Source organism: Hemitrygon akajei, chromosome 32, assembly GCF_048418815.1.
Source record: "Hemitrygon akajei chromosome 32, sHemAka1.3, whole genome shotgun sequence".
Classification (NCBI taxonomy): Eukaryota; Metazoa; Chordata; class Chondrichthyes; order Myliobatiformes; family Dasyatidae; genus Hemitrygon; species Hemitrygon akajei.
Window position 1 is genome coordinate 5,976,784 of NC_133155.1, and position 68,905 is coordinate 6,045,688.

Here is a 68,905-nt window from a genome sequence, read left to right on the forward strand (position 1 = left end):
TAAGCAACTCAAATGGCCTGTTAAGAATCTGAATGAAATGACTGGCAGTAAATTAGTTCATGAGCAAGTGAGTAAATTAGAGAAACAGATGGTGATAGATATTGAAGAATGTCTGATACACTGGTGGAACCTATCAAGCAGTAGTAAATGAAGGCAGCTGGACTTGTTGTGTTGTCTAGAAGATGTTTTGCCACTCATCCAAGAGGCTTCTTCAGTTCTGATCCACGGTGGGTAGTTTTCCGGCTTGTAAACTCTGTGAGTTGTTTAAAGGTATACCTCTCAGGCGAGTGACAAAATGCCTTCTAGACAACACAGCATGTCCGGTTGCCTGGATTTACTTCTGCCTGATACACAATGACTTGGATGACTGAGAACATTCATAGACTTATTGTGAGAAAGTGCGACAGTATAAACAAGTGGTAAACACAAAGTGCACTGCAGATGCTGTGGTCAAATCAACACGTACAAAAGCTGGATGAACTCAGCAGGTCGGGCAGCATCCGTTGAAATGAGCAGTCAACGTAAAGAAGTGGGAGATTTGCTCAGAGGTGGAATGGAAGGAAAAAAGAATTAGACACCAGAGGGAAAGAGTCAGACCAGAAGGTGATGCCTCAGAAAGGTGGTATCCATCATTAAGGACCCCCATCACCCTCTTCTCATTGCTGCCATCAGGGAGGAGGTACAGAAGCCTAAGGCACACTCAACAATTCAAGAGCAGCTTCTTCCCCTCCACCATCAGATTTCTGAATGGACAAGGAACCCATGGACACTATCTCACCATTTTTCCTCTCTTTTTGCACTAATTTAATTTTTTGAATATAGATACTTGTAATTTTATGTGTTGCAATATACTGCTGTCACAAATTTCATGATATGTGCCGGTGATAGTAAACCAGATTCTGATGCGATCAGAGTAAATAAGTGCAAGAAAGAGATATTGAGATAGAGAGGCTGTCAAACTCTGTGAAATGAGAAGAGAGAGGCAGTGAGGTTAAGAAGGGGGCGTTCAGATAAAGAAAAACTGTGTTAGAGGCCGTGAGAAAAGCAGAGTGGAAAGTACGTAGATGCATTTGGGGAGGGGATGGTGAAAGTCAGATTCAGACAGAGAAAGTTGGACCTAGAGTAATTGGGAAGAAAACGAGAAGGGGTGGGAGAGTACCTGACAGTTGGGCTGAAGTGCAGCTGCTGATGGTCAACCTGTATTTCTGTTCAGACAGAGAGAAACATTGTAATCAGGGTAGGTCTTACACAGTGAACGGTAGGGCATTGAGGAGTGCGATAGAACAAAGGGATCTGGGAATAGGGGTGCATAGTTCATTGAAGGTGGTGTCACAGGAAGATAGGACCGTAAAGAAAGCTTTTGGCACATTGGCCGTCATAAATCAATGTACTCAGTACAGGAGATGGGATGTTGTGTTGAAGTTGTACAAGATGTTGTTGAGACCCAATATGGAGTATTATGTGCAGTTTTGGTCACCTACCTACACGAAAGATGAAAACAAGTTTGAAAGAGTACAGGGAAAGTTTACAAGGATTCTGCCTGGTCTGGACGAACTGAATTATCAGGAAAGATTGAATAGGTTTTGACTGCATTCCTTAGAACATAAAAGATTGAGAGGTGATTTGATCGAGGTATACAATCTTATGAGGGGTATAGATAGGGTAATTGCAAACAGGCTTTTCCACCGAGGTTGGGTGGGATTACAACTAGAGGTCAAGGGTTGAGGGGAACATGAGGGGAAACTCCTTCACTCAGAGGGTGGTGAGAGTGTGGAACGAGTTGCCAGCACAAATGGTGCATGTGAGCTTGACTTCAATGTTTAAGAGAAGTTTGGATGGGTACATGGATGGTAGGGCTATGACGGGCTGTGGTCCCGGTGCAGGTCGATGGGAACTGGCAGTCATGAACTAGATGGGCCAAAGGGCCCACTTCTCTGCTGTACTTTTCTACGACTTGACGCATGGAGTCTGTTTTTATGGCTCACTTGCATGATCGGATGACAGACTGATTCAGGATCTGCCCTGCCTGTTGGCTTTACCATATTTAAAACCCAATCCATTCAGGACCTATGACTGGAGTATGCTTTAGTTAATTATCAAGACAGCTATGCATGCCAGCAAAGAAGGATAGAGACAGACAATGAAGACAATGATCTCAGCTGACGAAGTCACATAACATCAGTATTAATGGTGGCTCGTTAATCATCTTCCCTCGGATGGGTCGAGATCATATCCCGGGATTATGGCAGGCTCTGTGTGTGAGAGCATGTATCACTATCTCTGTCCCTGTGTGTGAGAGCATGTATCACTATCTCTGTCCCTGTGTGTGAGTGCATGAATTCCTCATGTTTCTCCCTTTGACACAGACAGAAGACCATTCCCTTACTTATTTCTCTTCTCTCTTACGGGTACATCAAATTTTACTACACCCACCAGGCCTGGAGTGATTCACAGTCGGCAATTAACCTAACAGCACTCCTATAGACGTGGGTGAGACTGAAGCCCACCACACAGCCATACATTCACAGGGGGAGTGTACAGACTCAGAGGTCAGGATAGAAACTGGGTCCATGGAGCTGTCGGACAGCTGTACTACCTGCTGCCTAGCTGTGTCCATCCATCTCCCTGCCTCTATGAATAGGTGATTGTGAGGGTGACTATTTTTGTCTAAACTGTGCACAAGTGCATGGGGGGGGGGGGGGGGGGTGTGTGTGTGTGTGTGTGTGTGTGTGTGTGTGTGTGTGTGTGTGTGTGTGTGTGTGTGTGTGTGTGTGTGTGTGTGTGTGTGTGTGTGTGTGTGTGTGTGTGTGTGTGTGTGTGTGTGTGTATACGCACGCACACACATCTGTTGTCTGTGTGTTTGTGTATCTGTATTAATGTCTGTCTTTAGACCATAAGATATAGGAGCAGAATCAAGCCGTTTGGACCATAGAGACTGCTCCACCATTTCATCATGGCTGATCCATTTCCCTCTCAACCCCTTCTCCTGCCTTATCCCCAAAACCTTTTGTGCCCTGACTAATCACGAACCTATCAACCTCCACTTTAAATACACCGAATGACTGTAATAATAGTAATGGTCCTGCATAGACAGCGCTGTTGATAAATGTCCCTGATGGATGGTAGGGAGACCCCTATGATCCTCTCAGCCGGGCTCACAATCTTTCGTAGGGAATTCCAGTCCGATGCTCGGCTGCTCCCAGACTAGATGGAGGTGCAACTTGTCAGAACGCTCTCAATGGTGCTCCTGTAAAGTGCAGTTAAGATGGGAGGGGTGGAGGTGGAGGGAGACTCGCTTGCTTTAGTCATCTTATGAAGCGGAGGCGCTGCTGTGTCTTCTTGTTCAGGGAGGTGATGTTAAGGGACCAGGTGAGGTCACCTGTGATGTGAACTCCCAGGAACTTGGTGTACTTAACTCTCTCTGTCGAGGAGCCACGTATTCGCAGAGGGGGGTGATTCATCTGCACCTTCCTGAGATCCACAGTGATTCCTTCGTCTTCTCCACGTTCAGACTTAGATTGTTGTTCTACACCTTCTATGCCTGCTTTGAAAGGAAGAACACAACTACAGCTGTGAAGATCCCTGCTGCACCTGATGATCCTGTGGTCTCTGTCTTTAAGGAGAGTGAACCCTCACAAGGTGGAAGGTCCCAATGGAGTTCCTGGTAAGGCTCTGAAAACCTGTGCCAACCAATGGGCAAGAGTATTCAAGGACATGTTCAACCTCTCACTGCTACTGGAAGAACTTCCCACCCGCTTCAAAAAGGCAACAATTATACCAATGCCTAAGAAGAATAATGTGGGCTGCCTTAATGACTATCACCCGGTAGCACTCACATCGACAGTGATGAAATGCTTTCAGAGGTTGGTCATGACTAGACTGAACTCCTGCCTCAGCAAGGACCTGGACCCATTGCAATTTGCCTATCTCCACAATAGGTCAACAGCAGATGTAACCTCAATGGCTCTCCACATGGCTTTAGACCACTTGGACAACACAAACACCTACATCAGGATGCTGTTCATCGACTATAGCTCAGCATTTAATACCATCATTCCCATAATCCTGATTGAGAAGTTGCAGAACCCAGGCCTCTGTACCTCCCTCTGCAACTGGATCCTCGACTGGAAGACCACAGTCTGTACGGATTGGTGATAACATCTCCTCCTCGCTGACGATCAACACTGGTGCACCTCAGGGGTGTGTACTTAACTCACTGTGATACTCTCTATATACCCATGACTGTGTGGCCAGGCAGAGCTCAAATACCATCTATAAATTTGCTGATGATACAACCATTGTTGGTAGAATCTCAGGTGGTGACGAGAGGGCGTACAGGCGTGAGATATGCCAACTAGTGGAGTGGTGTCGCAGCAACAATCTGGCATTCAACGTCAGTAAGATGAAAGAGCTGATTGTGGACTTCAGGAAGGGTAAGACGAAGGAACACATACCAATCCTCATAGAGGTATCACAAGTGGAGAGAGTGCGCAGTTTCTAGTTCCTGTGTGTCAAGATCTCTGAGGAACTAACCTGGTTCCAACATATTGATGCAGTTATTAAGAAGGCAAGGCAGCAGCTATACTTCATTAGGAGTTTGAAGAGATTTGGCATGTCAACAAATACACTCAAAAACTTCTATAGTTGTACCGTGGAGAGCATTCTGACAGGCTGCATCACTGTCTGGTAAGGAGGGGCTACTGCACAGGATTGAAAGAAGCTGCAGAAGGTTGTAAATCTAGTCAGCTCCATCTTGGGCACTAGCCTACAAAGTACCCAGGACATCTTCAGGGAGCAGTGTCTCAGAAAGGCAGCGACCATTGTTAAGGACCTCCAGCACCCAGGGCATGCCCTTTTCTCACTGTTACCATCAGGTAGGAGGTACAGAAGCCTGAAGACACATACTCAGCGATCCAGGAACAGTTTCTTCTCCTCTGACATCTGATTCCTAAATGGACTTTGAACCCTTGGACACTACCTCACTTTAAAAAAAAAAACAATATTTCTGGTTTTTTTGCACTTAAAAAAAAAATCTATTCAATATACATATTGATTTATTTATTTACTTGTTTTTTAAAATTCTTTTTCTCTTCTAGATTATATATTGCATTGAACTGCTGCTGTTAAGTTAACAAATTTCATGCCACATGCTGGTGATAATAAACCTGATTCTGATTCACACGAGTCCACCAGCCTCTCCATTTCCTCTCTGTACTCTGTCTCATCATCATTGTTGATAAGGACAACCGCTGTTGTGTCATCCACAAACTTGATGATCCGGTTTGAGCTGGATCCTGCGACACAGTCGTGTGTTGGCAGCGTGAACAGCAGCAAGCCGGTTGGGCACGGGGCTGATTGAAGCCTGTCCAGGAGACTGATGCTTGCAGGCAACAGAGCCTAACGAAACAGCTTTCCTCTAGGGGCTAAGGCGCAAAACACATCACTAAAAGCACACAGCGTGTAGCACAAATAGCACATATGACTATGATTTCAGGAAAAAATAATAACATTGCCCCAGTCACAGTGTGACATGACTGTAGATTGATAGTAAGTTGTCCTGGTCCAGCTTGTTCTTCCACTGAGCAAACAGCAGAGGGCCACCCTGAGCAAACACTGGGGAACAGCACCGAGCGAATACTGGAGGGCAGCAGCGCCTTGGTGGCCTCTCACCTGGGTGATTGCCACAGCCTACCCCATGGCCTCAGCCAAGGCCTAGTTCTCGCCGCAATCGAGGCCATGCAGCTCCCTCACCATCTATCTCACCAATGAACCAGTGAACCAGACTTGAAGTATTCTGCATTACCAATATCCAACAGGATCTTGTAATCACAATAAGAATGTCTAAGACAATCGCTTGCACCACACACCTACCTGACAAGAAGTCCGGACAACAACACAACAAATCACAGTAAGTCCCAGCTCTGTTGCTATTGAGCAACTCGCTGCTGGGCTAGTCGGGCAGTACTTGATCTCTTTAGCATCCAGCAGCAACTTGCGGTCATAAAAAAAGATGTACAAGGTGAACAAAAGCATCTTTGATTGGACCTAAAACAATCACTTTGGCCGAGTGTGCTGACATCTTACCAGAACTATAAAGAATGTTATTTCACTCTGTCTGTGTGCTCGTTGGGTTATTAATCACTAACAGACTCAGAATGAGATCCACCATTAAATTGAAAGTCAAGTTTATTGTCATGTTCACAATCACATGGACACACAGGTGCAATGAAAAATTGGCTTGTAGGGTAACTCAGACACAGCGTCAGATCAGCAGCTTTCAAATGCAAGACATAGTTTAAACATTAACTATAATTATTTTTACGAGAAGGAATTCAAGTAGAACAAAAAAAAGGACTTTCGTAGTCATGGTCATAGTGTTGCGATAGTGGGGTAGTGATTAGGGTTATGCAGGTTTGTTCAAGAACTGAACGGTGTCACAGGGCAAGCTATGTAAGCCTCATCATCACCATTTGAGATTCTACCAACAACGGTGGGGTCATCGGTGAACTTATTGTGGCAGCTGAGCTGGGCTTTGCCACACAGTCACGAGTGTAAAGAGTGTACAGCAGAGGGATATGCATGTGCCTCCTTGCACATCAGAAAGGAGGAGATATTACTACTGATCTGTATTAACTGTGGCCTCCTGATGAGGAATTGGAGGTGCAGAGGCCCATGTTGGGAGGCTTGTTGATTGGAGGTGAGGGGGTGATGGTGTTGAATGCGGAATTGGAGGTGCAGAGGCCCATGTTGGGAGGCTTGTTGATTGGAGGTGAGGGGGTGATGGTGTTGAATGCGGAATTGGAGGTGCAGAGGCCCATGTTGGGAGGCTTGTTGATTGGAAGTGAGGGGGTGATGGTGTTGAATGCGGAATTGGAGGTGCAGAGGCCCATGTTGGGAGGCTTGTTGATTGGAGGTGAGGGGGTGATGGTGTTGAATGCGGAATTGGAGGTGCAGAGGCCCATGTTGGGAGGCTTGTTGATTGGAGGTGAGGGGGTGATGGTGTTGAATGCGGAATTGGAGGTGCAGAGGCCCATGTTGGGAGGCTTGTTGATTGGAGGTGAGGGGGTGATGGTGTTGAATGCGGAATTGGAGGTGCAGAGGCCCATGTTGGGAGGCTTGTTGATTGGAGGTGAGGGGGTGATGGTGTTGAATGCGGAATTGGAGGTGCAGAGGCCCATGTTGGGAGGCTTGTTGATTGGAGGTGAGGGGGTGATGGTGTTGAATGCGGAATTGGAGGTGCAGAGGCCCATGTTGGGAGGCTTGTTGATTGGAGGTGAGGGGGTGATGGTGTTGAATGCGGAATTGGAGGTGCAGAGGCCCATGTTGGGAGGCTTGTTGATTGGAGGTGAGGGGGTGATGGTGTTGAATGCGGAATTGGAGGTGCAGAGGCCCATGTTGGGAGGCTTGTTGATTGGAGGTGAGGGGGTGATGGTGTTGAATGCGGAATTGGAGGTGCAGAGGCCCATGTTGGGAGGCTTGTTGATTGGAGGTGAGGGGGTGATGGTGTTGAATGCGGAATTGGAGGTGCAGAGGCCCATGTTGGGAGGCTTGTTGATTGGAGGTGAGGGGGTGATGGTGTTGAATACGGAATTGGAGGTGCAGAGGCCCATGTTGGGAGGCTTGTTGATTGGAGGTGAGGGGGTGATGGTGTTGAATGCGGAATTGGAGGTGCAGAGGCCCATGTTGGGAGGCTTGTTGATTGGAGGTGAGGGGGTGATGGTGTTGAATGCGGAATTGGAGGTGCAGAGGCCCATGTTGGGAGGCTTGTTGATTGGAGGTGAGGGGGTGATGGTGTTGAATGCGGAATTGGAGGTGCAGAGGCCCATGTTGGGAGGCTTGTTGATTGGAGGTGAGGGGGTGATGGTGTTGAATGCGGAATTGGAGGTGCAGAGGCCCATGTTGGGAGGCTTGTTGATTGGAGGTGAGGGGGTGATGGTGTTGAATGCGGAATTGGAGGTGCAGAGGCCCATGTTGGGAGGCTTGTTGATTGGAGGTGAGGGGGTGATGGTGTTGAATGCGGAATTGGAGGTGCAGAGGCCCATGTTGGGAGGCTTGTTGATTGGAGGTGAGGGGGTGATGGTGTTGAATGCGGAATTGGAGGTGCAGAGGCCCATGTTGGGAGGCTTGTTGATTGGAAGTGAGGGGGTGATGGTGTTGAATGCGGAATTGGAGGTGCAGAGGCCCATGTTGGGAGGCTTGTTGATTGGAGGTGAGGGGGTGATGGTGTTGAATGCGGAATTGGAGGTGCAGAGGCCCATGTTGGGAGGCTTGTTGATTGGAGGTGAGGGGGGTGATGGTGTTGAATGCGGAATTGGAGGTGCAGAGGCCCATGTTGGGAGGCTTGTTGATTGGAGGTGAGGGGGTGATGGTGTTGAATGCGGAATTGGAGGTGCAGAGGCCCATGTTGGGAGGCTTGTTGATTGGAGGTGAGGGGGTGATGGTGTTGAATGCGGAATTGGAGGTGCAGAGGCCCATGTTGGGAGGCTTGTTGATTGGAGGTGAGGGGGTGATGGTGTTGAATGCGGAATTGGAGGTGCAGAGGCCCATGTTGGGAGGCTTGTTGATTGGAGGTGAGGGGGTGATGGTGTTGAATGCGGAATTGGAGGTGCAGAGGCCCATGTTGGGAGGCTTGTTGATTGGAGGTGAGGGGGTGATGGTGTTGAATGCGGAATTGGAGGTGCAGAGGCCCATGTTGGGAGGCTTGTTGATTGGAGGTGAGGGGGTGATGGTGTTGAATGCGGAATTGGAGGTGCAGAGGCCCATGTTGGGAGGCTTGTTGATTGGAGGTGAGGGGGTGATGGTGTTGAATGCGGAATTGGAGGTGCAGAGGCCCATGTTGGGAGGCTTGTTGATTGGAGGTGAGGGGGTGATGGTGTTGAATGCGGAATTGGAGGTGCAGAGGCCCATGTTGGGAGGCTTGTTGATTGGAGGTGAGGGGGTGATGGTGTTGAATGCGGAATTGGAGGTGCAGAGGCCCATGTTGGGAGGCTTGTTGATTGGAGGTGAGGGGGTGATGGTGTTGAATGCGGAATTGGAGGTGCAGAGGCCCATGTTGGGAGGCTTGTTGATTGGAGGTGAGGGGGTGATGGTGTTGAATGCGGAATTGGAGGTGCAGAGGCCCATGTTGGGAGGCTTGTTGATTGGAAGTGAGGGGGTGATGGTGTTGAATGCTGAGCAGTAATTGATAAACAGCAGCCTGACGTGTGTCCTTGCTCATCTGGGAGTGAAGCATCACTGCCATTTATGCTGTTAGGTTTTGCTCTATAGAAAGTAATGGCATGCAAACCCTGGAATTGTTGTGTCTATCTTCAGACCTTTTTGCTCTCACAATGACCTTCCATAGGTACCTGGAGATTTAGTAGTATCTTGATGCCAAGACTTCAAAGCCACAGATCTGGCCTTCAGCAGACTGAATCTCCCGGTTAATCCAGGGCTTCTGCTTCGGGAAAAATCGTTATATTCTCACTGATCTGCGAAGTTGGTGATGGAAATGGCATATTATTATTACTTTTTTATTTATTATTTTCTTTCTCTGCTAGATTATGTATTGCATTGAACTGCTGCGGCTAAGTTAGCAAATTTCACATCACATGCCGGTGATAATAAACCTGATTCTGATGTTCATTTGTATCCGAATGAACAATCTAGATTGCAAAATGATTGGACTTGTACACAGGGCGTGAGGAAACCAAACAATCCTGCAAAGTTTATTTGAGATTTCTTTTCAGGAACTTCACATGAACATCGATGAAATTCAGAGAACAGCGAGTCTGTAAGGAGTTTGGACATCTTCTCCACAGCCATGTGGCTTTCCTCCGGGTGCTCTGGTTTCCTCCCACAGTCCAAAGACATACTGATTGGTATTGTAAATTGCCCCCTGATTAGGCTAGGGTTAAATCAGGGGGTTGCTGGCTAATGCAGCTCAAAGTGCCAGGAGGGCCTGTTCTGCTCTTTATCTCAATAAGCACGACACAGTTTCTAAGGGGGCAACACTTGCACTCAGTGTCCCAGTCTCTGTCTGTCCTTCCCTCCCCGCTTTCCTTAAAGGCACGTTTCTACACTGCAGCAAGTTTTGGGCGGGGGGTGGGGAGAGTGCACAAGGCAAAGTGGGAGAGACAGCAAGCTAAACTGCAAAACTCTGTTAGGATGACATGTAGTCCAGCTATAGAAAGTCAGCGAAGGTGAAAGGAAGTCTGAGCAGGAAAGGGAGGTTTAGTTTCAGTTTCAGCGCAGCCAATGATGAACTAAAGCAGCCCAAAAAGCAAGATGATAAATTGCAAGGTGATTTTTTTCATAATGATGTCATTTGAAGGATAAATATTGACCAGAACACAGGAAGACCTCGCCTATTCTTTGTGAAACTCCGTAACAACTAAGGAGAGCAATGAAACCTCTGTTTAACAGCTTATCAGTTTAATGGCTTATCCAAAACAGATCCCTTGAGATATGAAGAGCTCTCTTTGTAGCTGGCTAAACATGAGCAATAGAGAGAGGCCTATCAGTCCCTGATCTTTATCAACTAGCACAAGGTTGATTTTCATTGCTGCTCTTTTTTTAAAAACAATAAAAACATCATAAATTTCAGTTACACAGACTTGAAAGTCTCATTTGATCTGCGTTGCTATCACCTCTTGAGCGAAGAGGATCCAGATTTTCACTGTGGTGAAGGCCTAATTCTGAAGTTAATTCTGGATTTCCCTACCGAAGGAGGAAGGTTTCCTCTCCGTCAACCCTATGGAACCCAGCAATCAAAGTTCAAGGTACTTTTACTCCCAAAGTATGTATACCATGTACAACCTTGAGATTCACCTCCTTGCAGGCAGCCACACAATAGTACCCGCTAAAAAAAATACACTACAAAGACTGTCAAACATTCAACGTGCAAATAAAAGAACCAAATCATGCAAACAATAAAAAGTAAACAAATTACACAATGAACCGGAAAGACTCCAAAAGTGAGTTCACAGCCAAGGACAGTTCAGCTCTGTAGCAGTCCAGGAGCCTGATGGCTGCAGGCCACAGCCATGGAGTCAGTTCAGGGCCGTAGCGGTCCAGGAGCCCGATGGCTGCAGGCCACAGCCATGGAGTCAGTTCAGGGCCGTAGCGGTCCAGGAGCCCGATGGCTGCAGGCCACAGCCATGGAGTCAGTTCAGGGCCGTAGCGGTCCAGGAGCCCGATGGCTGCAGGCCACAGCCATGGAGTCAGTTCAGGACTGTAGCGGTCCAGGAGCCCGATGGCTGCAGGCCACAGCCATGGAGTCAGTTCAGGGCCGTAGCGGTCCAGGAGCCCGATGGCTGCAGGCCACAGCCATGGAGTCAGTTCAGGACTGTAGCGGTCCAGGAGCCCGATGGCTGCAGGCCACAGCCATGGAGTCAGTTCAGGGCCGTAGCGGTCCAGGAGCCCGATGGCTGCAGGCCACAGCCATGGAGTCAGTTCAGGGCCGTAGCGGTCCAGGAGCCCGATGGCTGCAGGCCACAGCCATGGAGTCAGTTCAGGACTGTAGCGGTCCAGGAGCCCGATGGCTGCAGGCCACAGCCATGGAGTCAGTTCAGGGCCGTAGCGGTCCAGGAGCCCGATGGCTGCAGGCCACAGCCATGGAGTCAGTTCAGGGCCGTAGCGGTCCAGGAGCCCGATGGCTGCAGGCCACAGCCATGGAGTCAGTTCAGGACTGTAGCGGTCCAGGAGCCCGATGGCTGCAGGCCACAGCCATGGAGTCAGTTCAGGACTGTAGCGGTCCAGGAGCCCGATGGCTGCAGGCCAAAGCCATGGAGTCAGTTCAGGGCTGTAGCGGTCCAGGAGCCCGATGGCTGCAGGCCACAGCCATGGAGTCAGTTCAGAGCTGTAGCGGTCCAGGAGCCCGATGGCTGCAGGCCACAGCTGTGGAGTCAGTTCAGGGCTGTAGCGGTCCTGGAGCCCGATGGCTGCAGGCCACAGCTATGGAGTCAGTTCAGGGCTGTAGCGGTCCAGGAGCCCGATGGCTGTAGGCCACAGCCGTGGAGTCAGTTCAGGGCTGTAGCGGTCCAGGAGCCCGATGGCTGCAGGCCACAGCCATGAAGTCAATTCAGTGCTGAGGTGAGTAAAGCTCAGAGAAGGGAGCTGAACACCGGTTTGTTCTTCTCCCTCGGCATCGACTCCTTGATCTTTTTAAATCTGGCTCAGCGCTTAAATCAGCTCAACATCGATTCATTTTCTGCCCTTGGGCCCAGACTCTGTCGCTTCAATCCGTCCCATGCCCACTCCAGCAATGACTGCCACAGCCGTACCTGCCTTCTGGAGAGCCCAGTTCAATTAATCCTTCAGGATTCTGCAAAAATGTCAGGTCATACAGACAGTCCAAAAACACAATTCCCAAAGGCTGCAGACTACAGTAATGGTAGTCCAGCAAATGTTTAATTAATAGAATAGTAAATAGGTTTGTCTGTTGCCTGCAGTGCGTTGCCATGTCTCATCAGCACCTTCTTGCTGATCAATTTCAACACTGTGGATTAGGTCAAACATCAGTCTTCTAAACACAAAGGAAACAGAACCTAACTTGTGCAACATTCCCAACAGCATAATCAGAATCAGCTTTAATATGTCATAAAATATGTTGTTTCGCAGCAGTACGTTGCAATACAGAATAATAAAAATTGTAAATAGAACTATAAATTACAATAAGTTCAAAGCAAATTTATTATCAAAGTACATATATGTCAGCATCTGCAACCCTGATATTAATTTTCTTGCAGGCATACTTAATAAATGCATAATAAAATAATAACCATGATAGAATCAAGGAAAGGCTGTACCAAATTGGGCATCCAACCAGTATGTAAAAGACACAAAATGAGTAAATAGAAAAATAAAATGTAATTCAAAATACGAAAATAAATAATTTTTATTGAGAACGTGAGATGAAGAGTCTTTGAAAATGATTCCATAGATTGTGAGAACAGTTCAATCATAAAGTGAAATTGAGTGCAGTTATCGCCCTTGGTTCAAGAGCCGGATGGTTGAGGGGTAATAACTGTTCCTGAACCTGGTGGTGTGAATCAGAATCAGAATCAGGTTTATTATCACCGGCACGTGACGTGAAATTTGTTAACTTAGCAGCAGCAGTTCAATGCAATACATAAACTAGCAGAGAGAAAAAATAATAAAATAAAACATAACAATAAATAAACAAGTAAATCTATTACATGTATTGAATAGTTTTTTAAAAAATGTGCAATAAACAGAAATACTGTATATTTAAAAAAGTGAGATAGTGTCCAAAGCTTCAATGTCCATTTAGGAATCGGATAGCAGAGGGGAAGAAGCTGTTCCTGAATCGCTGAGTGTGTGCCTTCAGGCTTCTGTATCTCCTACCTGATGGTAACAGTGAGAAAAGGGCATGGCCTGGGTGCTGGAGGTCCTTAATAACAGACGCTGCCTTTCTGAGATACCACTCCCTAAAGATGTCCTGGGTACTCTGTAGGCTAGTGCCCAAGATGGAGCTGACTAGATTTACAACCCTCTGTAGCTTCTTTCAGTCCTGTGCAGTAGCCCCTCCATACCAGACAGTGATGCAGCCCGTTAGAATGCTCTCCATGGTACAACTATAGAAGTTTTTGAGTGTATCTGTTGACATGCCAAATCTCTTCAAACTCCTAATAAAGTATAGCCTGAGGCTCCTGTACCTTCTCCTGATGGCAGCAGTGAGAAGAGAGCTTGTCCTGGGTGGAGGGGGTTCATGATGACAGATGTTGCTTTGCTGTGACAACATTTCACGTAGATGTACTCAGTGGTGGGGAAGATTTTACCCGTAACAGACTGGGCCGTATCTACTATTTTTTGTAGGATTTTCCATTCATGGGCATTGATGTTTCTATACCAGGCTGTGATGCAGCTAATCAATATACTCTCTACCGCACATCTATAGAAGTTAGTCAGTTTTAGATGTCATGCCAAATCTTCGCAAACTCCTAAGGCATATATATTTTTTAATAAATTAAATAAGTAGTGTTAAAAGGGAGCGGAAAAGCATGGAGGTATTGTACATGGGTTTGTTCATTGTCCATTCAGAAATCTGATGGTGGAGGGGAAGAAGCTGCTCCTAAAGCGTTGGGTGTGTTGAGCTGCTAAACACAAGTAGTCAAAGTCAAGTTTATTGTCACATGAATGTGTGCACAGGTGCAACGAGAAACTGGAAACCCCATTGCAGGCCCAAATAGTGAGATAAGCAGCCTTCACAAGAAAAACATAAATAATGTGCAACTTTTACAGCAGAGCAAAACATCATTAATTTAAAGTGACCAAAATGATATGTGCTGCTAAACTATAGCAATTACAGTTTTAACAATTGGCTCAAGAATTAAACGGTTGAGGGGAATTAGCTGTTCTTGAAACTGCTGGTGTGGGACTTAAAGGGTTCTGCACCCCGTGCCCGATGGTTTTTACAAACAGATGGCACGGCCTGCGCGTTGGGGATGACAGGTGTTGCCTTCTGAGGCAGCATTTCCTGTAGATACTAACAGTGGTGGTGAGCCAGGTGTCAGAGAGCCCCCTACCCTGAGCATTCAAATTACTTTGCCAGATAATGGGGCAACCAGTCAGTTCACTTTCGAAAGTACACCCCTGGAAATTTGTTAGAGTGTTCAGTGACAAGCCAAACCTCAATCTCCTAAGAAAGTAAAGTAGGTACTTCTCTCAGTCAAAGGCCTGGGGCATTCAAAGTTCAAAGTGAATTTATTATCAAAGTATGTATACATCACCCGATGCCACTCTGGGATTTATTTTCTTACAGGCAGAAGAACAAAGAAATACAATAGAATCTGTGAAAAACTACACGCAAAGACTGACAAAACATCCAATGTACAAAAGACGGTAAACTGTGCAAATGCATTAAAAAATAAGTAATACCAAAAACATGAATTACAGAGTTCACTCCCGTCGTTTTTGTTGAAGTTCAGCACCATTAAATTCTGGGCCTGACTCAATTTATAGCTCCACTCTGAAGACATAAGCGAAGAGCAAGTGTGTCAGGATTCAGTATTAATCAATGCAACGTAGGTAATGGTTCCTTGAGGTTGTCATAGAGGGGGAAGGATAGGGGTGGTAATGGGGATAAGCTCCCACTACCTATTAAATGCTCGCAACAGAGTGCATCTCAAACAGACCCTGACAACCAAGTCCAGCTTCTGGCCTGCATGTGTGCCTTAGCTATTAAGCCCGGCAGAATCTTTTCTACTGACAGGAGTAAGGGCAAAGGGGGGGCTACTGGCTCCTTAAAACCAATCGCTTCGGGCAAATGGGGTTCGTCAGCCGCGGTTGGGAAAACTCTGACCTGAACCGTCCGCTGGTTTGCGGCTGTACCCACTCATGGGGAAGGCTTAGGGAATTAAGCCCCCCCCCCCCCCCCCAGGGAAATATCTGGAGTTGGAGTCCCTAAGGCAGTCCTACGTTGAGTTCAATGCTGACGGGCAACTCCTGGTGCCTAGGTGTACCAGTCTCTGCATTCCTTTGCATTCATCAGCTGCGTGGAGAGGGGAGCCTGCTGCAGGGGCAACAGCTTGCTCCCCACATTGCACTGTCCTGGCTTGTGAATGAACATATCATCTTTTATTGCAATTGAGTACAGAACCTGCAATGCGATAAATCACCAAAAGATACGGGGACGTGCTAAAACACACACATTCTATTTATTCTATTCTCCCTCTGCACATGTGTACATATGGTGCATTTGTCATAAATTTGGCACATGTTTATAAACCTGGTAAGCAGCACAGAGAGCTCAAATGGTGAAAATTGCTTCAGTCGATGGCCATTCCCCACAGTACTCGCAATCTTTTCCCGAATGTAAACCCTTCTCTCAGTAAGGTCAAACGAAACAAATGGTACAAAGCACAGGATAACACGTGTAAACAAGGGTGTTGAAGTGTTTAATAGGTCACTGGCCCTGATTCTGCTCTGCCCGTGCTGCAGCCAAATTGTGTGGAAGTGTCGAAGTGTGTGAGGAGTGGGGTGAGGGGGGAGGGGAATTGGGAGGGTTCCCTGTTGAAAGTGACACTTATCAGCTCGTGCCCAAAATAAACAGAGAAAGTGCAATAGAAACGTAAACATGGACGGAAATAGGTTTAGAAACAGATACCAAAGACATAGAAAATGAGGGACAGTAACAGGCAGAAGACGGGATGAAACTAGGGTAACAGTATTCAGAAAGAGGCAATATCTACATGTGTGAAGCACAGATTTAAATACTGGCCAATCAGAATAAACAATATTCCCTTGCTACAAATGTATGGATACAGCCCAGTGCATCATGGGTAAAGCCTTCCCTACCATTGAGCGCATCTACGCTGAGTGTTGTCGCTTTCTCACTGCTGCCATCAGAAAGAAGGCAGAGGAGCCTCAGAACTCACACAACCAGGATCAAGAACAGTTATTTCCCCTCAACCATCAGGCTCTTGAAGCAAAGGAGATAACTTCATTCGCCCCATCACTGAACTGTTGCCACAACCTATGGACTCACTCTCAAGGACTCTTCAGCTCATGTTCTCTATCTTTATTGCTTATTTATTTATTATTATTATCTTTCTTTTCTTTCTTTTTGTATTCACAGACTGGTTGTTGGTGTGGTCTCTCATTGATTCCATTATGTTTATTGGATTTATTGTGAATGCCCATAAGAAAGTGAATCTCAGGGTTGTATATGGTGAAGTATATATGCATTGATAATAAATTTACTTTGAACTTTGATTGATATAATCAGTGTATCAGAATCAGATTTAATATCACCGGCATTTGTTGTCTTGTAGAACTAGAACTTATTAATGCATAATAAAAACTATAAATTATAATATGAAGTATATTTACATATAAAATTAAATTAACTAGGTAATACAAAAAGAGGGGGAAAATACTGAGCTAGTGTTCATGGGTTCAATGTCCATTTGGAAATCTGATGGCAGAGGGGAAGAACCTATCCCTGAATCGTTGAGTGTGTGCCTTCAGGCTCCTGTACCTCCTCCCTGATGGTAGCAATGAGAAGAGGGCATGTCCTGGGTGATGGGGATTCTTAATGGTGGAGACTGCCTTTAGGAGATGTCCTGGATGCTGGGGAGGTTAGGGTTAGGCTAGCATGACGGAGCATCCTGCAGCTTTCTCCAATCCTGTGCAGTGGCCCCTCCATACCAGACAGCGATGCGACCAGTTAGACTGAGTGCAACTGTAGAAATTAACATCCCTATCGAGTGGCAATTCCTTTAACCACAGGTCTGGCAGTCGTCATGATCAATCTTAGTTAAGACTCTCGTTCTTCATTGTCAGCCCTCTAATTCGCTTCTCACAAAAAATCAACACCAACTGCAGCCGAGTACGTGCGGGGGTTGGAGTTAGTAGGTGCATCTGTCTCTGCGACTACCTGTACATGTTTGTCTGTGTGATTGTGTCTTTCTTTGTGAATGTCTGTGTGTACCTGGAGATAACTGAGTATAGATATCTCTCTCAGTGTCTGTGTGTGTGAATCTGTCTGTCCACTTTGAGTGGGTCGATGTGTATTTGACTGATCCCAGTTATCAGCCCCTTAAATGAACCTCTTCTACAATAAGACGGACTCTTCCCTCACAATCTATCTTGTTAAGATCGTTTATATGCAATGCACTTTCTTTGGTGGCTTTTATACTTTACTTTGCATCGTTACTCTTTTACCTTATACCAGTTGAAAGCTCTGTGATGATTTGATCTGTATGAAAGAGGAAGTCAAGCTGTATTCAAGATTCAAACTACATTTATTATCAAAATATGTATGTAGTACACAACCCTGAAATTCGTCTTCCCTACAGACAGCCAGGAAACAAAGAAACGCCATGGAACCAATCCATTCAAGGAAAAACATCAAATCTCCCCCCTCGCCCCCCCCCCCCCCACACACAAAAAAATTGTGCAAATGGCAACAAAAACTGAGTGAAAATGCAGAATATAAAACATAAAATCAAAAGGAACATTTCAGTACAGCTCAGCTCAGTGTTCATTATCTGCAGGCTGCCCAATTCAAAAATCACACAAAAGTCATACCTTTTAAATCTACTCCTCAGCTTTTTTACTCCAGTCCTGCCGAACGGTCTTGGCCCGAAACGGCAACAATACTCTTTTCCATAGATGCTGCCTGACCTGCTGAGTTCCTACAGCATTTTGTGTGTGTCGCTTGGATTTCCAGCATCAGCAGATTTCCTCTTGTTCAACAACAAAGAGGAACCAGAACTAGAATTAGAAACTAGATCACATCATAAATCTGAATTAGGGTCCAGATCTACAATCCACATTGCAGATGGTGTCCAAGCATCAGGGGAGAGAGAGATCACTCAAGTGCAAGGGGCTTCCCTTGGGAGCAGTAAGCGAAAGGCTGCCATATGCAGACACCTTCTCCAACAGCAGCGAGTGAGAAGTGTGTGACAAGTGACCATGATAAACCTATACAATACCACACAGTGCACGAATTTATCCTTTTGCGTCTGTGTGCGTGTGCTTTCCCCATGACCACAGGGGTGTCCCAGAGCTATGAGATACATAGGTGCCCGGTTTAGTCAGTTGCGGGCCAATTCGATCAACATGTCACTGGGTGTGAAAGGGAGAAAGGGGTTTGACCTGAGCTGTGGGTGACGCTGAAGTGTGGGGAGAAGGTGTTAAGCCATCAGTAGCTGACACCAGCTGTCAAACGGTCCTGGTGTCGGTTGTTGAAATGAGGTGTGTAGATGCGGAATGGGGGAAGATGGGTTGATGAGGGACAGAGAAGAACAGTCAATTCTCCCCATATTGGGGCTACAAGCAGAGATTGGTTTGAAAAGATTCAATTACATCAGAGCCAAGATGCAGTTCAGTAGAGTACAGTAGCATAGTGGTTAGCATAGCACTTTACAACGCCGGAGATTGGGGTTCAATTCTTGCCGTTGTCTGTAAGGAATTTGTACGTTCTCCCTGTGACTGCATGGGTTTCCTCCGGGTCCTCCAGTTTCCTCCCACATCCCAAAGACGGAAGGGTTGGTGAGTTCTGGGCCTGCTATGCTGGCGCTGGAAGTGTGGCAACACTTGCAGGCTGTGTCGGTTGTGTCGCAAACGACTCATTTCCCTGTATGCGTCAATATACAGGTGACAAATAAAGCTCATCTTTCAATTAGCTCAACGCATAATCATACAACGGGATCCACTCAGATGCGTAAAATACTTCATGGGAATGTTAGCAAACAAAACTCAACACCAATCCACATATGAAGATACAGCACTGTGCGGAAGGCTTAAACTCATATACTGTATATAGCTAGGATGCCTAAGACTTTTGTCACTCTCTGGTGTGTGTGCTGTTTCATCGATTCTATGGTGTTTCTTGCATTTATTGTGAATGCCTATATTAAACAAACCTCAGTATTGTATATGGTGACATGTATTACTTCGATAATATATTTACTTTGAACAGATGGCCTACAAAAAAGGTATTCACTGTATCTCGATGCACGTGACAATAATAAACCAATGCCGAGCTCCCACAGAACTGTCCCTGCACAACATCCACCTGCAGGACCTGAGTTATATGGAACGATTGAATAGGTTCCCTGGAACATAGAAGATTGAGTACCGTACTGACATTTGCACGTGACCATTCTGCTAATTGCTGATTGCTCATGGCTGTTTGTACTATTGCCTTGTAAACTATGGGTTGCTATTGTGTTATCTGTTATGGTTATTGTCCTGTTATGGTTTTACATTTGGCTCTGAACCACTATCAATTCCGGTTTGTTTCACACACTGGCAATAAAGTGATTCTGATTCGATTGCAATTTGATATTGACCAAGAACTGTTAAAGAGGGACGCAGGAGATTGCAGATGCTGGAATCTGGAGCAACACACAAAGGTTGGAGGAATCAGAATCAGGTTTCATATCACAGGCATATGTCTAATATATTTTATTGAGATACTGCGGGGTGTAAGCTCCACCGGTCCTTTGAGACCTGCTGCCCAGCAACCCCTAATCGTGAGATAATTTAAAGTAAGCAATTAACCTACCAACCAGTGGGTCTTTGGACTGTGGGAGGAAATTGGAACCCCCGGAGGAAACCCATGCTGTCACAGGAAGAACGCATAGACTACCTTCAGGCAGCGATGGGAATTGAACCTGGGTCACTTTGGAAAAAAGTTTTCCATAGAAGCTGCCTGGCCTGCTGAGTTCCTTCAGCATTTTGTGTGTGATGCTGGCTTTTCCAGCATCTGCAGATTATCTCGTCTCCATGAAATTTGTTGTTTTGCAGCAGCAATACATTGCAATACATAATAATACATATTATATTAATACATAATAATATATTAATTATGAATATATTATAATATATTATATTATAATATATTAATACATAATAATAAGGTTGGCATCATTCAATGTTTGTAGTGAGATGCTGAAGATGTTCTATAGGTCAGTTGTGGAGAGCGCCCTCTTCTTTGTGGTGGCGTGTTGGGGAGGCAGCATTAAGAAGAGGGACGCCTCACGTCTTAATAAGCTGGTAAGAAAGGCGGGCTCTGTCGTGGGCAAAGTACTGGAGAGTATAACATCGGTAGCAGAGCGAAGGGCGCTGAGTAGGCTACGGTCAATTATGGAAAACCATGAACATCCTCTACATAGCACCATCCAGAGACAGAGAAGCAGTTTCAGCGACAGGTTGCTATCGATGCAATGCTCCTCAGACAGGATGAAGAGATCAATACTCCCCAATGCCATTCGGCTTTACAATTCAACCGCCAGGAGTAAGATATGTTAAAGTGCCGGGGTTAGGACTCAATGTATTTAAGTAAACTACTTAAGAACTTTTTAAAAGCTATTATTAATGCTTTTTGAGAGGGTGATTTTAGATGCACATCATATTTTTACTGAGTTAAGTATTGTATGTAATTAGTTTTGCTACAATAAGTGTATGGGACATTGGAAAAAAATGTTGAATTTCCCCATGGGGATGAATAAAGTATCTACCTATCTATCGATCTAATAAAATGTCTATAAATTACAAGAAGAAATATATGTAACTCAACAGCATCTCCCTGGAGGGAAGATTGACAGTTGGCATTTCAGGTTTAGTGGACTGCTTCATTTGATACTGTTTAGCTGAGGGACAAATAGTTAGCACAACTGTGTTCCTGTTTTTCAAATTCATTCAACGGGACCTTTTACATCTACATGGGTCTTGGCTTAAAATCTCATCTGAATACCATTCAGAATCAGAATCAGGTTTAATATCATTGGCATATGACATGAAATTTGTTAACTTTGCGGTAGCAGTACAATGATAGATATAAAAAATAGAAAACAAGCTGAATTGTACTACGTATATATGTATATTAAATGGTTAAATTAAGGTAAGTAGTGCAAAAAACAAAAAAAAATTAAAAGTAGTGAGGTATTGTTCATGGGTTCAATGTCCATTTAGAAATCGGATGGCAGAGGGGAAGAAGCTGTTCATGAATCACTGAGTGTGTGCTTTCAGGTTCCTGTACCTCCTCCCTGATGGTAGCAATGAGAAGAGGGTATGTCCTGGGTGGTGGGGGTGCTTGATGATGGAAGCCACTTTTCTGAGATACCACTTCTTGAAGCTGTCTTGAATGGAGATTAGTACCCATGTTGGAGCTGACTAATTTTACAACACTATGCAGCTAACTATGATCCTGCGCAATAGCTCCCACCTCCCCCCACACCAGACAGTGATGCTGCCAGTCAGAATGCTCTCCACGGTACATCTGCAGAAACTTTTAAGAGTTAACCTGCGCTTTTGCATGCTTGGGGTTCTCCCATAAAAAGGCAGGGTTTATGAGACACAGCCATTTCCAGGTAAATGGCTCTATAGAGGGTCGTTGTAAATCCATAGCACAATGACGCCGTTAGTGTTTGCACAGGAAGACACACAGACAAAAGTACTCACTGAAGCTGGTTCATTTGTACGGCATTAGATTTTGTTAATGCTGATCCACACAGAGATTTACTCCAGACAAAGACTCCATCTAATCAAAACTCATTATATGCACATTTTAATTCAAGGATAACATTTTGTCTATGGAGGGGGAGGGTGGAATCTACCTAATTAACAAAATAAGTAAGACTGGAAAGACTGTACACATCATTGTAATGATAGGATTGGAGCGACTTGCACTTCTGAGACAGTTTCCCACCTTCCACCCTTGGAAACATTTCCAAGTGATTCACACACAATGGATTGTTAAACAATAGCAACGTAAGATTTAAAAATAATCTTACATTTTTTACAAATTCTTATCATGTCTGTAGGTATTTCACATACAACCAACTGCTTGTGAAACAGGACTGTGGCAAATTCACACATAGTAGGATTCCGCAGAGAGCAGATGAGACAAATAACAAGGCTAACCCCAAGCAACTCACACAAAATGCTGGAGGAACTCAGCAGGCCAGGCAGCACCTATGGAAAAGAGTAAACAGTCGACATTATGGGCCAAGACCCTTCATCAGAACACAACCCCAAGCACCTTTGCTTACCCAGAATCCACTATGGCAGGGGTTCCCAATCCTTTTTATGCCATGGACTCCTACCATTAACTGAGGGGTCTGTAGATCCCAGGTTGGGTACCTCTGCTCTATGGATTCTTGTACCCCAAATAATTACCCAACTCTTTGAACCCCTTCAGCAGTTTTCTACCAATGCCACAGAAATCCCATGAATTCCTCTTCCCTCCTGACCTTTGTACAGTGGCCACAACAGCTTCTGCCTGCACCTTTGCTTTGCCATCCAACTAGATGGCCAAACCTGTCTGATCACATTCTTATTATCAGTCCTGAAGAAAGCCTCAGCCTGAAATGTCAAGTGTTTATTCTCCTCCATGGATGCTGCCTGGCCTGCTAAGTTCCTCCAACATTTTGTGTGACTTCCTTTCCATTCTTATTATCCAGTTCTTGCTAAAAAAAAAATCACTTGCTACGGCATCTCAATCTATTGCTGTACCAATATCCCTTGATCTTTTTCATCATGTTCACACTTAAAACCACTTGTGTCCTAATTCCACAAAGATCTTTGGCAACATCGGAGAAACAAGTGTTAGCTTCCATTTGAAAGTTGGCAACACCCAACGCTACCTAACCACCTCCCCTCTAGAAACCTCAATCAAGATGCTTCCTAACATCTAATGCAGGATGAACAGAAACTGATCTACATTATATTTCACTCTGGTTGAGGAAAGAGTGAGTTTTAAAACTCTTTGTTTTCTAAACACTTAACACACCTTTTCCTGCTACAGCTCTACTGGTCTCAAAGATATCCCTGCTCTCTCTGCTATGGCCCCACATTTCATTGCACCAATTTTGGCACTGTGACTTTAACTAGCAAGGCTCTAAGTTCTAGTGCTGGTGACAAGTTTCGCCCCGAAATGTTGACTCTATGCCTTTCCAAAGATGCTGCCCGACCTGCTGAGTTCCTCCAGCGTTTTGTGTGTGTGCGCGTTGCTCTGGATTTCCAGCATCTGCAGAATCACTTGTGTCCAAGTCCTAGTAACTTTGACCTATACTTCTCGATCATGCTGTCTCTATGCAGTCGTGAAGAAATTCCTTAAAACCCAAGTCAAACCTTTTGGTAGGCTGCCCTAATAACTCATTTGGACCTGCATCCATACGATGGGGCGAAAAGCGTGTATGGGATTGGGGGAGATGGAACACATGGGAGCAACACACTCACCCTCTCTCTTGCATGAGAAAAGAGAGCATAATTGCAAAAGGGCAAAGACATTGAGATTAAGTAGAATCAAAGAGTCATAGTAAGCTAAAAAAGGATTCAAAGGATCATTTATTATCAAAGTATTGAACTCTGAAATTCTTCTTCTCCAGATAGCCACAAAACCAAGAATAAAAAGAAACCAGCAATACTATCAGCAGCTCTCTAAATCGCACTCCCCGTGCAAGAAAAACTCAACAAAATCATTCTTTGGGCACAGGACAGGCCACACAGTCTCCCCTCTCTGGCATTAGAGCGTTCTCACCAGTGATCAACAGGCAGTCAGCCGGCACTCATCCTCCATATTCGTCTCAATATTTCAATCTCCCTCATCACTTTAATCAGCAAATAATGGAAGCGTTAATCAGCACAGAAACAGGCCCTTTGGCCCATCTAGTCCATGCCAAAGCATTTAAACTACCTAGTCCCATCAACCTGCACCGGGACCATAGTTCTCTATATGCCTACTATCCGTGCTGAAATCGAGCCCGCACGCACAACTTATGCTGGCAGCTCATTCCACACTCTCACCACCCTCTGAGTGAAGAAGTTTCCCCTCATGGTCCCCTTAAACTTCTCACCTTTCACCTGTAACCCCTGACCTCCAGTTGTAGTCCCACCGAACCTCACTGGGAAAAGTCTGCTTGCATTTACCAGATCTATACGCCTCATAATTTTGTATACCCCTGTCAAATCTCCTGTCAATCTTCTACTTTCCAACCTTGGGTAACAAATAAAACATGGAACATAGAAGAGTACAGCACACAATGTTGTGCCGAACCAGCTAAAGCGTAAATTAAAAAAAAACCAAAATAGAACCCCTCCTACCTACACAATGTCCATATCCCTCCATCTTCCTCACTCACATTCAGAATCAGAATCAGAGTTTAATCGCCAAGTACCTATGCACATACAAGGAATTTACTTCCGGCAGATGTTGTCTCTCTGCTCATAACAATAATAATGATAAATATAAATGAAAATATAGATTATACATACAGGTAGTGCAATCCAAGTAATAGTTAGCCGACAGTTAACCGGCAGTTAACTGTTCAGCAAAGTGACCGCAGTAGGGAAAAAACTTCTCCAGTGCCTATTAGTCTTAGTCTGGAGGGATCTGAAGCGCCTACCAGACGGAAGCAGATTAAACAGTCCGTGCGCAGGATGGGAGGAGTCCTTTATGATGTTCTCCGCCCTCTTCTTCAACCTGGAAGAGTGCCTATTCAAACATAAGATGATAAGACATAGGAGCAGAATTAGGTCATTTGGCCCATTGAGTCTGCTCCACCATTTAATCATAGCTGATCCTTCTTCTCTCCTCCTCAACCCCATTTCCTGACATCCTCCCCATAACCTTTGATGCCATGTCCAATCAATAACCTATCAACCTCTGCCTTAATTACACCCAATGACCTGGCCTCCACAGCTGCATGTGGCAACAAATTCCACAAATTCACCACCCTCTGACTAAATAAAATTTTCCACATCTGTTTTGAATAGATGCTCCACTCTCCTGAGGCTGTGCCCTCTTGTCCTAGACTCTCCCACCATGGGAAACATATTTTCCACATTTACTCTGTCTAGGCCTTTCAACATTCGAAAGGTTTCAATGAGATCCCCCCTCATCCTTCTAAATTCCAGTGAGTACAAACCCAGAGCCATCAAATGTTCCTCATATGATAACCCTTTCATTCCTGGAATCATCCTTGTGAACCTCCTCTGGACCTTCTCCAATGCCAGTGCATCTCTTCTAAGATGAGGAGCCCAAAACTGTACTCAATACTCAAGGTGAGGCCTCACCAGTGTCTTATAAAGCCTCAGTATCACATCCCTGCTCTTGCATTCTCAACCTCTTGAAATGAATACTAACATTGTATTTACCTTCATAACCACGGACTCAACCTGCAAGTTAACCTTTAGGTGTTCTGCACAAGGACTCCCAAGTCCCTTTGCATCTCAGGTTTTTGTGTTTTCTCCCCATTTAGAAAAGTCCGCACATTTATCTCTACTACCAAAGTGCATGGCCATGCATTTTACAACATTATATTTCATTTGTCATTTTCTTGTCCATTCTCCTAATCTAAGTCCTTCTGCATCCTACCTGTTTCCTCAACACTACCTGCCCCTCCACCAATCCGGGTATCATCTGCAAACTTGGCAACAAAGCCATCAATTTCATCATCTAAATCATTTATACACCGGCATAAAAAGAAGTGGTCCCAACACTGACCCCTGTGGAACACCACTAGTCACTGGCAGCCAACCAGACAAGGATTCTTTTTCTCTTCAAAGCCGCCAATGTCTTTGTCTCTACTGGCATACCATGCAGTAGGTTAAACGATAATGAAGGTTAATTGGGAGAAAAGGGAAGTAAGTGATGGGTATAGACCACTGGAATCGAGGAGAGAGTTTCAGAAAGAAATTAGGATTAAGTAAGTGTCGAATTTAAACTATAGATGACTTCGACGTTACCTGGGAGGGGTGAGCGTTCCATTTCCGTCACTTCGAAAAGAATTCGGTCTCTGTTGACCCAGTTTCCCTGTTTACTTTGTGGCTGAGAGACGAGAGCAAAAGGGGGCCTGCGGAGAGGATATATGGCGATTGCGGGGGGGGGGGGGGGAAGTCCCATAATTTTTCCTGGTGCAATCGCAAATGTTGACCCCCAACTCCGGCAAAGTCTGCTCCCATCTCCCCGCCCAGCTGTACTGGTGTGGAGCTACAACTGTGAGTGTTTATTTTATGAACAAAACCCTTGCTCTTTTGTCCAATGTACTATATGTGTTTATTTTGCCAATTAAAGAGGAAATTAACCCCTTGGCGGCCATGAGCTGAAAACATGGAGGTTCCACGCTGGGGGCGGGAGCATTCTCACACACTGTGTCCCTCTTTGCGCTAATTCCTACCATCCTCTGTCATCCGATATCTGAACGGATATTCAACATTATCTCACTACTTTTTTGCACTACTTATTTAACTATTGTATAAATACTTACTATTAAGTACTTACATACTTAATTCCTCCAGTACTTTGTGTGTGTTGCTTGGATTTCCAGCATCTGCAGATTTTCTCTTGCTATATGTATATGCATATGCCTACTGTAATTCACAGTTTCCCGTTATTATGTATTGCATTGTACTGCTGCAGCAAAATCAGTAAATTTCCCGACAAATGCTGGTGATATTAAACCTAATAATTGTGATATTAATTTCTGTGCACTTTGAGGTTCCAACAATTGCAGGCACGGCGCCGAGCCGGGAGGTGACTCACTGGTCAGACTAAACGCCACGCGGAGGTAGGTGTCAGAATCCGTATGTGGGGGTAATTTTAAAATAAGCACACCCTGCACACCGCAGGTTTCCTAAACAAGATACTAACGCACAAACACGTGTCTGCAGACAGCCAAATTGTTCCGAGAGGTGTGAGCGAGACTGTGAGATGTAACACGTCCCCGGTCACACTGTCCTGTGCGAGCCAAGGAGGGGTTGAAGCGTCCTGCCCCCGAAGCACAGCCTCCTGTGCCTGTCGGGACTCCGACCACCCTACAGTTTACATATCAGTTGTAATGGGGATGGATACTAATATTCCGCAGGAACTCAGATAAATACTTTTTAAAAAGTGGCAATGTGTGAAGAACAGTTAGCATGGAATCTTCAGACTGTTTCAAAAGTAATCGAACATAGAACATAGCTATGTACCGCACATGAGGCCTTTCGGTCCGCGAGGTCTGTGCTAACCACAAGGGCAAACGAAACTAATCTCAACATCCTGTGCATAATCTATATCCCTCCATTCCGTGCCTGTGTCTGTCTAAATGTCTCAAACATCACCACCACTCCTGCCAGCACATTCTAGGCACGTGCCCTTCCCTGTGTAAAATAAAACTTGCCCCACCACCTCCCTTGAAGCTATGCCCTCTAGTATTTTTTCCATGGGAAATACACTGTGACTATCTTCTATCTCTGCCTCCCATAACTTCATAAACATTTCTTTCCTTAGTCTCCATAGAAGACAATAGAAGTATGACAACTTCTTCTTAAACTGAAACTCTCTAAACCAGGCAATCTCCCAGTGAACCTCCTCTGCATCCTCTCCAAAGTTTTTGCATCCATCCTGTAATGGGGTGACCAGAACTGAACAAGGCGAGAGGCACTCTGTTGGTTGTGGGTGACCATGGATATTGGGTCCTAGCTGTCTATGTGATAAGCAAGCCTGTTGCCCATGCAGTAGGTTCCCCTCTCCACACACCTGATGAATCCAAAGGAACGGCAGAGAATGATATAGTTTGGCACCAGCAGCAGCACAGGAGTAAGTGTTGAATTCAACATAGGACTCCAGCTCCAGGATTTATTTCTGAAACCTCCCTCATGAGTGAGTATAGCTCCAAGGCAGCGGACGTTTGAGATCAGAGTTTTTCTTCTGCTAGGTGAGCTGTGAGCCACGCCTAATGAGACCCATCTGTCTGAAACCCGAACCAAACTCAATACCCCAAACACAACCTAACCAAAGTTCAAATACAATGGACCAATGCCCCCTCCTACACTACAGAATTGATCCCTCGGCATTTTGATCAGTGCTCAAGGAACACAGAATTGAACAAGTCTCATTCCGTTCTGTTGTGTCCGTTTCATTTCTCACCCACATCACGTCAATTTCCACCATCTCAAACTATCTACTCCCAATGTTTACTGCTCCACTCTCGCCCATTCAAATTAACATCTCTGTCCAGTTCTAAACTAATGTTATGCTGTTGGAGATCTTTGAGATGTGATATTAAATAAGAATTCCCATCTGGCTTCTTAAATGGGAATGTAAGATCTACTGCCTTGTTCGAAAAAGAAGCAGGGAAGGTGTTATCCTTACTTCAAGCAATATTTAGACCTCAGATGGATATTAGTAAGAGCAACTTATTCGGTCCATAACACCTGGTTGTTATCTATTTGTTAGATCTTTCTGTCTGCATATCAGGCATTGCCCAAGTCACCGTGCTTTACACACAGTCTTCGGAGCATCCTCTCTGCTGGCAAGCTCACAAATTACACGGGGCTCTATGCCAAGTGAGAGGCAGCCAATTAAGAACTTGGACTGAAAGATAAAAGTGAAACACGCTCAACAGTAGCATTTCATGGATTTCCCCTAATCATCCTTGAAGCATTTCTGAACTTTCCTGGGATCTCGGGATCAGTTTACCGGTTGAAGCCTCATCCATCGTGTGGTACGTTTGCTGTTCATGATGCCCTCTAAGCACAATTCATTCTTTATAATACCATAGAAAAATGTACGTTCTAATACTACTGAGTAACAGAAACCAGACCAATCAGTGACTTGTTGGATTGGAATGGTCTATTACTGTGCTGTATCTCTAAATAAAATAAAAATGATAACCACTAACGTCAGAGCAATCCAGAATATAAAACATAAGAAGACAGGAGTAAGAGGAGATTTATTTTATTTTATTTAGAATTACAGTGCAGAATAGCCTCTTCTGGCCCTTCGAACCCCAGCACCCCAGCACCCCCCGATTCAACCTCAGCTAATCATGGGACAATTTACAATGATCAATTAACCTACCAACTGGTATGTCTTTCAGACTGTGAGAGGGAACTGGAGGACCTTGAGAAAACCCACGCACTCCATGAGGAGGACACGCAGACTCCTTACAGAAGCCAAACACTCTTCCCAGACTGGGAATGGAACCCAGGCTGCGGCAGTGGAAACACCCAATCATAACCACTAGACCACCAGGGTACCTCAAGCCTGGCCCACAAATAAATTGATCAATCCAATGCAAAAAAGCAATGTGCTTGAAATGTAACTTATAGCCAAAACTGCTGATGTTCATGTTTTCCCTAATCTGTTACGTAGGGTTCAGGGTTCCTCTTACCTGGATCGGGCTCCATCCATAGAACTTGTCGTTGTCCCCGCCCTCAATCAGCATTGCAGGATTCACTGGCCTGCTTCAGGAAAGATCTTCAAACTCCACTCAATTTCTCAGCAGCACAGGAGCTGGCAGTTACATGTTAAAAACTTCACGATAAAAAAAAATGAATTTATTAAGTAACGGACTTGTCTCTACCAAAGAAATTATTGCATTGTTCAGTCATTTTCAATGAAACTTTATGAGATTTTTCACAGATAGAGTTCAAAGTAAATTTATTATCAAAGTACATATATAACCATAAGGCATACTCAATAGATCCATAGAATAATAACCATAACAGAATCAATGAAAGCCTGCATATACTTGGGTGTCCAACCTGTGTGCAAAAGACAACAAACTGTGTAAATACAAAAAGAAAGAAATAATAATAATAAATAATTAAGCAATAAATATCAAGAACATGAGATGAAGAGTCCTCGTAAGTGAGTCCATAGGTTGCGGGAACATTTCAATGTCGGGGCAAGTGAAGTTGAGTAAAGTTATCAAGAGCCTGACGGTTGAAGGGTAGTAATTGTTCCTGAACCTGGTGGTGCAAGTTCTGAGGCTCCTCTACTTCCTTCCCAATGGCAGCAGTGAGAAAAGAGCATGGTTTCCATACAGGGCTTTGATGGAGCCAGTCAATGTACTCTCCACTACACATCTACAGAAGTTTGTCAAAGTTTTAGATATCAGGTTCTAGATGTTAGAAGACCAGATACATTTATTAAAATGTTTATTTTTCATGCTAAATACATTTTCAGCTATTTTAATAAAACCACTCCATTTCTACCTTCCCTTTGCTGACGGACAAGAAGCAAATGTCCCTACATGCCGGGACTCTGTGTGCTTTGTGTAAAACATGAACTCATCTTTAAGGGAAAGAGTAAAAACTGAAATAATATGTGGAATATTAAACATCTGTGGTTACTCCACATGAAATTTTAGCAGAAAATTAAACTACAGTTTAACCTAGGCAATTTCAAGCACTAGAAGCAAATTAGAAGCAAATTCCCTACTGTGTGCGAAAGCAGAAACTCTTCACCTCTGCCATCCCTCCTTTCTCCTCACCCCTGGCTGACAATTGTCACTGTTTTTAAATACAGCTGAAAGTGGTCTGATTAAACAAACCTCCCCTTCCTACTGCTAAATGCTCCACATGCACAGGCTGCCTTATGATAAGGTGATGGGCTTCAGTGTGAAGCCCTGGGACTGGTAGCTTTCACTGTTATGTGCTGATGCAGGGAAGTGTGTCAGGGTGTGACAGGCTAGAGTCTGGGGGCCCCCATCACACCTGCACACTGTTTTGCCTGACACTCTCCCTCATGTTGTGGCACTTCCAATGGAGGTGTTGAAACCCTGGAGCAGTGGCCCATACCTAGCATTTGGCCCTCCCTCTCTCTTCTCCTGGTGTTGACACAGGGAGGTCACCCATCAAATTAATTCCAGAGGAATTCCTGAGCTCACAGCCTATCAGCTCTCAGAAAGCAGAGGAGCCAATGTCAGCAGCACTTAAAAAGAACAGGAGGCAGAGCAGGAGGACAGAGCCGCCTGAACTAAACTGATCAGCAGACACCTCCCGAGTGTGCAAACAGCAGAAGCTACCATCAGAAATGGATGTGGACACACAGAGAGTGCACAGAGTCCCGGCCTGTCCCTGCCCGCAGTGTTTGCATGGAGATGGTGCTTCTCATCCGTCAGCGGAGAGAAGGTAAGATTCAAAGTAAATTTAGTATCAAAGTACATATATACGTGTTGTTGCTGCTGCCCGTAAGGGATTTGTACGTTCTCCCTGTGACCGCGTGGGTTTCCTCCCACAATCCAAAGATGGACCAGTTAGTAGGTTAACTGGTCATTATAAATTATCCCATGATTAGGCTAGGGTTAGATCAGTGGATTGCTGGACAGTGGGCTCAATTGGCCACGAAGGTCTATTCTGCACTGTATCTCAATAATAAATAAATAACCCTGAGATTCATGTTCGTGTTTGCTGATGTTAAGACACATCAAGATTGAAAGTTGTCTTAGTGTTTGTCTCATTGCAATGAAAATATGCATAGGTAGGTTTGATGTCCAACCTCCGATCTCTAATTAATGGCGGTAGTTCTTCCTTAAGAAAAAAATGCTACTTTAATCTTTTCTCCCTGTGGGTTGTGCTGAGCATTGAAAAACCTAATCTGTTTAGTGGAGTGTGCCAAGTGACATTCACGCAGGAACCTGTGCTGACCAGATACCTCAAGAACTACAATGAGTTCTAGCTTCAAAGTTTGTAGACAGCACTGCGTTAACAGACACACTAATATACAGATGTAGGAGAGATATTAGCTAAGGGAGCACACTAAACTTTGGCAGATTGAGTTCAAAGAAAGCAACTGAGTGGAGAAGACCAAATAAAGTATTTTCCCTGATACCTGATATGATTAGGAACTATTGAACCTGACTAAATTAGTTGCTCATGCACTTAATTATTAAATCCAATGATTTAAACCTCTGCATCAGTGAGACCCTTTGTAAATATGGGGACTGTTTTGTCAAGCGCCTCCATGCCATCGGCCTCAAGTGGGACTTCCTGGTGGCAAACACTTTAATTCTGATTCCCATTTCCATTCTGATGTGTCGATTCATGGCCTCTTCTTGTGCCAAGATGAGGCCACCCTCAGGGTGGAGAGACATCACCTTATATTCTGTCTGGGTATCGTGCAGCCTGATGGCATGAATGTTGACATCTTCTTTAGTTAAAAGAATCCCCCCCTCCTATATTCCCCACCCTGGCCTCTTACCTCTTCTCACCTAGCTGTCACCTCCCCCTGGGTCCCCTCCTCTGTGCCTTTCTCCTATGGTCCACTCTCCTTCTATCAGGTTCTTCTCCAGCCCTTGACCTTCCCACCCACCTGGCTTCACCAATCACCTTCCTGCGAGCGTCTTTCACCTCCCCCCCCTCACCCCCCACCATTCAGGCATCTACCCAACTTCCTTCTCGGTCCTGAAGAAGGGTCTCAGTCAGAAATGTCAACTGTTTACTCTTTTCCATAGATGCTGCCTGACCTGCTAAGTTCCTCCAGCAACTTGTCTATGTTGTATTAAATCTAATCCACTGGTTTAGAAATTAGTCAAAGAGTTCTTTATCATATGTGTGGTTTTTAATACAAAGGGGTTGAAGTAATGTTCTTACTCCACGAGCTTCAAAAATATTTCTTGATCTGATACACATTTTGGATCCCGCATCTGCAGAAAACAGTGTGGTTTTTCAATAATATGGGGCACAGATTCATAACTATTGTGTCAAAACAGCAAGGGTTAAATTGGTGTAATGCTGGTGAGTTCAGAATGTTGAGAAATAATCTAACTGAGACATTGCAGGTGATAAAGGAGGCAAAAGCAGAGATGCAAATTCTCCAATGGGGATTCCAGAATAAAATGATGCAGTTTTCAAATTGGAGTTAGATATTTCAGGAATGCGATCAGGAAGGACTTGTCAAAAAAAAGAATTGTGGGGATTGGGGATTTGATTCCCTGAAGCACTTAGCGACCTGATGGAGCTTTCACAACTGAAACTGGTAGATGTTGGATGTGTAATGTTGTTAAGGAAGTGAAGCAAAAGTAGCTCTGCTATGGTTTGATTTCGGGCAGTGGGGTGGAGATAAGGTGCTGCATCCCTCCATTAGCCTCAGGTCACCCTTGGGCAAGGTGTAGCACCTGCTTACCCCCCACCCCCCTCACTACCAGCCCGGACCAGGGTCACCCGAAGCCATGGGAGCTGGTGGTGGATGGTCGTATGATCAGCTGGTGCATATCACAAGCCTGGTTATGTGACCACTAACACCAGGCAGACAATCTCTGAAGTGTATTGATAATGGCTGGGGTCATCCGTCTTGTAAAGACACTGACCAGAAGAAGGCAATAGCAAACCGCTTCTGTAGAAAAATTTGCCAAGAACAATCATGGTCATGGAAAGACCATGATCGCCCAGCTCATACAGTGTGGCACATAATGAAAGAATGATAGTCTGATTGAAAGGCAGAACTAGGTCAAGGGGCAGAATAGCTACTCCTGATCCTACCAATAATATTCCCCTATACACATTCTTCTGGAGTCAATGGTGATCTGGACAATACCACCTCCACCCTCCCTTAACCCAGGGTTACTGACACTAGTAATAGGTAAACTTCCCACCTTTCCCAGAATGGGATCAACCAACCAATTCAGATTGGGTTAGGTCTTCAAAGTTCAAAGCAAATTTATTACCAAATTACATGTACAGTATGTCACTATATTCTATGCTGAGGTTCATTTTCTTGTAGGCATTCACAGTAAATACAAAGGAAAATAAATACAAATAAACATAAATATCAAGAACATGAGATGAAGAGTCCTTGAAAGTGAGTCCATAAGTTGTGGGAACAATTCAGTGATAGGGTGAGTAGACTTATCCCCTCTGGTCCAAGAGCCTAATGGCTTACATCCATCAGAAAGGGAAGGTAAGGATTCATTTGAACAGCTCACCTGGATAACAGGATGTTCAGTAGATTATTATTCCTTCAGTACTGGCATTGGGGCATTAACCTGGATTGAAGAATTGAAGCCTCAGGCACGGAAGCTGACACCTTCTGACAAAAAGTCAAAGTTTCTCCCCTCAGAGCTAAAGCTGGGAAGATCTCACTGATAGAACGTGTATTTGCCCAGACTGTCTACAGTGCAAACATTTTCTGGCAGTTCATTACACAGGTTTCAGAGACTCCACCAGTAACCCCTTCTCACCCCATCTGTTGACAGTGCTGCTGCTCTTTGGAGGCCATGGCTAATCACACCCGAAGATATCGAACGGGAGCAACAAAGACAGATGGCAAATGTAAGTTTGCTCAATTTCTTTCTCCCACTGTTAGTCAAAGAGACAATCCTGGATTAATTGGAGACACAAGAGGCTGCAGATGTGGGAATCTGGAGCAAAAGGAAAATCAAATGCTGGAGGAACCCAGGGGGCAAGGGGGTGAGGCAGCATCTGTGGGAGTAAATGGATGGTTCAGTGTTTCACGTCGAGACCCCAAGTCAGGCAGGACTCATCCTTTTTGTTGCCACAGATGCCAATTCCTGTGTTTCCCCCAGCAGATAGCTGCTCGCTCCTGGATTAATTGATGCATCTTCTCAAGTGCCGTGTCCCCCTACACTTGCTGGACTCTGTTTTACCCCTCCCCTGATGCTCAGGTAGTACTGAATATTCACTGTGAGCATCAGCAGAATACAGTGGATTCTAGGTGAAGAAGGCAGCGGTATCTATTCCAGCTCCAACCTTCTAACATTCCTTTTTCAGACGAATCTCAGCAGCGAGCAGCTTCGGCAGACATCCAGTGGAGACAAAGTACCAGCGTTCCAGCACCCCGTCAAGTAAGTGTTCCATCACTGCTGATTTTCAGGAGAGGTGGATAGCCAATATGTGTCCACCTTCACAAATATGAGATAAGATTAGCTTTATTTATCACATGCACATCGAAACGTACAGTGGGATCTGTCGTTTGCGACAACAACCAACGCAGTCCAAGGATGTGCTGGGGCAGGCCGCGAGGTTTGCCATGCTTCCGCAAGGCCACAATTTATTAACCCTTTCTAACCCGTAGGGTTTTGGACTGTTGGAAGAAACAGGAGTTCCTAGAGGTAATTCGCATAGTCATGTGGAGAACTCCTAACAGACAGCGGCAGAATTGATCACGGGTTGCTAGCGCTGTGAAGCTTTACGGTAACACGCCGCCCCGATTAGGGAGCTTATTCCAGCATTCACATACCTCACTCTTCTTCCCCATGCACACTGACTCCTATCAGGTACCAAGTCCAGAGACTCACACCCTATGCAAAGCCCTAATCATTGTTGCTTAGAGCTGACTCAAGACATCAATCCTTTGTGCTTTCACTGAGTGAGGTCCATTCAGTGGCAGAGCCAAGATGCGAGAGCCTTTTATCCAGCGATGGGGTAGGATTAGGATGCACCAGGATCATGTTTTTAAAAATTTATTTAGCGATAGTGCACGAAATAATTCCTTCCACTCCCTGAACCACATTGCCCAGTAACCCCTAATTTAACCCGAGCCTAATGATAGGACTATTTCCCATGACCAATTAATCTATCAACCGGTACATCTTTGGACTGTGCAAGGAAATCAAAGGGCCCACACTTTCCACAGGAGTACAGACTCCTTACAGATGACGTCAGGATTGAACTCAACTCGCAATGCCCCGGGCTGTAATAGTTTCTCTACTGGAGTTCTTATTCCAAGGCTGAGAGAGGAGTGTGGGGAAGGGGCCATTCTCTACACTTGGTACTCAGTGTCTAGTTATACTTCACGGATCTTTCTGCTCAAAAATTGGCCCTTACATATCTCACATAACTTCAGCTGGTGCACTTTGAAAATACACCAATCTATAGCACTTTAGGCACCTGATTCAAGGGAGTTGTTTGGACAGGTGACCAAGCAGTAGTCATTAAGGAACATAGAACAGTACAGCACAGGAGCAGGCCATTCAGCCCACAGTTCCTGCACTGACCATGATACCAAATGAAACTAAAACCTATCTGCCTGCACACGATCCATATCCCTTCATGCCCGTCTGTTCTCATGCTTGTCTAAGTGCCTCTAAAGTGTCATTCTCATCTATGTGAGAAAGTGCACTGTATGGGAAGGATTTGGGCGTCCTTATAGACTCGTCACCCTCAACATCTAGACAAGCAGAAGCGATTAGGGAGGCTAATAGAATGTTGGGCTCCATATTGTGCTCAGTGGAGTTCTCCCTAAGCTGTATAATGTGCTTTGTGAGGCCACTGTGTACAATTTTGGTCTCCATGTTGTGTGAGGGATGTGAAGGCACTGGAGAGAGAGTCCAGAGAAGGGTGACTAGACTCATTCCAGGTCTGCAGGTTATGAGCTGTGAAGAAAGATTGAAAAAATTAAATCTTTTTAGCCCAAGTATACATAGAATGAGAGGAGACATGATTGAAGTGTTCAAAATCATTAAGGGTATAAGTAAAGTAGATGCCAGCTGACACTTCAAAATTAATCTATCATCAAGAACACGGGGCCATAGGTGGGGATTGGGTAAGGGGTGATTTCCATCTAACATCAGGAAGCATTTCTTTTCACAGTGAGTTGTGGACACATGAAACAAACTACCTAGTTCTGTAGTTGAGGGTAGTACCTTAGAGACTTTCAAATCTAAACTCGATAGTTATTTCAACACGATGTGAATAGGAATTTGGCCAGCATTGTTGGGCCGAATGGCCTGTTCTTGTCAAATCTTTCTAATGTACAACATGGCTTTCTGACACAAAGAGGCCACTGAATCTTTGTTCGTGCAGGTTCAAGGTTTCATGTGTTGTGCATTCAGAGATACTCTTCCGCCCACAGCTGTTCTAACGCATGGTTACTTGGGTTACTCTCACTTTCCTGTCAGCCTGACTCAGTCTGACCATTTTCCTCCGACCTCTCTCATTAGCAAAGCAATTTCATCCAAGAAACTGCTGCTCATTGGATGTTATTTTTAAATTTTCACACCACTCTCTGTAGACTCTAGAGACTGTTGTGCACAAAAAGTTTCTGAGATGTTCAAACCGTCCCGTCTGGCACCAACAGTCACTCCACGGACAAAGTCACATTTCTTCCCCATTCTGATGTTTGGTCTGAACAACAGCTGAACCTCTTGACCATATCTGCATGTGTTTATGCATTGAGTTGCTGCCACATGATTGACTGATTAGATAGTTGCATTAACGAGCAGGTGTACAGGGGCTTGACTTCTTAATTTAACCTAAAATGCAGCACCTCACACACTACATCGTGCTATATCCACTGCCAACCTTCATCACTACCAGCCAACTTTTATGTCTACATTCTTACTAATTAGGCCACTTATATATATATTGCAAATTACAGGAACACTGACCCCCATGGAGAGTGAGTCAGTGACTTTAGGTAGGCAAGTCCAGAGATTGTGTTCTGTGGGTGATGCTGATGGAAAGGAAGGAGGGAGGAAGTGATTGAGTTGAGGACGGTAAGAAAGGATAAATGCATTAGGAGGTGAAGAAGCAAAGCACAGGAGGCAAGTTTCAGGGAAGCCTAGTTTTGAGGAGCCGAGATTTGAAGGACAGGGGACAACTGAGAGGAGAGATTAGCCAGCACAGAAACTTCTTCCACCATTGCAAATGGATATGTGAAAGGACTGTAGTTTGTGAGCCATTAAACAATGTTCTTTTTCTGTTTTCTTTTCTAACAGACTTCTTTGGCCAAAATCAAAATGTTTTGATTATTTGTTTGAAGACGCAGCTTATCTCTTGGCAAATTTCCCAGTGCAAGCAACAATCTCGTTCTATCAGGAGAGCGACAGTGAGTCCGAAAGCGAAGATAATGATTAACCAAAGACTGCAACCACTGGGAAAAGATTCAAGTGTTTAACACTGGGCTCTGATACAGGCACTGCTTGTGGACGGAGAGATGTTACCGGCTTGTAAATTATTGATCTACACATTGTATTATTTACATATTTATTTATAATTAAAAAGTAACTGAATTCTTTTTGTATTTATATAAATCTACCTAGTTTTGTAAATAAAATATTTAATCCTACCTCTGTCTTAATTTTTACATCTGATTAAATGTAGGTTGCAAATAGGCAAACAACTGCTCAGAGTAACACACACAAAATGCTGGAGGAACCCAGCAGGTCAGACAGCATCTATGGAGATGAATAAACAGTCAATGTTTCAGGCTGAGGCCCTTCTTCAGGACTGGAAAGGAAGGGGGAAGAATCTTGAATTAAAAGTTGGGGGGGGGTGGGGAAAGGGATGAGGCTAGTTAGTAGGTGATAGGTGAAGCCAGGTGGGTGGGAAAGGTAAAGGACTGGAGAAGAGGAATCTGATAGGAGAGGAGACTGGACAATGGGAGAAGGGGAAGGAGGAAGGGACCTAAGGGAAGAGATAGACTGGTGAGAAGAGTTCAAAGGCCAAAGTGGGGAATAGAAGAAGAGGAGAGGAGGAAGGAGAAATCAATGTTCATGCCATCAGGTTGGAGGCTACCCAGATGGAATATAAGGTGTTGTTCCTCCACCCTGAAGGTGGCCTCATCTTGGCACATGGTGTCTGTGCTGAACGTGATACCAGATTAGACTAAAACACATCATACAGAGAATTCACAAAAGACAGCAGCTGCTGGAATCATGAGATAAAATAAACTGAACAGCTCAAGTAGCATCAATGGAAGCAAAGGGGTGGCCAATGTTTCAGGCTGACATCCTGTACCAGAATACATTAGGTCAGTATATTACAGAGCAACACACACAAGATACTGCAGGTTTCAGCAGGTCAGGCAGCATCTATGGAGAGGAATAAACAGTTGACATTTCAGGTTGAAACCCTTCATCAGGTCTCAGAAACATTACATTACGGGATGAAAAGAGTAGTAGGCCTGATTTTGAATGTCCATCTGGAACACCAAATTACTTAGTTCCTTCCACCACTAGATTTTACGCAGAAGCCCAACCTCACTAATATTTTCCCACATTTTATTATGGCACAAAATGATGCCAATCAGCCCAAAACGACCAAAGTACTTTAGAGGCATTTAAAGATCATCAAGGTTTTGACAGTCAACAAAGTTAAGGACAAGGCCTCTCTCGCTGTTAAAGCTTTCAGAGGTATTTTGAGGCCACGGCAGTTTTTTGCAGAGCAGGTTTGGAGGCCTTGAGTCATGCCAGAATGTTAAGACCCTCTGCGTCCAATCCAGGACAGAAAGCTGTGTTGACACCGGGCAACAATTGAAAGTAGCAGGCCCATGCCAGTAAAACTGGGCTGTTATACCGAACATACAAGGAAAGATATTTTGCATATTCTAACACTGCACTGTAAATATGTACCATTTCACTTTAACAATGAAGTTTAATCTCAACTGTTTCCAAACATGGTTCCAGGACTGTAACTAACTTTCTGAGACTTCAATGTCCCTTGCTCCTCGGTACAAGCTAAAAGTTGTCCTCTTTTGCAGAGCTGCTGCTTGAGTCCCAGTTCTGACTGAGGTGAAACACGTTGGGTCAGCAGTTAGATTTCTCCATGGACATACAGTACTGTGCAAAAGTCTTAGGCACGTATGTATACAGCTGGTGATCCTAATTCTTTCGCACAGTATTGTGGTACAGTAATTTTATATATTGTACTGTACTTGTGCCGTGAAATAAAACAAATTTCATGACGTGTGGGTGACGATAAACCTGATTCTGATATGGGTCTCTATTATGGACCGAGAGTGGGAAGAGGAGCAGGGAGAGTAGGATCACGGTTGGGAAAAGAGGAAGGTAGAGGAAAGGAAACAGGAAGCACCAGAGAGACACTCTGTAATGATCAATAAACCAATTGTTTGGAATCAAGTTACCTTACCTGGTGTCTCAGACCTGGGTGTGTCTGTCCCTGCCCCTGGCACACCTTCTCTGCCACCTGTCCCACACCCCACCCGCGGCACTCCACCTTCACCATTCCCAATATCCTTTGCTTCCACCAGATTTACAAATTTGCTCTCTGCTCCACATTGACAGATATAGTAGTATGCAAAAGGTAGGCACTCTAGCTATAGATATGTGCCTAAGACCTCTGCATAGTACCGTACAAACAGATGAAAGTGTAGGGAATCAGTAAAAGAGTCTGGAGATTTAACCTGCAACCACTAATTCAACAGCAAGTCACAAATAAAATCTTTATTCAGCATCTCCCACCCAGGCTCACATTCAACTAATCGAGTAGAAAACAGAAACAGGTGAAGGCACACAACTTCCTGAATTTTACCATGTTCTAAGATCACGGAAGATCCTGACACACTTCCCCACTCTCCTGACTGATTCATGCGTCTGCTGATTCCCTTCATGTCCAAAACTACGATTGTCCAAAACAGGAACAGCTTCTTCCCTCTGCCAGCCAACTTCTGAATGCCCCAAACATTAACTGTGACTGAGAGCCCACAGCCTCTGGGGTAGATCTACAATCCTTTGAGTAAAGAAATAGTAGCTAATTAACAGTATACGTTAACGACTAGAGAATGATCAATTTGCTCCCATGCTTCGAATCAATGGATGAGAGAACTAGATGCATCTTCAGTATCCAACCCCCTCCAACCAACTCTATGCAACACCCACTCTTACACTCTACTCCTCAATGCCCCCCTCGGCTGTGCAAGCTCTCTCGAAAGGTGTAAAGAGAGTTATGATACACCTGACCCAATAAAGGGAAGGATACACAAATGCACAGTTTGTGGGTCTGAGAGTGCTTAACTTTTGAGAGTTGTTACATGGTTCTGAATTCCATCGTTTGGGGTCCAGCTGCCATCAGGTCCTCACTGTTTAACTGAAGGGCATTTCCAGCCACCCACATCCAGGTTGGGGAAGTTTGGAAGAGTGGTAATTAGAGACAGGCACTGGAGTCATGTCACTGGTCAGGAATCCCTTCAGAATTCTGTTTCTCGGTCTTTCACTGGACAGTTGAAATGTTGCTATCCCAAGTTCTGACATTTGGCAAAGTTGGAAGTATGTATACTATATACAACCTTGAGATTTGCCTCCTCACAGGCAGCCACAGAACAAAGAAACTGGTTAATAAAAAAGACCGTCAAACACCCAGTGTGCAGAGGAAAAAAACAAATAGTGTAAGCAAGAAGAGTAAGCAAATAACATTCAGAACTGAAGTTCATGAAGTCAGTGATCACTGCAGCCAATTCAGGAGCCCACTGCAGGCCACAGTCTCGGTTCAGCACAGAGACTAGCAAACCTCGTGAGCAATGAGCCTCCTGCCCCAATACCCTGACCCTTTCAATCTGGCCCGGCGCTTAAATTGACCTATCAGCAGGCCGTTCGTCACTCTCGGACCCAGGCCTTGCCACTTCAATACCCTCTCGGGTTCTTTATGTGCCACCTCGATTCGGCCCGTACCCAACCTTTCCAATTCCACCTAGTGCTTAAATTGGTCAAACTACAGCTTGTTGCTCGCTCTCAGACTGGGCTCTGCCTTGCCTCAGTTCTGCCACTTTGAATTGCCTCCTAGTCTGCTCCAGCAGCCAAACATTGGCTTATTTTCCGCAGCAACCTTCGACATTTCAGTTTGCACCGCAAGAATGCCGGGTTGTCCAGGCAGTTCAAAAGCTCAGCTCTAAAAGGGAAGTTAAAGGCTATCGATTGCAGTGAATGTTTTCAAGAAAAAGTGTGATTAATAAAGTAGTTAATAGTTGTTCTTGCTGATAGCAAGTTATTGCTGTGCTTCACCAATGCCATCTTAAACTAGCAATTACTCATGTCAAGAAAGGAAGCTAAACTTGAATGGGAAATGCCTCCTCTTTGAGGGCTTTATTTTCTGCCAATTTCCTCACGTTGTAATGAAGACACATTGTCTAGAATTTCCATCGTGTTCTGTCTGAAAATGCATGAAATAATACTATAGACTACCCCCTACAACATGTTACACTTCCTCCCATAATATCATAAATCTCTCTTAAAGGTTTACACCAAGGAGCTCTTAAAGTAGCAGATGTCTATACTTCATGTAGCAGAGGCAACTTGCAATAACTTGGCTTCAGGTAGTGAATTGGAGAATGAATTGAATGGCATGTTTATTCTGCACTGTTTTATCCTTTTATCTTGTTCTACTTCAGAGCACTGAGATGATTTGACCTGTATAAGCGGTATACAAGACAAGCCTTTCATGGCATCTTGGTACATGTAACAATAATAAACCGATGCTAATACCAAAAGGGAACATGATGCTGATGGAAATTGGTACACGGGGCAAAAGTTGAGTAGCTGAGCAACTCCCTTGCTCAAAGAAATAAGGTTTTATCCTCAACCTTGAAGATATTGAGTCTATTGGTGGAACTTCCATGATTGGGGATTGCCAAATGTTATGTGGATTTTCTGGTGTAGTCTGTTTTGTCATATGCTTTTGTGATATCATTCTGGGGGAATGTTGTCTCATTTTTTAACTGCATTGCATTTGTGGTTTCTAAATGCCAATAAACTGAATCTGAATAAATGATGTGACTACTGCCTGCCAAATGGCCTTGGTGAATAAGCATGCACATTTCCATAGCAAGTTACAGAGTTTCTAATCACTATATGTGATTAATTTTTGGATTGTGTGGCCAATGAACACATTGTTCTAAGTAATATTTATAGTTCCTGCATTCCAGGATAGATCACCCTCAGTGTCCTCTGCAAACTCAAAGAACCACAATCTTTCAACTCTCTCTGATATGCTTTGGTAACATTCAGGGTCAAGGACATTGACTTTGCTTTAATGTAATGTGATCTACAACACCAGCAAGAATCCCAGAATCCTGTATAAAAAACAATTAACCAACCGCTGCTGAAAAAGTTGGGTTGCTTGAACATACCTGTGGAATGCACATTGCCAGGATTGATCAGCAAGGCTGAGGACTTGTTTTGGGGGACTTTGGAGTTTGTGTTTCATGTGTCCCTGGGTTCTGGCTACTCTTTGTTTTTGCTGTTTCCGTACGGTTTGATCGGAGCGATCAATGCGGACTGGGGCACTTCAGCGAAGAATGGCTCTGCGGCCTCGACTAGTGGCGCGATGCTGAACTGACTCAACAAAATACTGCTGAAGGGTCTCAGCCCGAAACATCGACTGTTTTTTCGATATAGGTGCTGCCTGATCTGCTGAGTTCCAGAATGGACGATGATGACTCCCTGGCCAGCATCCAAACGTCCCAAGGATGGATTAAAATAGAATTGAATCATACTTTATGCAACTGGGAACATCCGATTTATCTGGAAGATATATTGCACCTACATTAAGCAGAATCTGGGACATGTCATTAATAACGTGTCCTGTCCATAAACAGTCAAAGTCTCTTCCTTCCATCACTGGTGAACTTGTGCAGGGAGAGACATAAAAGGCAACTCAATGAATAAAATCATTAATCTGTGGAAATTATTGAGCCAGGCTCTTGTGTAATCAATTTCTCAATGTCCAGAGTCCAATGATAGTCATCAAGAAAATCCACTCTTTTTTAGTAGTGAAACATTCAGAACACAGAGCATAGAACAGTACAGCATAGAAACAGGTCGTTCAGTCTAAGATGTTGTGTCGACCTAATTAAGTTAAAAATCCTAATAGAGATGTACAAGACCATAACAGGCAAAAGTGGAGACCTTTTCCCACGGCACAGATGGCTAATACAAAGGGACATCATCTTAAGGTGATAGGAGGAAAGTACGGGGGGATGTCAGAGGTAAGTTTTATTTTTTACAGGGAGTGGTGGGTGCACGGAACGTGATGCCGAGAGTAATGGTAGAGGCAATTACGTTAGGGACATTTAAGAGACTTTTAGATAGGAGCATGGATGAAGGAAATATGGAGGGCTGTGTGGGAGGGAAAGGCTAGATTGAACTTAGAGTCAGTTAAAAGACAGTCACAACATCGTGGGCCAAAGGGCCTGTAGTGTCCAGTACTTTTCCATTCAATTCAAGTTTAATTGTCATTCAACCATAGCATGAATACTCATTAATACAGCCAAACGAGACAGCGTTACTATGGGGTCAAGTTGCTAAAACACATTACCAACAGAACACATTCACGGAATAAAAGAGTCCCGGCATCCCTCTGCTCGCAACACTGGGCTTCAGGCCTTGTCATCACACCTACAAGTCAAACACCCAAAAAGAACATCAATAGAAGTATGACGACACAGAATATGCATGTATGTAGCCCAGATTGCCAGCCCACCGAGATTATCTGTTGACCTGCCCCAAAACCCCTACGCCTGCTAGGCGACACTGGGGCTTTGAGGCCCAGTCTTCACACATACTGTACAAGCACATTTACAACATTAGTAAAAATACAGCAACGCAGAATATGCATGTACATAGTCCAGGCCTCCCAGCACACAGAGATCACCTCTCGACTGGCCCCAACACCTGCTAGGTGATAGCGCAGATTTGAGGCCTAGTCTTCGCATACACAAGCACATATAGAATATTAGTAAAAACACAACCAAGCTGTGGTGAACTACATATACCTGTCTGGACACGCCCCCTGCTGACTGCTCCTGTGGCTCCTCCCACAGACCCCCGCTGACTGCTCCTGTGACTCCTCCCACAGACCCCTGTATAAAGGCGATTGAGGTCTGAGCCCAGCCTCTCTGTCTCCAGGATGTAGTATGGTGGTCAATCACTGCTTGTTCCTTCTTCCAGTCAATAAAAGCCGATACCTCGCCTCTACGTCTCAGAGTGAGTTATTGATGGTGCATCACAGGCAAAAGCACTTTCTGTTGAGTCCATAGAAGCCATTGTGCCAGTTGCGCTGCCATCTTGCTCTTTGTTTGTTAAACTAATCCCTTCTGCTTGTACATGGTCGATATTCTATTCTCTGCACATTTGTGAGCCTTTCTAAGAGCCTCTTTCACGTCTCTGTCGTACCTGCCTCCACCACAACCCTGGCGCAAAATTCCAGGCTCCCACCACAGTGTATAAGACTTGCCCCATGCGTTCTCATTTGAACTCATCTTAAGTACGTTTACAAAATTTCTGTGATCAGGTAAAGATGCAAACAGATTGAGGTTACCCATAGTAACCTGACTCCCACTGCAACCCAACAAGACAAACTCCACCTTACCCATTTTCTCACTGGATCCCTCAAGCCATTTACATCAGTACAAGAAATGTCAAGGTCCAATATTTGCCACAATCAAATTTCTCTTCAAAAACACACCACAGTTCTTACAACCCATTGTCCAACCCTTCACAAACATTCTACCTCTCTATTTCTCGATCACATTCTCCCTTTGAACTTCTCTAATCAGGTTTCTAACCTTGGCACAACACTGGGGTAATCTTCATCAGTGTTACAGACACCACAGTTCACAATGCCACTCAACACTGTCGACCTCACTGTAATTTTCAGTGCATCTGTTTTTAATGCCTACCATTCACTGTCACACTTTTAGGTACCATACTTCCCAGGTCTATTTTTTAAAATTTATTTCTTGAGATGCAGCAAGCAATAGGCCTTTCCAGGCCTTAGAGCCACGCAGCCCGGCAGTCTTCCGATTTAACCCTAGCCTAATCTCGGGACAATTTATAATGACCAATTAACCAATCAACCAGTACACCTTTGGACTCTGGGAGGAAACAGGGGCATCAGGAGGAAACTCACACAGTCACAGGGAGAATGTACGAACTCCTTACAGGCAGTGGTGGGAATTGAACCCTATATTGTAAGGTTTTGTGCTAACCACCACACTACTGTGTCTATTCTTTACCCATCTATCTGCAACCAGAGCAGCAGCTGCTCATTCACACAGTTAAAATGCATCCCATGCTGAACACCTATCCACACCTAGACTATTCCTATTTCTCATACACTTTCTGCCCCTAAGCTGCATGGGACAAGAAAGACTTCATGTAAGCAGAGAGATACACCAAAGAATAGGCCCTCTGACCCACTCAATCCAACCCAACCATGAAGCACCCAATCCTAACCAACTGCACCCTACTCCTCAGTGTCACCAAGAGGACTTGGCCACAATCATCATGAGGAAACGTTGGAGATGGATTGTACACGTGATGAGAAGAGAGGTCAACTCCATCACCAAGACAGCACTTCAATGGACCCCTGAAGGGTAGAGGAATCACGGGAGATGAAAGATAACTTGGTGCCATATCATAAAGGCAGAAATGTGGACCCCAAACCACACCTAGGGCACAACAGAGAAGATGGCCAAGGACAGACAGAAATAAAAGACCTTAATTGCTGTCCTAAATGCCAGCAGCATAACAAGCAGTAACAATCCACTTTATTCTGCCCACATTCCCAACATTTCCAGATTCTATCATACATCTGGGCACCATGCGTACAGATTTGGATTTCGAAAGACAGTGTCAGTAACAAGGACCATGAAACTACAGGACTCCATCAAACCCAATGTTCACTACTAATGGAAGTAAATGTCACATTACAACCAACACATAGGAAAATAAGAAATCGGAACAAGGTGTCAGCTATCTGGCACATCGAGTCCGCTCCGCCATTCACAGCTTATGTGGCCGTGGACTCAACTCCACCATAATCTTTAATTCCTTTGCTATGTAGAAATCTATATAACTGTGTCTTAAATAAATTTAATGAGGTGACCTCTACTGCTTTCCTGGGCAGAGCGTTCCATAGATTCACTACTCTCTGGGAAAAACAATTTCTCCTCATCTCTTAAATCTATGTCGCCAAATCTTGAGGCTATCTCCCCTAGCTGTGGTCCCCCTTAATATATAAATGTTACGATAAGATCCCATCTCAAACTTCTGAATGCTAGCAAGTATATTCAAAGGCACTCAGTCTTTCCTTTATGCCAATCCCTTCATCTCTGGAAAGGACCTGGTAAACCTCCGCTACACCACTTCCAAACTGAGTATGTCATTCCTCAAGAAAGGAGACTAGAACTGGTGGCAGTATTCCCTGTACAGTTGCAGCATAACCCCCTTACCTTCCTGTCCATCTTCCATTTGCTTGTTTCCTTTGGATATTTACAATAGAAGAGAATAGAACTTTATTGTCATTGCTCAAGACGAGATCCTGGTTCTACTCCAGTCCGTGCAAAAACAGATGTTAATATTGCATGCGGTAAGGCCTAATTAAAAAGAAATTCCCATATTTACATGCAACAAGTGACTTTGATAGTCCATATCTCCAGGTGCCGCCTGGAAGACGTGTGCCTTTGGACAACCTGGTTCCTCGCTGATGTCACCGACGGAAGCGTTACGGGAGATTGAAACATCGAGACAGCAGGCGGTGTGCGCTGCTTTTGGAAGGCTGCTGTACTTGAGCAAACTTTCTCTCTTGATGGCGAGTGAGAGTCCATTGGCCCTCGAGTCCGGGAACTCGGACAAGTGACGCGGCAGATTGTAAAACTGAAACAGCGAGCCACTGGTTTCCCCACTCGTTGTTGCAGGAGCGACATCTCTGTCTCTCCCTTGCTCGTGAGAGAAAGCCTGTCTGAGATGTGGACATACTGGGATGGACAGTAGTTTTTGACGGACTCTAGATCATGGTCTCTTTGGGGACTTTGCTGTTGCTTTTGTGGGTGGGGGGTGTTAATGCTTTTGTTGGAGTAAGAGGGGGGAGGGTTGATGCTTTTGGTGCTGCTTGTGCGTGGGAGGGAGAGGGGACTTTAGGGTTCTAACGTTTTCTGTCTTTCATACTTGGGTTTTTTCTGTTTTGTGGATGTCTGTGAAGAGAAAGAATTTCAGGCTGCATATTGAATACACTCTCTGAATCAGAATCAGAATCAGGTTTATTATCACCAGCATGTGACATGAAATTTGTTAACTTAGCAGCAGCAGTTCAATGCAATACATAATATAGAAGAGAAAAAAATAAAATAATAATGCTAATAAGTAAATCAATTAAACTGATATCAAATTGAACCATTGAACCATATCACTCAAAGGCCATTGGCAAGCCAGGGTATAGCATTATTCAGCTGCACAACAGCTCTTGGGAAGAAACTGTTTTTCAGTCTGAACATCTTGGCTAAGATGTTTCAGTATCTCCTACCAGATGGCAGGAGATTGAACAGACAGTGATGCCAAATGGAGATAATTCCCAATAACCTCCACTCTACAACCACGTTTCTGTAATGGTCACTAAATCACATCCCCTTGTACTGATTTGTGCCATGAGTTCACTGGATTTGTTTCGAATACTACAAGTATTCAGATAAAGTGCCCTCACACTGACTGTCTTATTAGAATCCAGTAATCTTTGTGTTCTTTGAATTTGACTTCTCTGTACTCCACCCTTCCTTTTCTTGTTTCTAACTTTTGCATTGCTTCCTTCCTGACCTGCTGGGTTCCTCCAGGATTTTGTGTGTGTTGATTTGGATTTCCAACCTCTGCAGACTTTCTAACGCCTATGATTTGCCTCTTTCTGCCAGGGTTCCCATCCCCCTCCCACATTTCCTCCTCAGCAGCACTAACAAACAACTGACAAACAAGAGAGAATCTGTAGATGCTGGAAATCCAAAACACACACACACAAACTGCTGGAGGAGCCCAGCATGCCAGGCAGGATCTCAGCCCAAAACGTCCACTGACCTGCTGAGTTCCTCCAGCATTTTGTGTGTGTATATTGCTCTAGATTTCCAGCATCTGCAGAACCTCTTGTGTCCAGACCAACACCAATATAGTTCCACCTGAGTTAAGTACATGTTTGGTACAGCATTGTGGGCCGAGGCCTGTATTGTACTGTAGGTTTTCTATGTTTCTATAAGCAACTCTGAACACAAATACACCCCCACCTACCAAGTAGCCCACCAAAGAATTTTCTACTGCCGACAGCAGGGGCGCTATGGAACCAGATTCTAATCCAAATGATCTTTGATGAGTTGAGCGGCATCCCGTGAACACAGCCAATGACAGCAGTCGGAGATGACTACTTAAAGAACCCTGGGGCGGTAGTATTCTGAAGTTTGGGTCATCATGGAAGGCAGGAATTCTGTGGTGAATTTCTCTTCTGATGGCACTAAGCTCCCACTGTCGGTGAATAATTAATGTTAAATAGTTTATAAGTGTCTCCGTATTTATTTGTGGGCAGTTTTACATCGAGTCTGCTATTTCTCTTTTCTACTGAATGTGCCTGCAAGAACGCGAAACTCAGGCGAGGTAGACGTATTTTGAGGGGGGAGCGGGTTAGAATATTTTTAGGACGGTGTTTGCAACTTCCCTCTAAAGCTCATTTAGTGCAGAAGAAATGTTCTTCAGTAAATCTGATGTTGTATGGTTGGGCTGATTGTACCCACAGGTACCACCCACCAGAGAGTTAACAGTTTGTTGCTGCCTGGAGATGTTGAGGGTGGGAGATGGCAATGAGGGGGTGGGGTACTTTGCGGTACTAGCAGGTCTGAAGTAACCCGACAGCTTTCTCTCTCCCCCCACCCCCAGGTGCTGCTCCAAACTCAGAAGGACCTTGTGGATTATCGTGGTCTTGGGATCGGTGTCCTGGGTGGGTTAGTCACCGTTGGTGTTGCGTTTCCGTGTTTGCCATTCGCGCCGCTTTATCCTTCTAATCCTGTTGTGTATTGAACAGAGCTACACCCCAGATCGCCAGAGTTCACAGAGATTCTGGACGCGACCAAATCCAGTTTGAGAGAGCTGCTGTAAGTAAATCCCGCACCGCTCGGATTACGAAAATCCTTCAACCCAAGGCGGGCGGGGATTTATCCCACTTCCCCTAAAACCAATTTCCGCGGGTATTACTAGCTTCACTACCGCAGTATCAGATCTTTAGGAATGTGATCTGTCAGTTTTCATGCACCCTCACTGTTGTCACTCGATGGTACGCCCAAACAACAAAAGTGGGACATTTAACTCCTTGTTTTTCACTTGTGGGCCTTTTTGGAGATGGGGTTGATTGGATCAGGTGTAAAGCTGTTTTCAGCTGGGGGAAAAGCAAAATGAGAACGGTTTAAGCTTGTAATCCATTTGGGGCTAGTGCACCTCTTTCATTCCACAGTAGTTAAACTTGAATAAAGGAAGCTGCTGTTGGATGTCATCAAAATCAGTGTCCTCCAGAGGTGGAATTCTGCCCACTTGTCTATGTAACTCCCAGACCACCTATGTAATGGACTCTGAACTGCCCTCTGAGATGGCTTTGCAGTCATTCAATTCCACCTGGAATAGTGGATGGAGAATAAACCAATATAGAGGTAAAGGATCTAATTTCCCAATATAGTGAAAATGGGTTGAAAGTTGAATGTCATTATTCAGTGAAGGCAGACATTTCAAACACTTTTCAGAAACGGCTACTTCAGATTTGGTGACCCATTTCTTCCACTTCACAGGAAGGTCCCAGAAAACTACAAAATACTCTTCTTGCAGTGTGGTGCGAGTGGCCAGTTGAGTGCGATTCCTTTCAATTTCATCAGCCTCAAGGAAGGCAGATGTGCGGAGTTTGTTGTCACGGGGCCTCTGTCTGCGGAGGCAGCGGAAGAAGCCAAGAAGCTGGGGAAAGTGAAAATCGTCCACGCTGAGCAGAATGCTTCTACAAGTAAGGCAATCGATGAGATGGCTGTTGAGCTTGGGAGTGGGGGATTAATGCAAGAGGTTCTGCAGATGCTGGAAATCCAGAACAGTGCACACAAACATGCTGGAGGAACCTGGCAGTGTTTCTGCTGAATTGCTCCAGCGTTTTGGGAGTGAGGAAGTAGAATCTTTCTCCTGGCAGGGCAAATGGTACAGAATTTCATACACCTGTTGGGCTTTCCAGAGGTGGATGTGACAGCTCCTGGTCTGTAAATTCCATGCACCAATCTGGATATGAGCCCTCAGTTTATCATTAATGATACTTGTATGAAAGCTAACATCAACATTGTTTATTTAAAGCTACTTGAGTTTCAAAGACTGGTTGATTTGGTCCATAAGGTATAGGGGCAGAATTGGCCCATTGAGTCTGCTCAGCCATTACATCACGTCCCTGTGGCCCTTCATGCCCTGACTAGTCAGAATTTATCAACCTCCGCCTTAAATATAACCAATGATTTGGCCTCCACAGCCACCTCTGGCAACAAATTGCACAGATTCACCACTCTCTGGCTAAAGAAATTCCTCTTCTGTTCTAAAAGGATGCCCCTATATTCTGAGGCTGTCTGTTGGTCTTGCAGCCACCCATCCCCCAAACCATACGAAACATCCTCTCTGCATCCACTCTTTTAAGGCCTGTCAACAGTCAATAGATTTCCATTAGGTCACCCCTCATTCTCCTGAATTTGTGATGCACTCAGTGGGCACTGCTGGAGTTCCAGCATCTACTGCTCAATTGTCCTTCAAGATGTGTTGATTGGCTAAGAACTGCTATGGTCCAGCCTTTAGCACTGCTGTTTTGTGATTGACCCAGCAATGAAGGATGATGACTTGTGCCCAATTCTTCCCTGAAAGTTAATGAAGTTCTGTTTGCTTCCTCCAACCCTCTAGTTCAGAGGTTCCCAACTTGGAGTCCATGGACTGCTTGATTAATGGTAGGGCTCCATGGCATTAAAAATGTTTGGGAATTCTTGCTCTAGATGTTGTAACAGTCTCTATGCAGACATTGTTCTAAATCTCACCCTATCTTCCTCTTGTAGCAATCCCTGATCCAAGCCAGTGGGATCTCAGTCCCGACTCCTCCTATCTCTATTATTGTGCCGATGATTCCATTAGTGGTGTGGAATTCCACTTTATTCCGGACTCCAACGAAACTGTTCTGATCTCTGATATGTCATCCAACTTCCTTCTCAAGCCCTTGGATGTTTCCCGGGTGAGTCAATCCTAATCAGTTGAACATTGACCTTGCCCATTGCTCCTGTAACATTGAGAACTGATTGCTTGAGGGGAATTGTCTTAAGAATTGGAATGAAGTTGAACATTGATCATACATTTCTTTCCTTTGTTACCTTCCTGTTTCTGAAGTTTGGTGTGATTTTTGCCACTGCCCAAAAAAGTCTCGGCTGTGCAGGAGTGACAGTGGTATTCGTGAGAGAAGACCTCTTAGATTCGACACTCAGTGGGTGCCCAATTGTGCTTGACTATAAACTACAAGCTGGAATCTTTCCTAATACTCCTCCATGTTACAGGTTAGTACAGGGCTTTGGCGGCTTTGCTGAAGAGCTCTTTGAAATTCAAACAAGCATCTCCCCATGGAAAATTTGCTGGGAAGTATTTGGCTTCATTCGATGTACCTATTTAAACTTCTAAATTCATCTTTTGATATTTCCAATATAAGAGATTGGCTTTAGTTGTCATAAGTACATTGCAATAGACAGTAAAATTGTCAGCAACCAACTGCCCAAGGATTGTGCTAGTAGTCGGGCCACAAGTGTTTCCAAGTGTCTGGTGCCAACAGAACATGCCCATAGCTCAAACCCTAACCCAAAATCCACATATTTGGAATATGGGTGGAAACCGGAACACTCGGAGGACCCCACACAGTTACAACATAGAAACTTCATACAGTCAGCAGCAGGAGTCAAACATCAAATGATTACTGGTGCTGTAAAATAATTGCACTAACCACTGTAACCCAGAACAATTAGTATGCAATGCAAATAACTTTAGTTAACAGTTACCGAGCTTGTTCCAGCATTCAGTCTGTGGAGTCTGTCGTTTCATGGATGTCTGTGAAGAGTACAAATTTCAGATTGTATACTATATACATGCTGAGATTAAAGCAACCTAATCTCCAAGTATGCTTGGAATGTAAGCTAAGCCACCTAATCAGTGCACACTTGACAAAATAATGTTGAATATAATGTTAAATTCGCCTTGGTGATTACTAGGTGCCTTTAAGTTTGAGGAAATAATGCACATACAAAATATCACTCTTCATGTTGACTTAATTTGCTAGCTGACAGCTGTTACTGAAAGCAAGCTTATGACAAAAGTTGATATGAAATGAGTTCTTCATGATGAACAAGAGATTCTACAAATGTTGGAGGTCTTGAACAACATGGACAAAATGCTGGAGGAATTCCTCGACAGGTCTGATGGGAATCAACTGGTGTTTTAGGCTGAGACTGCTCTTCAGTTGTGACTTGCTGAGTTCCCTGGAGTTTTGTGTTGTGCATGTGTAGCTGCATGTAAACTGCAGTCACATTCATCGTATCTGTGTATCTTTCAGTATCTATATCATGCAGTTGGCCTTGGATTGGATAAAAAGCAATGGAGGTTCTGAAGCCATGGAACAAAGAAGCATTGCTAAATCCAAATTGCTTTATGATGTGATTGAGGGCTCCGCTGAATTCTATGTGTAAGTTGCCTCTATTTAAATGTGCAAGTGATTCTAACCAGTGCTGTATTCATTTATTTTAAAAATCGAGCAAGGTCATTACTTTTTTTTTAGATGCCCTGTTGACATGAAGTGCAGAAGCAGAATGAATGTAGTATTCCGGGTTGGTGGCCCAGAAGGAAATGACATCCTTGAACGGACTTTCCTTGACAAAGCAGCTGAAGTCTGCATGATTTCACTGGAGGGTGACAGGTAAACTAGAGTATAATCAAATGTTCAACTATCCAAATTGGAAATGGGAGTTGGAATGAAATGATGGGCCAGTCAACAGGTTTTTATTATCTTTCCCCTTGCTTTTTCCTTTTCCACACTTTGTCCCACTTTTTTCCATACTTCCCCCATGATGCTAGCTCAGTTTTTGCTCAAGTCACATTTCAACAGCATGATAGAACTTGCACACTGATATCCTCAAACCCTGGCTCCAGGAGCTGCTCACCTCAATGAGCAACCAAAAGCCATCAAGCATTTGGTCAAATTTTCAGATTTTAAAGTGTCACGTTCAAGACTTCATGAACGCAGCCTACAGATGCTGGAAATCCAAAGCATCACACAATGCTGGCGGAACTTGGCAGGCCAGGCAGTATCTATGGAAAAGAGTAAACAGTCAGTTTCTGACTGGAGCCCTTCATCAGGTCCTGAAGGGTCTTGGTCCAAAATGACAACCATTTCATTTTTCCCATAGATGCTACCTGGCCTGTTGAGTTCCTCCAGCATTTTGTGTTGCCCAAGACTTCAAGATCAAGTTTGTGCATTAAGTCTTCAAGTCCCTTCTGCAGAGTGTTCTGACTGCAATTGTTTTTAAGCAAATCTTTGCATAGCATCAGGTTTATGGCTGCATTCTGATACAACTGCTGGTGACATACTTTGCTGATGCTTGTGCCCTGGTTCAGATTTGGCAAAATTATTGCTGTTTGTTGTAAATGCTAGTTAAAGTTCATTTTTAATTGTCTCATTTCAGTATCTTACCATGTGCCCCTGTGGGTTACACAAGTTTGCTATCTTTCTCTACATTCTTGTATTCATAGTGTTGCCTCACTTCATTGTGATAGAATGTTCTGATGACAATTCATTGAAACTGGACTATAGATTCCCCACTCATAACTAAGTAACCCAGGTCCAACACAAAGACTGGCCTACACACACTCGATGCATACAATTACTGAGTACAGCTTGCAATTCAGACTCTTGGCACTGCCCTGCTCAACATTGCTAGGAATACCTTTCAATTGTTTTTAAAATAGACCTTAAGTACAACAAAGCCCACACAGATTGATTTTTGCCTGATCTTGAGCATCACTCTTAATTAAATGCACCCAATAATTCCTGACTTGGCAATGTATTTTCTTTTCACCAATAGGTTTTTTGTCTGCAGAGACTGATCTTTAGCATTTTAAACTTGTGGTGATGGGTAAAAGTGAGACTATCCAACCCCAATTCTGCTAACAGATTTCTTGTTTGTGAATGGTTTTGTTCGTTCATTAATTCCTTCCTCTATCACTTCAAAAAAAAAGTGTGGAGAACAATCCCCCTTCATTCTATGGTCTTCTATCCTCTCCTATCAGACTGTCTTTTTCACCAATCAACTTCAAAGCTCTTGCTTCATCCCTATCACCTGCCACATTGTACTTCCTCCCTCCTTATCCTAATTTCCCCCTCTTTCTTTCTAGTCCTGATTAAGGGTTTCAGCCCAAAACATTGACTGTTTACTCCGTTCCAGATATAATCTCTGATCTGAGTTCCTCCAGTATGGTGTGTGTTGCCTCCTATTCACTCCAGATAAGTTCAAGACATTCGTCAAAGTCATACAACGGGATAAATTGCAAAATGTCTGGATCTAGTCCATTTTCTCCAGCCTCAATTTGCATCCAATTCGTCGTTCATTTACTTGAGACACAGTAAATTAATTCCCATATTTGCTCAATCTCTCCTGTCTTGGGTTCTGTAGTCTGATCCTTGTCGCCAGAATTTTCTCATTTCTGGCTGTAGTATGAAGTATTCAGTTTGACGCAATGTTTGGGACCTCCAACAAACGTTACTTTATTCCATTGACTTGTCCCATATGAGTGTGGAAGCAGCTTCAAACATTGTGGCAAACCCAAAGTTTATATCAGGTGGTCAACCATTACTTGATGACCCTTAAAGCAGACCCTTCTGAAATACTATATTTGTGTAATATGGCTAAATATTCATGCTCTGATACTCTGAATATAAAAAGTGAATGAGTCGTATCTTTCCAGAAAGTTAAGACCAAGCTGGTAAATGTGAGTTTGTACGAAGTTTAAGTTTGTAGTTTTGCAGAGATATTTGTACATATTTAGAATTGTGGTTTGGATATGACGTGCATCTAAATTAACCGGTTTCCAGATCCGTTGGTGGGATCTGTGCCTCGCTCCACAATGTGACACTTGAAGAAACACAAAAGTTGGCAGAATTCATGTCATCTTTCAAGCAAGAGGAACACTGAGGTAGTGACTTGCCATAAGAAAAAGCCTATTGTAGGTTCTGTGCAGCATTAATACAACCTTTGTATCTTTATATTAAGTGATGGCTTGCAGTGCTAAACTGATTTTGAAATAAAATTGCTTCATGTGGAACACATTTGCCTCTTTGAATATAATCTTTGAACAGTTAAGTAATTGAAACACTAGTTTTTTTTTAAACTAGAGTCTATTTTTTATTGGTGCCAATAAGGATTGATCCAAACCTGCAGCTAGATATGTATACAATTCAGAATTCAACTCTATAGTCCTGAGGGAGTGCTACATTTATCATAGAGCTGATTTGCCATTCTAAGTGGAAGTCATTTTGCCAGTACACAGTGATGGTACAAGGGCTTGGTTTGGAGTATGCTTAAGTGCTAGTCCAAGTGTTTTGCACAACAACCAGTTCCCAAAGTTCAGGTGCACAAAACTTTCATTTCCAGTAACAATGAGCCTCAGAGCTGTAGGTTACCAGTCAGTTTGGATGGACCTGGTTCTATCCAAGGTACTGTGAACATGATCAAAATAGTAAATCTATCACCAACTACATAAGTGATAGACTGAGCTGTTCAATGCTGTGCACACACTTTCACCTTCCTCTTTACCTTTCCCCAAAAAACATCTGGATATTAGAAATGAACCATGGGTATTATGATAAAATATTTTAAACTTAATATTCCTTGTCCAGATATTAAGATAACAATGTGTATGAATTCTGTCAGTAACAATCTCTCAATAAAGAAAATAACTTGCATTGAAACTAAGCTGTGTCTACAAGCTAAATGAAATCACTTGAAAGTATTGCAACTAGTCCTGTCACTGGTATCCATTCTTCAGCCACAAGGGAGTCACCATATCACAGCTCCTACTGCTCCTCGAACATCAGGAAAATAGATTGGGTCCAGGTTGGGGGGGGGGGGGGGGGGATAGGGGTTTTGTGAAATGATTAAAGATTAGCTTTATTTGTCACATTGTGAAATGTTTGTCAAGCCAGAGAAATGCTGCAAGTATTATGCTTCTGGCCTGAAACTATCATGCCCATGACTTGCTGACCCTAACCTGTACATCTCTGGAATGTGTGAGGAAACCAGTAATGCATAAGCTCCTTATAGGCAGCAGTGGGAATTGAACTCTGATCAGAGATCACTGACATTGCAATGCATAGTGCAACACTGTGGCATAGCAAATAGCACAATCTTTCAAAGTAAAATTCCTAAATTTTGAAAACTCTGCTGGCATTGTGGAGCTTGAGAAACAGCTTCTTCCTCCAGGCCGTGAGACTTCTGAACTCCCTACCACCACAAGTAGAATTTGAAGCACAAGTGGTTTGTGCTTTTTTTTTGGAGTTTGTGTTGTAAATGCATCTTATTTGTTAATTTATTTGTGGTAATACTATGTGTGAGGTATAGGTACTTTGTTGTGCACCTTGGTCTAGAGGACACACTTTCATTTGGTGGTATGTGTACACAGTTGACTATTTATGAGTTCTGGTATCTTGCTGCAATTAAAGTTGGGTTACATTTCAACCCTTATTGTAAAAGTTGTACATTGACTCAAAGTTGTTTTAGATTCCGGGAATTGTAACTGGTTGATCTTCCTGATTCTAACATTTGCTTATCAAAAGAAAAATAAATGTAGTGGCTGTGGCCCAGTCCATCACAGGTAAAGCCCTCCTCATCATTGACACATCTACATGAAATGCTGTTGCAGGTAAACAGCATCCATCAGCTGGGACCTCACCACGCAGGCCATGCTCTCTTCTAGCTGCTGCCATCAGAAAGGTAGCAGGAGCCTCAGAACTCACACCCCCCACGTTCAGGAACAGTTATTACGCCTCAACCGTCAAAGGGAATAACTTCACTCGCCCCATCCCCGAAATATTCTATCCACCAATGGGCTTGCATTCAAAAATTCACAACCAATGGACTAGGGTTATTGATTCTTATTCCTTGTGTATTATTATTTCTTTTATTTTCTATTTGCATAGTTTGTTGCTGTTTGCACACCAGTTGAATACCCAAGTTGGTGCAGTCTGCCATTGATTCTGTTATGGTTATTCTAAGGATTTATGCTCACAAGAAATGAATCTCAGGGTTGTCTATGGTGTTATATATGTACTTTGATAATAAATTTACTCAAACTTTGAACTTTTTAATTCCTGACCACTGCTAGTATAGGAATCTCTCTGCTGGCCTTTTCAATGAAACCGGTAATGAAGGGTATCACTCTGGTTTTGCACCTCATACAGCTAACCTCAGTTCAGAATTAGCTTTATTATCACAAACCTGTTTGAGATATGTATGTTTTGTGGCAGCTTACAGTGCAAGACAAACAAATTGCTTCAAGTTAGAATAAAAGTTAGTGCAGAAGTGTAAGCCAGGTTGAATCCTGAGTTCTGTTTTGGTTTTCTCCTATATCCAAAAGCATTTTGCTTGGAATCTAATAGAGGACAGCAGATAAGGGGAGAAAGGGAGGAGAACCAGAGGAGGGGAAGGGAAGGAGGGGGGGGGGGGGGGAAACCTGAGGGAGTTAATGGGCAGGTGACAAGAAAAGGTGAGAGAAGGGAACCAGAATGGGAATGAAGGAAGAAGGGCGGGTCTTGTACTTCTGCACTTACACCATCGGAGGTTGCCAGAGCTCAGTCTAAACTCAGATATATGATTTCCTAACTGAAATGATATTAACCTATGGCCTGAAAGGAGGAAATAAAGTTTTCCATTATGTGCTAATTTGTTGACTAGAAATATTGAAGGAGTATTGCACCACTTCAGGAAATTATTTTGGATGAAGTGTTAAGCTGGTGTTTAAAATTATCTTTCATGTTCCCTTGTCTCCTCCAGCTGCATTCCTGAACTGACATCACAGAGATGCAGGACTGTGCAAAAGTCTTGGACACATATGTAACCAGGGTGTCTAAAATGTTTGCACAGTATGCTATTGTGTGAATGAAGTCACTGGAGAAAAGTACTGGTAGATGTGATGCAATCTCTTTATTCAATGAAACAAGATACAACAGGCATCATATTGAGACACTTTTGATGGAAAGGTCTGCCTAACACCGTACAGAAAAATCCATATTTACAAAGCCCTCTTAAACTAAACATGTAACATTTAAAAATGTCTATCTTCCCACCATCACATCCAAAATAAGTGTTAATTACTATTGTATCCATGCAATGGGACGGTGCTTGGATTCATCCATATGTAGACAATCAGTTAACTGCCTGTTTCTTGGTCTGCATTTTAAATTTAATCTTCAATGCACAGTTGAATCTGAAGGCTAGTGGCCAAAATCAGTTATTTGCTACATGTGCTAACCCCAAAAATCGCTCTAACAGAATACTGTAGAAATTTTATGCATTGCACTGTACTGCTGTCGCAAAAAAATGAAACACAACTTTCTTGGCATTTGTGAATGACTGCATCTGTGGCAACAAAATACTTGGCGGGAGTACAGAGCGGATGGAATCCCGGGCGCCTCCATTCAGCTGATTATTTATGTAACATCGGACTACCAACCTATTGACCTCTGCTGTGCCTATGGTCTTGTTTATTATTTATTGTAATGCCTGCACTGGTCTGTGTACTTTATGCAGTCCTGGGTAGGTCTGTAGTCTAGTGTAGTTTTTGTATTGGTTTATGTAGTTCAGTGTAGTTTTTGTATTGTTCATGTAGCACCATGGTCCTGAAAAATGTTGTCTTGTTTTTACTGTGTCCTGTACCAGCAGTTATGGTCAAAATGACAATAAAAGCAACTTAATAATAATCCTGATTCTGATCTGGGTCTCTATTGTGAACTGAATGTGGGAAGAGGGCAGGGAGAGGGGAATTCTGGTTGGGGAAAGGAGAGTGGCAGGAGGGGGAAACACCTTCAAGACATTCTATAATTAGTAAACCAATTGTTTGGAATCAAATGACCTTCACTGGTGTTGCGGTCTTTGTGTGTCTCCACCCTAGCTGTCAAGACTTCTACACAGTACTACATAATTTGGATGTTAAACATATGGTGTGCACAAATCTTTTTTCTTAGAGCACTTCTGTTAATTTTCTATTAATTTATTAACTCCTTAATAGAGCTTAGAAAATGATGGCTCAACAGTTGAGTTATCAGGCCTGGGCAAGCAATCAAGGGATATGAGTTCAGACCTCAGCAGCTGAATAATTTAAAATCCATTTAATTAAGTAATTGAGATTCAAGGAACATGGCAGCCTTGGTAATAACCATTGAATCAGCACATATACTCTCAATCCAGGGGCAGCCCAGAAGTGGTATGGGTACTGATTGATAACTCCAGAAACTAACTGAAAGAAAAACATAAGTACTCATATATGACGTGGTAGCATAACGGTGTATGCCTTTCATATAATTCTTACATATAGCCCATAATGAATTATGTAAACAACATAGAATGCCTCATCAAACAATATATTTACAATATTACTCAAGTACTTCCTTAGAAGTCTTCAAAGATTCAGCAGGACATCTAAAACTTTGACAAACTTCTATAGCTGTGTAGGGGAGAGTGTATTGACTGGTTACATCATGGTCTGGTATGGAAACACCAATGCCCTTGAACAGAAAATCCTACAAAAATATTGGATATGGCCCAGTACATAGTAGGTAAAGCCCTCCCAGCCATTTAGCACATCTACGTGAAATGCTCTCACAGGAAAGCAACATCCATCATCAGAGATCGCCACCACCCGGGCCATGCTCTTTTCTCGCTACTCCCACCAGGTGGAAGGTACAAGAGCCTCAGGACTCACACCACCTGGCTCAAGAACAGTTACCACCCTACAACCATCAGGCTGCTTAACAAAGGGGATAACAACACTCACTTTCCCATCCATTGAGGTGTTCTCACAACCACGTTATTATCTTTTTATCTCATGATCTGTTATTTATTGCTATTTACTTGTATTTGCATTTGCACAGTTTGTTGTCTTCTGCACTCTGGTTGATCTTTCACTGATCTGGTTATAGTTACTATTCTTATAGACTGGCAGAGTATGCCCGCAGGAGAAGGACCTCAGCGTTGACATATACTATACGTACTTTGGAAATAAAATCTAGTTTGAACTCGGAAATATTAAGTACACTACAGAGCACACTTTGGAAGGATGAGCCTGGATGACCCCATGAGGTCTCATGCAACAGGTCATAAAGAGATAAGGAAACTATCACTTATATCCTCTGCAGCAACACACACAGCATGCCGGAGGAACTCAGCAGGCCAGGCAGCATCTGTGGAAATGAATAAAGAGTCGGAGTTTCAGGCCAAGACCCTTCTTCAGGACTGAGGTATTCTATATTCTCCCTCAGCTGATCAGTCAACCCACCTCGGAAGAAGCATTGAGAACAGCAAGGACACTATATGTGGTCCAAGTGTAGGACTTCAATCTCCATCAAAAAGAATGACAGTCTCATGTCCATTGAAGGACTTGGTTGCCATCTGATTGATCAACATGATGGGCAAAACTACTTGACCATGAATTTGTAATTACCTTCTGAAGAGGTGTCCAATATTGGCAGTATTAATAGGAGTGTTAACCTCAAGAATCCTTCTGGAGATAGTCTCATCTGAACACCAGTGACATCCAGCATGTTGTTGTTTGGTTCTTCTATCACCTTAATGTGAAAGTCTCAGAATAGAACTTCTCCAAGAGGACCACAACCTTGTCATGGTTTGGAGGCTTGCGTGCCTCAATGACCCAGAGAGCTTTGTTGGCTGGAGTCAGGGCTTTATGCTTTGGCTCTTGGTCGGATCACCCATTCCAAACCAGCAGGTCAAAAGGTAGAGGCCAGACTGGGAGTGGTCCACTGGTCCTCCAGATTCAGGGGTTCAACTCAGGGCTAACAACCCTGACTGGTCAAATAAAATTTTACAGAAACAGCAATGAAGAAACCTTCTACATCCCAGTGCGACGGTATTCCTGAGTCTCCACTCAGGACTTGCATGACTGACAGTGGTGAAAACTGAGAGGAAGTTACTGACACGGTGAAGGAAACCCTGAACATCACCAGAGATGGAGGACCTTCATTGCTGCCCTAAACATCAGCGGCATAACAGGCAGTAAGTAAGTCAGAGCCGAACTGATTGTAGATCATTAGTAACAGCAGGTTTAGCTTCTACCACATGGCTTGACGTTGCAATGTAACTAAGGATCGACTATGTTTCAAAGATGTGAAAATAGCTTAAGTGAAGCAGCACCTATCCACAGTGAATTCCAGTTAACAGGGACACGTTGGGACCAATATATCTTGGCCCAAATAAGCGGCTGACCCAATTAGCCAAAGTTTCATGGAAATAGCTAAAAAGGTATAAAAAAGACAAACTGCTGTTTAACTGAGTAACAAATTCTGTATTTCAATGAAATACAGAACAAATTAGAACACTTTCAATACTACCACAGGACTATAAAACTGTGTACTAGTTCCTAATAGTTATCGATGCTGTATGCTACCTTCATACGACGCTATTGACGATTGCAATCTCCAAATCCTCACTTTCATTGTAATGTTCAAGATAATTGTCAATACATTCACATTCTTCGTAGTGCCTAATTATTTGAAGTAGTAAAATTGTTTTATTTTCACTCACAGACATCTCAGGTGTCTCCAAGCCTGAATGCTTGAAACTGCAATGAGCAAAACAGTTCTGAATTTTCTTGCTGCTTATTTCTTGCCAACTACCAGTGACAACAATCACTGCTTTTTGAACACAAACACCACAAGTGACACAATTTAAAAATGGTTTGCTTTAAGTATGGTGTAGATTCTAGTGGCCACTCAAGTAACATATCTGTTAGCACCCAAGTAAAGAACAGGAACACTAAATAAGAACATCTCAAAGCCACAACTTTGCCTCCAACTTCCACCCTGCCCTTAAGTTCACTTAGTCCATTTCTGACACCTCCCCTTTCTCCAGCTCTGGATGCTAACTGTCGACTGACATCATTTATAAACCTACCAATTCCAATGGTTATCTTGACGACATCTCTTTCTACCCTGTCACCTTTAAAAATCCTCTTTCCTCTTCTCAGTTCCTTCATCTCCACCACATTAGTTTTCAGGCTGCAGTTTCCCTTTCCAGGACATCAGAGATATTCTCCTCATTCAAAGAATGGAATGTCCCTCCCTACATCGTTGATGCTGTCCTTACCCACATCTCCTTGATTTCCCAAGCTTCCACACTCACCCATCTTCCTGCCGCCATAACAGTTATAGTTCTCATCTTGTCCTTACCTACCACCCCATGAGTCTCTCTCCCCCTTCCCTCTTCTTCTATTTCCCACTCTGACCTCTTACCTCTTTCCCTCACCTGCCTATCATCTCCTACTGGTACCCTTCCTTCTTCCCTTTCTCCCGTGGTCCACTCTTCTCTCCTATCAGATTACTTCCTCTCCAGCCCTTTACCTTTCCTATCCACTTGGCTTCACCTATCTCTTTCTAAATACCCACCTTCCCTCCCCCCCCCCACCTTTTTATTCTGGTGTCTTCCCCCATCCTTTCCAGTTCCAAAGAAGGGTCGACTGTTTGTTCATTTCCATGGATGCTGCCCGATCTGCTGACTTCTGCCAGCATTTTGTGTATGTTACTCTGGACTTCCGGCATCTTCAGAATTTCTAGTGTTTGGGTTTAAAAGTAGTACAGTTATGTAAATTATTTTGGGTGCCATGGCAGCATAGCAGTAAGTACGATGCTATTACAGTTCGGGGAATTAGAGTTCAGAGTTCAATTCCAGCGTCCTCTACGAGAAGTCTCTGTATATCCTCCCTGTGGAATGGGTGGGTATTCCCCAGGTGCTCTGGTTTCAGTCCAAAGATTAATTGGTTTCTTAGTTGAGGAGCCCAAAACTGTTTACCATACTCAAGGTGAGGCCTCACCAGTGCCTTATGAAGCCTCAGCGTCACATCCTTGCTCTTGTATTCTAGACTTCTTAGAATAAATGCTAACATTGCATTTGCCTTCCTCACCACTGACTCTACCTGCAAGTTAACCTTTAGGGTATACTGCACAAGGACTCCCAAGTCCCTTTGTATCTCAGATTTCTGGAATTTCTTCCTGTTTAGAAAATCGTACGCATGATTTTTTTCTTCTACCAAAGTACATGACCACGAACTTTCCAACATTGTATTTAATGTACCATCTTTTGCCCATTCTCCCAATCTGTCCAAGTCCCTCTGCAGCTTTCCTGTTTCCTCGACACTGCCTGCCCCTCTACCAATCTTCGTATCATCTGCAAACTCAGCAACAAAGCCTTCTATTCCATCATCTAAATCATTGATATACAGCATAAAAAAGATGTCCCAACACCGACCACTGTGGAACACCACTAGTCACTGACTGCCAACCAGAAAGGACCCTTTTATTCCCACTCACTGCCTCCTACAATCAGTCAATGCTCTAACCAAGCTAGTGACTTTCCTGTAATACCATGGGCTCTTAACTTGGTAAGCAGCTTCATGTGTGGTACCTTGTCAAAGGCCTGAAAATCCAACATCGACTGCATCCCCTTTATCTATCCTAGTTGTAATCTCCTCAAGTAATTCCAACAGGTTCGTTGGGCAAGATTTACCCTTAAGGAAACCATGCTGACTTTGTCCTATCTTGTCCTGTGTTGCCAAATACTCATAACCTCATCCTTAGCAATTGATTCCAACATCTTCTCTACCACTGAAGTTAGGCTAACTGGTCTATACTTTCTGATACACCTCTTCTTTTTTAAAGAGTGGAGTGACATTTGCAATTTTCCAGTCCTCAGAAACCATTCCAGAGTCCAACGTTTCTTGAAAGATCATTACTAATGTCTCCACAATCTCTACCTCTACCTCTCTCATCTGGTCCGGGAGACTTGCGTACCCTTAGATCTTTCAGCTTTTTGAGCACCTTCTCTTCCCTCACACCTTTCAACACGTGGCACCCTGCTAGTGTCCTCGACATTGAAGACAGATGTAAAATATTCATTTAGTTCACCTGCCGTCTCCTTGTCCTCCATTATTATTTCTCTGGTATCATTTTCTAGTGGTCCTATAACCGCAGTCATCTCTCTTTTATTTTGAATATACTTGAAAAAGATTTTTCTACCCACCTTGATATTGATTTCTAGCTTGCTTTCATATTTCATCTTTTCCCTCCTAATGATTCTTTTAGTTGCTTTCTATAGGTTTTTAAAAACTTCCCCATCCTCTAACTTCCTGCTAATTTTTGCTTTGTTGGATGCCTCTCTTTTGCTTTTACATTAGCTTTGACTTCCCTTGTCAGCTACGGTTGTACTATTTTGCCATTTGAGTATTTCTTTGTTTTTGGGACACACCTATCCTGCACCTTCCTCATTTTTCCTAGAAATTCAAGCCATCACTCCTCTGCTATTCCCTACCAGCATCTCCTTCCAACTTACTTTGGCCAACTTCTCTCTCGTACCACTATAATTTCCTTTACTCCACTGAAGTACAGCTACATCTGATTTTACTTTCTCCCTGTCAAATTTCAAGTTGAACTCAATCATATTGTGATCACTGTCTCCTAAGGGATCTTTTACCTTACGCTCCCTAATCGCTTCTCGTTCATTACATAACAACCCGCAAGGATTCAAAATATTCCGATGCTAGGTTACATCTTTCTAATCATTTGATGCCATTCTTTAGCAGCAGGGCCATACTACTCCCTCTGCCTACCTTCCTATCCCTCCAAAACGTGTAACCTTGGACATTCAGCACCCAACTACAACCATCCTTCAGCCACGATTTGGTGATCATTCCTGACGATCTGTAAAAGCACAGCAAAATCATCCACCCTATTTCTTATACTCCATGTATTGAGATACAACACTTTGAGTACTGTATTTGCTACCCTTTTTGATTATGCATCCCTAAAGCACTGATACTCACCCTGCTGGCTGCAGTTTTGTCCTATCATCTGCCTGCCCTTCCTGACAGTCTGACTGCACACTATCTTTGCTCTTTTACCATCCATCCTATACTGAGTCCCTTCACCCTGGTTCCCATCTCCTTGCCAAGTCAGTTTAAACCCTCCCCAATAGCTCTAACAAACCTGCCTGCAAGAATATTAGTCCTTCTCGGGTTCAGGTGCAACCCGTTCCTTTCGTACAGGTCATATCTCCCGCAGAAGAGATCCCAATGATCCAAGAACCTGAAGCCTTGCGCCTACACCAGCTTCTCAACAATGCATTAATCTGCCTGTTTCTACCCTCACTGGCACATGATACAGGCAGCCACCCAGCAATTACTACCCGGGAGGTCCTGCTTCTCAGCTTTCTGCCTAGCTCTTTAAATTCTCTCTTCAGGACTTCTTTGCTTTTCCTTCCGATGTCATTGATACCAATATGTATCAAGATATCTGGCTGCTCTCCCTCTCCATTCAAAATGCTGTGAAAATGACTCGAAATGTCCCTGACTCTTGCACCTGGGAGGCAACATACCATATGGGTGTCCTGTTCACATCCATAGAATCTCCTGTCTGTTCCCCTGACTAGTGTGTTCCCTATCACTACCACTCCCCTCTTCTCCCTGTTTCCCTTCTGCACCACAGACCCATGCTCAGTGCCAGTAACTTGGTCTCTGTGGCATTCCCCTGGGAAGTCATCCCCTGCAACAGAATCCGAAGCAGTATACTTATTATTGAGGGGAATGGCCACAGGGCAGTGTCTTTGCAAGGTGAGTGACCCCAGCCATTATCAATGCTCTTCAGCAAATGTCTGCCTGGCATCAGAGGTTGCATAACCAGGACTTGTGACATGATACGATGCTCATACGATTATCCACCACCTACTCCGATGGCTTCATGTGACCCTAATTGGGATCAAAGCAGGTGCTACACCTTGCCCAAAGGTGACCTGCAGGCTAGCAGGGGGAAGGAGCGCCTTACTCCTCCTTTGGTAGAGATGTACCTCCACCTTGCCAGACAAGGAGATAAACAGTACATGGGCTATAAGATAAGCTTTAGATAACTAGAGTTCAAAAAGCATAGAAATGTTCCAAATTGAATCTACTGAAAGGTATAGTATTATAGAGCTATAATTATCACCAGAAATTTTAACCTTTCTGTTTCAATTATTTCCAAACTTTGCCCTTTATGTGAGTGACTTCACCAATAATTCACTATTATCTTGGCTGTAATTTTTATAATACCTTTTCCAGTATATAATTACATTTTATTTTATTTGCATAAACTGTTCTGAATTCTGACCAAGGATGACCTGCATTACAATAATGATGCTACGTTTTACAACTCCACACACACGGCAGAGTAAAACCTTAATTTTATTACACAGAGGGAACCTATACCTCTGCTGTTGAATGATTCTCTGTTAGTTTATGAAACTGATCGATAGAGCTGAATAGATCGATCCTGCTGTAGAAGAATGAATTTTACATTATTGACGCCAGCATATTTTGGAAACACAAATTGCAAACCCTGAGACCTTGCCTGAGATGATAACTTCACTTGCCCCATCATTGAAATTTTCCCACAGCCAATGGAATCACTGTCAAGGACTCTGCATCCCATTCTCAATATTTATTACTTATTTATTTGTCATTATTATTTCTTCTTTTTGTATTTGCACAATTTGTCATCTTCTGCACTCTGGTTGAACTCCCTAGTTGAGCGGTCTTAAATTGATTCTGTTATGATTATTATTCTATAGATTTATTGAGTATGCCCAATAGAAAATGAATGTCAGCATTGTATATGGTGACACATAGTTCAAAGTATGTATACATTATTCAACCTTGAGATTTGTCTCCTTACAGGCAGCCACAGAACACAGAAACCTGACAGAACCCATTAGAAAAGAAAACTGTCCAACACCCAATGTGCAAAGAGAAAAAAAGACATGCAAACGATAAAAGTTATCAAACTGCATTCAGGACTGAAGTTTTATGAAATACACAAGGCTGAGCGTCACTGCAGCTGGAGTAGGCCACAGTCTCAGTTCACCACAGAGCAGAGTAAATGTCACGGGACCACAGACGCAGTATCAGGCATCACTGCAGCCAAAGTAGGCCACAGCATTATTTCATTGTAGTGCGGAGCAAACTTCATGGAGCAGTGACTAGAACCAAACATTCTTCACCTCTGGTCCGAAATACCCTGACCTTTTCAGTCTGGGCTGGTGGTTAAATCATCCAAATGTCAGGTGAGTTCAGACAGCTCTGGGGTCTGCACCCCACCGCCAGACTTCAGCCCATACACGACTCTTTCAATTCAGACCAGCACTTAAATCAATCAGACATTGGAACTTCCCTCACTTCCACCTCTGCTTGCCTCCACCTACGTCTCTGCCTCCTTTCACCTCCTCCTCTGCCTCCATTACCGTTCGCCTAGCCTCACCACTGTTCGTCTCTCCATTGTTAGTGGTGATTGTTATTAACAAAATGTTATTAATAAGGTGTTTAGTAGTTTTCTTTGTTTTGTATTTTGCTGCTGAGTAGTCGTCACTGGGTATCACCAGCACCATCTTAAACCAGATGTACTTTGAATATAAAACTTACTTTGAATTATCAACTTTGATGAGTGTGTTGATGTAATAAGTCATGGATCAAAGACCCGTAGTAAAGTCATCACCTGGTGTATACATTAAACACTCAGTGACCACTTTATTATGTATAACTTGCTCATTTATGTAAATATCTAATCATCCAATTATAAGGCAGCTAGTCAATGTTTAAAAGCATGCAGACATGGTCAAGAGGTTCAGTTGTTGCTCAGACCAAACACTAGAATGGGGAAGGAATGTGATCTAATTGATTTTGATCGTAGAATGGCTGTTGGTGTCAGATGGAGTAGTTTGAGTATCTCAGAAACTGCTGGTGTCGTGGGTTTTTCACGCACAACTATCTCTAGCATTTACAGTGAATGGTACAACAAACGATATCCAGTGAGTGGCAGTTCTGTGGGTAAAAATGCCTTGTTAATGAGA

General features: G+C 43.8%; 2 protein-coding genes and 1 long non-coding RNA gene across 5 annotated transcripts; all 3 read left to right on the forward strand.

Annotated features, from left to right (window-relative positions):
* Positions 1 to 26,032: 26,032 nt before the first annotated feature.
* On the forward strand, positions 26,033 to 30,437 carry LOC140719633 (uncharacterized). 2 transcript variants are annotated; one of them, XR_012096965.1, is made up of 3 exons: positions 26,033 to 26,162; positions 26,954 to 27,023; positions 29,319 to 30,437. It is a non-coding gene; the product is annotated as an uncharacterized lncRNA (long non-coding RNA). The 2 variants fall into 2 exon arrangements; XR_012096964.1 differs by lacking the exon at positions 26,033 to 26,162 and adding an exon at positions 26,340 to 26,454.
* Positions 30,438 to 30,836: 399 nt separating this feature from the next.
* LOC140719681 (protein ripply1-like) lies at positions 30,837 to 38,141 on the forward strand. The gene is made up of 4 exons (XM_073034479.1): positions 30,837 to 31,356; positions 34,419 to 34,494; positions 34,954 to 35,027; positions 37,902 to 38,141. The coding sequence occupies exons 1-4, from the start codon at positions 31,259 to 31,261 to the stop codon at positions 38,038 to 38,040; spliced, it is 387 nt and encodes a 128-aa protein (XP_072890580.1). The 5' UTR covers positions 30,837 to 31,258; the 3' UTR covers positions 38,041 to 38,141.
* Positions 38,142 to 43,716: 5,575 nt separating this feature from the next.
* Positions 43,717 to 56,026, forward strand: LOC140719765 (phosphoserine aminotransferase-like). Of its 2 annotated transcripts, none has more exons than XM_073034614.1 (9): positions 43,717 to 43,903; positions 49,605 to 49,665; positions 49,750 to 49,819; positions 50,504 to 50,709; positions 51,782 to 51,954; positions 52,107 to 52,270; positions 53,314 to 53,442; positions 53,536 to 53,673; positions 55,846 to 56,026. In XM_073034614.1, exons 1-9 carry the CDS (start codon positions 43,841 to 43,843, stop codon positions 55,943 to 55,945), a joined length of 1,104 nt encoding a protein of 367 aa, XP_072890715.1. In that variant the 5' UTR covers positions 43,717 to 43,840; the 3' UTR covers positions 55,946 to 56,026. The 2 variants fall into 2 exon arrangements, with proteins under 2 accessions (XP_072890715.1, XP_072890716.1); XM_073034615.1 differs by lacking the exon at positions 43,717 to 43,903 and adding an exon at positions 48,993 to 49,202.
* The last annotated feature ends 12,879 nt before the right edge of the window (positions 56,027 to 68,905 follow it).

Excerpts from the sequence above, each read along its gene's own strand:
- LOC140719765 (XM_073034614.1), top strand. The coding sequence starts at position 43,841 with ATGGCTAATACAAAGGGACATCATCTTAAGGTGATAGGAGGAAAGTAC. Across the intron at positions 51,955-52,106 it reads AGCCCTTGGATGTTTCCCGG|TTTGGTGTGATTTTTGCCAC; the intron begins GTGAGTCAATCC and ends CTGTTTCTGAAG. Across the intron at positions 52,271-53,313 it reads AATACTCCTCCATGTTACAG|TATCTATATCATGCAGTTGG; the intron begins GTTAGTACAGGG and ends TGTATCTTTCAG.
- LOC140719681 (XM_073034479.1), top strand. The coding sequence starts at position 31,259 with ATGGATGTGGACACACAGAGAGTGCACAGAGTCCCGGCCTGTCCCTGC. Across the intron at positions 31,357-34,418 it reads CATCCGTCAGCGGAGAGAAG|TGCTGCTGCTCTTTGGAGGC; the intron begins GTAAGATTCAAA and ends ATCTGTTGACAG. Across the intron at positions 35,028-37,901 it reads GCGTTCCAGCACCCCGTCAA|ACTTCTTTGGCCAAAATCAA; the intron begins GTAAGTGTTCCA and ends CTTTTCTAACAG.